The 72,089-nt window shown below is 44.8% G+C and overlaps 2 protein-coding genes across 3 annotated transcripts; one reads left to right on the forward strand and one right to left on the reverse strand.

Annotated features, from left to right (window-relative positions):
* Nucleotides 1–21,219: 21,219 nt before the first annotated feature.
* ADO (2-aminoethanethiol dioxygenase) lies at nucleotides 21,220–24,846 on the forward strand. Its single transcript, XM_068950819.1, has one exon. The coding sequence runs from the start codon at nucleotides 21,278–21,280 to the stop codon at nucleotides 22,067–22,069; it is 792 nt and encodes a 263-aa protein (XP_068806920.1). The 5' UTR covers nucleotides 21,220–21,277; the 3' UTR covers nucleotides 22,070–24,846.
* A 2,527-nt stretch (nucleotides 24,847–27,373) lies between these two features.
* On the reverse strand, nucleotides 27,374–34,526 carry EGR2 (early growth response 2). Of its 2 annotated transcripts, XM_068950821.1 has the most exons (4): nucleotides 31,052–31,757; nucleotides 29,788–29,894; nucleotides 28,935–29,196; nucleotides 27,374–28,611 (listed from the first exon to the last, which is right to left on the reverse strand). In XM_068950821.1, exons 3-4 carry the CDS (start codon nucleotides 29,110–29,112, stop codon nucleotides 27,374–27,376), a joined length of 1,416 nt encoding a protein of 471 aa, XP_068806922.1. In that variant the 5' UTR covers nucleotides 29,113–29,196; nucleotides 29,788–29,894; nucleotides 31,052–31,757. The 2 variants fall into 2 exon arrangements, with proteins under 2 accessions (XP_068806922.1, XP_068806921.1); XM_068950820.1 differs by lacking the exons at nucleotides 29,788–29,894; nucleotides 31,052–31,757 and adding an exon at nucleotides 31,796–34,526.
* Nucleotides 34,527–72,089: the final 37,563 nt, after the last annotated feature.

The raw sequence follows: 72,089 nt of genomic DNA on the forward strand, positions 1-72,089 counted from the left end.
AATCATTCTCCCCTTCTCTTTCCCTGAAGGACTACCCCGCACTAAAGCTCAGGGTGACTTCTTCAGGTGCTATATTCATTACGGCTTTCACTGCTCTCAGCTCTACACGCAGCCAGCACCTGTGGCATGGACTAGTGCCTTTTGAGTACTCTGCCCTGTCCCATGTCACCACTCCTGCCTTCAAGTTTCCAGGGTACATCCACATTACTGTCCAAGTTTGGGGTAGAAGCGTGCTTTTGAAGCCAGTCTCTCAATTGCCCCTACTTACTGTGCTTCACTTGCGTCATGCAGCAACGTCAGAGCGCGCTGACAGGATTCCCGTCAGACAAAACTGAGCTGGAGGAGACACACCAGCAGCACGTGTACAGCGCGCCAGCTGCATGCTGCACGCAGTCCAGGGGACCCGACTAGAGCTGCCCATCTCCAGGTCCACTCCTAGCGGCTCCAGTACTTGCTAGTGTAGAAATTGCCTTAGAGTATGAGACGTTTGTTGCACTTCAGAGAAATGTAACACCCCCCTTCTACTCTCTACAACCACCCCAACCCCACATTCCCTCAGGAATAGGAAGCAGCTTGACACATTCCCTTTCAGATATTCTCCCAGCCAGCGTCCCCAATGAATCATAACATTTGAACTATAACATTTTGGACTAATCTTTGTTAAAACTGTCAGTTCTCATTTAGGTCCTAGCTCACCTCCCTGTATTCTGTGTCACTTACCTCTTCCCTTTCACCTCTCTCTACTATTCCTGTCTTTCTCTTGGACTCTCCTGCTCTGCTTTACTGTTTCAGCTATGAGTAAAGCTTGAGCTCATTGCTACGTTAAATTCCTCTGAAACAACGCCTTTGCTTTCTGTGATTTCTTTGTTTCTCTGTGACTCAATTTCTAGGCCAGTGCGATCTGTAACTTCAAGCCAACTACAAAAATTATTTCCTCTTATTTCTGATTTAGCTGCAGCATGATCTTCGCCTTTGTGAGCCAACCTAGGATGCAATGAACTAAATGGGAAGATCTCAGCTGACTGCAACAGGCAGTCCCCTAAATTGATTTAATTAAGTCGTTCAAACAACTGATATTATATCATAGCATGTATATTTATGTTAAATTTCATGAGTATACAGCATTCACAGTTAACCATGTATGCTCTGTGTCTTTGGCAAACACATTTCTTCCTATTATACAATTTAAAAAAATACTGGTTTTGTTCTAATGTAGTCGTAAGAATCAAATTTACATACAAGACCTTTAGAAAACAGAGACCCACCTCTAAATGCAAAGAACAAACATTTGCATTACCTATTTATATTAAAATATGCAGAAATTTCCAAAGTATTCAGCCAACTTATAAATTTTTATAACTTCTTCAAATTGTTAACATTTTTTTAACACACAGCATTATTTCAGCTTTGTGTAAAGCTCAATAACAATCTTTCTGGTCTGGAAAAAAGGAAAGAACATTATAATAAAGAATGCAGAATAAATAAAAACAAAACAGTACAAGCCGTACATCCACACATACAAAGACAACTTTCATGGTGAGCTATAAGCAATTATAACAACACAATGTGCTGCATGTTGATTTCACCAGTGAAAGGAATTTCTCTAGTTATTGAAGACTTTCCTGGCAGAATTTCAGAAAAAAATTCTGACATTCTCCCAATCTGACTTCTGTGCAATGCAAGTCATTCGCATTTTAAACACCGACGAATAATACTGCCTTTCTTCTATGAACTGTTAACAGCTGTAGAAACTATTATAGCCTGCTTAAAATCATGTCTCTGTAGTCAATATTCTCCAGACACTTAGCAATACAAAAGCTATTCCTGGGGCTAGACTAGAATTGCTGTGTGAACACAAAGTTTGATTTATGTTGAAGTGAAACAACAAACATCTGATCTTTCCTTTTTTAAATAGCCATTCATATAAACACAAGCATCAGCTGCATAACTAGAAAGTGATGTACCGAATTTACAGAAATTAGACAAAGGAAGACCACCCACAGTTACCTTCAAGAGGAAAAGATTTGTCAGAGAGTGAAAGATTGCTGGTGAAGATACTTTGTACAATCTTGGCTGCCTAATGTCCTCATGGTGAAGCTGTGGCTTATGAGAGCGATGTTTCACAAATCTAATTTTTCAAGTCTTCTGAAAGACAGAAAATTGATCAGCAGCCCAGTACCATATCTTGGCACTGCTCATCATCAGCTGCAAGCAGACCAATCACAGGCTCAGTGGATTGCCTAATAAAGTGGTCCAGATGCATCCAAAAGGAAGTCATGGTCTCTGTGCGTTAGTGTTATTCTCTCTCATCCCAAAGCACAGGTGGGAGCAGGAGAAACGCTCAGCCCTGGTTCCTTGGACATTTTGGGAGTGATGACTGGGAAGAGAGAGGAAAAGACACATGTGGAACAAGAGCAAACCTTAAAATACATATGAAATTTCAGATACTTTTTACAGGTCCACGTATATCACTAAACTTGAACAGAAACTTGATGCGCTGACAATTCAGTTTTGATTCCCCTTTCTGACAAATTGCCATCAAAGTTCCTTTCTTTACTGCTACACATCATCACCTTTCTAGAAATGAAAACATATAAGTAAAATCAAATTTGGGGGGCGGGGGGGTGCAGAGGTGATCTCTGACAGAAATAGCAATTAATTTGACCAGTAACAACAATGAAATTAGGGTTGAGCTAACTTGAAGTAAGGCACTCATCCTCCAGGAGACCATGGTAAATCAATCAGGAAGAGTTGATTAGCCTTAAATAAATGCTGTAACCTGTCCTAGATTAATCACACATCGTGGGGGAATCTTTAATTGTTAGAGTATCTAGAATGAATAAATATATGCTAAAGCTTCAGCTCCTTGCTATATTTTTTTTCTTTTTTTGTATCAATGAATTAACTTTTTTAAAAGCATCACACTTAGGTCTTATACCCTGTGCTCTTTTTTACGGAAGTTTCAGCATGCACCATTTCCCCATGCAGCACAGGTACACCCCCAGCCTGCCCTGCACACATACAAGCACCAGAACAGCCTGTCTGCCCTTCAGCCACCCCAGATCTTATCAAATGGAGCTCTCCACAAACGGTCCCAGTGCTTGGCTGGGGAGAAAAAAATGCTACCTCATCACACCTCTGGCAAATTCAATGGTGGTTTCCTAAAAGCCACTGAAATACTTTTTGTGTGGCCGTTCCCGAAACATTTGGAAAAGGACACATCTGTTAAGAGGAGGGATGAATAGCTGTTAGAGCCATCAACTAACCTTCGCTCTGGAGACTGCCTTTACTAAAACTCCACGTAGCCAGTGCAGCTGCCTAGGGATAGGAACTCTTGCTAAAAAACTAATGTGATTGTGAATGACCAAGGACTCCAGGGACAAAACAAAGCTTGAAATTCCAAACACAGGCCTAACTCATAGTAGAGTTGCTATAATTCTCTCTATTTTCATGTCAAATTCAAGCTCTTGGACCAGTCTCAAGACCACTGATATCTGTGGGAAAACTCCCCTTGACTATGCTCAGGACCCCAGTCCACATTTACAAGGTCATATCCCATGCTGCTCCCACTAACATCTCTGCTTTTCTTCCTCCCTAGTCACCCTCTTGCTCCCTCTGCTTTTCTTGTTCCTTTTGCCTGCCATTCTTTGTGTCTCCATTTCCTCTCCAAGCTCTGAGCCTCATCCCATGCTGCCCTCTGGGCTATGATCTCTCTCCCTGAGAGGGCTTTGGAGATAACATCTCAAATCAGTCCGGGTGACACTCAAATTCAATGGGAGCAAAGCTGACCCATATCATTGGGTCTCTCTTGCCAAGTCTTTTCCCCTCTCTGCTCCAAATCCTGCCTCCTACCTCTTTGAACAGTCTCATCCATCCTGCCTGTATTTAGCATGTGTAACTTTGCTCCCCTTATCTCCTTAGCTGTTGTCCTACATTTTGCATTTGCTTATTTTGCCATACTTAGACTGAAAGGTCCTGAAGGCAGAGTATAAGGCTGTTGGTTTTTTACTTCCTTTGTCTATAAAATGGTGCATTATTTAAAGTTTCCCATAGCAATGGAAAGAGACGATCAGTTCACAGCACTAAACATATAGAAGGAGAAGGTGTGCCCATTAGGGGAAAAGGACACATTATTTTATTCAATTTCAATAGGCAGCTAAGAAATAGCCTATTTTTTTTTTCCAGAAGTGCTGACCACATACAGTGCAAAAAGACTTAGTTACGGTTTTAAAAAAATGCAAGAAAAAACACCGAGGTTACTAGTAGCCCTGATATCCTTTGGTCTGGGAATTTCAGCTCAGCTCCGTTTCTTAATTTGGCACTGTCACAAGGCAACATTGCAATTAGAATCCTCTGGGGACTGCAAATGAAAAAAAGTAACGTTCAAATCAACTGATTTCCAAGGTCATGTATTTGTAACCAGGACAGGAGGGAACCAAGCAGCCTTACAACATTTACAAAATAAGTGCAAATCATGAAACACAAAAAATTCTCACAGGTATTCTCTGAACACCAACTTCATTTATTAAACTCAATGATGGGGAGCTCCACTGAACAGAGTAAGAAAAAAAATCAGGCTGTGGGTTGCAAGGGCAGATAATTTAGATTGGAAAGCTGACACTGGACCACATGGAAAATTAAGCAGCTTGGACTGCAGACAACTTTGGGGGGGGGGGGGGAGAGGGGTGGTGTGAAGGAACAGCTATTTCGAGAATCACTACCGGGCACAAAACAGCATTCTACAAAGGAGTGCTAATAACACACATGAAACATACTGATGTCTGCAACATGGTCAGAAAAAGCCAAATAGCCTTCCGCTGTAAAAATCCAGATTTCAAGTGATTTTATCCATCACAAATGAAAAATGAAACAGAAAAAACTCCAGCATGTGGGCACGTATCACAAATGTGAGAACAGAGCCTCCTAGCAATGCAGTTAGAAAGATCTGGTCCTTGGCAATGTTTCCAGAATGAGAAACATTTTAGACAGGTTACCTCCTTGCCTGCCTATGTGTTGAAAAGTCACTGATAATTGCAAAAATTTTAAGCAATCTTCTGTGCTGCTTTTATGTTTCAATAATTACACGTAGGTTGCTCAGAACTGAATGGTATCTGGTATCATTATCCTAACATACGTAACTATCCATCCAGACATTTATATTTATGGTAGACATTTATACTATGCCTACCATAGTGGGGAGGGATTACGAATACGAACACACATGGCAAACAATGCTGCTAATGCTTCCCATTTTGGCTGGTAACACTGTGTTACCACAGTCCACAGGCAGGTGCTGTCATTTCTGACAAGCCTGTTGGGTAACAGTGACAGGAATCTGTCAGATACTGCCCACGCACGGGCCATGTCCCACACGGCATGCTGACCTCCTCGGAAGAATTTTAATTTTAAAATTCTACCGTCAAACGTTACAAATATCAACTGACAACGCGTAACATATTACGGAGAAATGGTAAGACATAATGGTCAAGACACAGAACAATAGGTAAATATCCCCAGAGGAAGCAGCGGCGTTGCTGGAGCACGCACTATGCTTGATCGGAGAAATGGGTTGGATCTTTGTCTGCGACTGAAACGTGCTTGGTTCATTGAGCAAGGCAACGGGCAAAAGGACATCTAAGCCTCCTTTAAAATTCCCTGACCTTGCCATTGCTCAAAGTTAGCGGAGTCACAAGGACTACTGAAAGCAGCCTCAGCCTTTGTCAAGGCGAAACCACGCTGCCTTTACCTCCACAGTCTATATTCACATCATGGACCATTCCTTTTTCCCCAGGAAAAAGCCCTGTGCCAATGGATAAGAAGAAACATGCCAGAGACCTTTTACATTACCTTTATACAGCTCTACAACCTGCTGTGTGTTCTTCCCTTAGACAAGAAAATTCTGAGATCTACTTACTCCAGCTTCCTGCCTACTTTACTCCACAAGAGGCACAAAATTGATGGAGGAGATGGACATGCACTTACACTTCTTCGGTGGGCAATAAAACACAGGAGGATCTCAACTAAGTGTCAGACCGAAGAGCCCTTGCACACCTAACCATGGCAGTTCAAAATGTTTCTTCTCCTTTGCAAGAAGTTGTCAGGCCCACAGCAGTATGATAAAACTGAGCAAGTACCTAGGATTCAGGTACTGCAGTGAGAAGTCCAGCAATTTTAACTGCCAGGGAAAGTGGCTTTAGACTAAGCTATCAGACTTTCCAACCGGAGCCCCTAAGAAAACATATATGTCCACCCTGCTGCGAGTGAGCTCTCCACCAGCAAAAGAAGAATCGACTAGATAGGCGGCAATAACTTCAACTACACAAATAGTTTTGGGAGAGCTCTTCTGCAGCACTCTGAGTGCTGGCGTTCAGTAAGTCATGTAATGAGATAATTCCACCGTTGCCTCTTTAACAAAAAGTAAGGGGTCTCCGAAATGATGATTTTTGCTCTTGGAAACTGTATTAAGACCAGTGCAGAAACTGATAGCAAAGTAGTGATTCATGAACACCAACAAAATGATTCACCAGTCCCTCACTAGGAAGTGATATCATCACACCACATCTCCATGAGAATGGCAGAAGAGAAGCTTTGTTTCACAAGACAGGAAAGTGCTGTATTCTCCAAAAGAAAAGAATTAAATCTGCAGGTGTGTATGATACTGAAGAATACCAAAATATTTCCAATCTGGTCCAGGATAAATTGCAAACTCTGGATATGTCGAACAGTTGCTCCATCCCAACCAGATTCTTCTGTGCCTTCCCAAGCTGATGCATCACTCCTCGCTCGATCCCTCTAGCCACAAATAGTAAAACCCTTTATTGCTTCCTGCTTAGCGACCCTACAGCCAGTGCGCCCTCACATGCTTTTTCCTAACTGGCCCCCACTGTCTCTGACTCATAATGCTGCCTCCTCAGCCCAAAATGAGCTCTCAATCTTGCCAGGGATTCCTACGCTTTAACAGTATCTCTGCTCCGCTCCTTTGCTCTACCTACCATGGTTACCCTATTCCCAGGTGGCTCCAAGGGATTCTCAAGTCAAAAAGGCACAGACTGCTTCGCATTCAGCTGGCCTAGGAAACCCCAAAGCTCTTAGAAAACAAGTATTACACCGATTTTCAAACCGCAGATCACAGCAACGAGAAGCTGAACGCGTGTATGTGACTGCTGCGGAGGGAGGCAGAAAAGGAGGGAGTATTAGGTTTCAGCACGTATGCAGCACGTTGTCTTCAGGGGTGGCGTGCTGGGTAACTCCTCTTTTCAGTTCTTAAAACCATATCTTGTGTGGGGCACCGCCATACGCTGCAATTACTCTGGGCGGTATCAGCTTGTCAGCACCTCAAAGCCCTAAGCATGCTGCACTCTGCCATGCCTTGTAATTAATGATCGGCCCCTTGCAAAGCAGGCAGCAGCAGCCTTGCAGCTACATAGCTACGGAAATGATGATGACAAGCTGACATTGCTCAGACTGACTGTGATTTTCCTTCTGCAGATCTTATTCCTTCTCCTCAGCTTGTCCTGTGCGCCAGGATGTCAAAGCACTATCCCCCTAGTTCACCTGCTAGTGCTGCTTCTCCCTCACCCATACTCCTCCTCTCACTTACAGCATCTAATATTAACTGCCCCAAGCATTTGAAATGCAATAGAAACAGCCCTGCTTTCCTCCCTAACCTCCTGCTCAGCTGTCCCAGAGAGGAGGGGCAGTTAGGATCCAGAGAAGAGTGATGAATTTCTGTACCACTCATTTTCTGCCAAACTCCCTTAATTCTCTGCAGGAAAACTGGTGGGCCTGCTGCTATGCAGGTCCACTGGCCTACAAAGCACCAGAGCCTACTGACAAATCAAGCCTTTAGGAACAGCCACAGAGCAACAGGCATCTCTAAGCAGCACTGCAGAAGTCACTCTGCAGGGAAGAACAAGCCCAGTTTCATGGAACATGAAATCAACTTGTAAGTATTTATTCTGCTGCTGCTGCTCCTAAACTCCTCCAGGGACTGGCCATTTAATGCAACTCCTATCTTCGAATCTAGTAACCTAAGGTCCCTGGGGACTGCTGCTGTAGCTGCACAGAGGCTGTCCTTAGAACTGAGCAGCTCAGGGATTTCAGTTACGTTTGGTGCCAGACAGAGCGAAGCAGAACTTCTCACGTTATCCACTCGCTTTATAGGTTTCACCTAGAAAAGTAAGCAAGCCACCCACCCGCCTTCCAACTCAACTCTCAAAGTCACATTCAAAGAGAAGACTGAAATGAGAGCTGGCTTTCTGTATTACAGCAGTGCAAGCAGACTCAGCGGCAGTGACAGACAGCTCCTGCTCCAAAGAGCCTACAGCTAAAAGGACAGAGCAGTCAAAGGGAGCAGACAGGAAGCATCTTTCTCCTCACACACTCAAACAGGGAACTTGACTGCGTGATTTTTCTGTGTGGTAGGGCACAAGAAAGAATATATTCTTGATAACGACTTCAGTGTTCCTGTATATTAGATAAGATCATAGAGGAACTCCATCAGCAGTGGAAAACGGAAATGACCCTTCCTTTGGCTGAACACAAAAAAGCACTGGGCCTAAATTTCCACTGATGACACTTATTTAATATAAGTGTCACCCTACCAATTTCCACAGTTATTTCAGACATACTTAAAGAAGAATAAAATGCAGTTTTCAGTTTGGCTTAGAGAAAAAGATATTGCACCTGGAGTCAACAACATAAGCAACATTTCAGCAAATATGTTGGAGAACATTTCGCTTCGATTAACATATTCCCCCATCCAAGTTATTTCTATGATCTAGTATTATCACCTATATTTCTATGTTCTAGAGAGCAGCAACTGTTGTAGTCATCTCTTTAAAAATTGCCAAGTATCATCCCTTAATCACACCCATATTATAGTGTTTCCATCCAAACAGTCTCCTTGCTGTGCATACGCAGCACTTCTTTAAAGTCTGTCCCAGACTGAGCCGACCGGAATATACCACAGATACCCATTTTATCTCAATTACCCAGAAAAGTGAATGGTTAAGTTCTTCTCTGTAATATAAAACCTCATGTGCCACAGGAACAGAAGTGTAAAGGCCACATAGTGCTTTCACTTTATGTGTGCATCTTCCAGTGATGTCAACTGGATTTCTGATTCTCAATCAGTACAACTTCTGCCAGGAAGTATTTTCAAACATACTCCATCAGCTCTGGGCTCACATTTATGTCCTGACAAAATTTTATATCCCTCTGCACCATCATATTTGTACTAAATGTCAGTTTTAGGGGGACGGGGGCAAGGGGGAGAAAACAAAAAAGAAAAGAAAAAGAGGAGCTAGCACAAGTAAAATTTACTCTCATCAGTTTCTGGAGGCTCTCTGCAAGGTGAAAGCATTTCTAAATGTCGGCCTCAGGAAATATGTTCTCTGCTGTCAGGAGTATGAATATGATGACCACGTTTCTAAGCAGAGGGACAGCTGATAACTTGAGGTCAGGTTACCACAGCTTAAGAACTTTACAACATGAAGATGGCTTAAGCTAACAGGCATCATTTCACTACAGGGCATGAGAGGAGAGTTCCTACAGCTGGTTCCTGAAGCTCAGCTGAAGAGTGACAATGCGTTAAGCTAAGCAACTTGGTTGGTTGCAATAGTCTCTTTATAGTCTAGCAGCTAAACTGGTTTTGTTCCAAGACACGGATCAAAATATTGCAAGAAATGTAGAGCATGGAGTAGAACAGAAGAAAAGTCATTTTCAACTCGTTGTGCTTCTCACGAAGTTTTCAGATGCTGCATAAATTCCAACCAATTTTATCATTTTACTTACTTTAAAGCATCTTTATACCACAAACAACCAATTCCTTTCATCAACATCTTTTTTCCATTCTAGTCATAAACCATCCCCCTTGAAGTAAAATAGCTCAGAAATCCACATGTAAAGATTGAGATGAGATAATGGAAATTAAAGATAATGAATCAACTGTTTTTGGTATACAAAATAAAAACCTAATTACAAAGCAGATAATGGGTTGACTCTGCCTTGAGTTATACTAGGAACTGGCCCCCTGGATTCCAGAGCTTAAAATACCTTTGCTCTCTCTGTGACAAATCAAGCACAGCTCAGCCAGTCCAGAAGATCTGTGCCAAACAGTTTGTATCTCTAACAATCAAATATTGAATTTGCCTTTTATAAATCACTTAGAAGTCACACGTACACAATCACTTGCATACACCGCTACCTTATTTCAAGCCCAATTACAAAGACCTATTATCACTTGGCCAGATTCTGTTCTTATTTGCACTAGTGCAAAACCACATTATTTCCTCTAACATCAGTGGAGTTGCTGGGGTTTTGTATCACACGTGGCAGAGCAGAACTTGGTCACGTTACTTTTTCACTGAGGTAAGTGGCTTCACCAGTTACTTATTCTGTCTGTAACACAGGTGGATTGGAGGGTTTCCTTTCTGCTGTACAGGTTGCCTGCTCTTCTTGCTCTTCTTATAACTCCTGAGAACAGTGCAGTTCTACCGTATCCCTCCAAGGCCTTTGTTTTAAATGGATCTTGTTTTACAGAGAGACCAGAGCAGGTTACTTATCCCCCTTAATTCATTTGATTTACAAGAAGCACTCCAGTCGGGTAACGCTGAAGAAAAGATAAAATTGTTTCTACAGTATATTTGCACACAATAAAATGAACCAATCAAGCAAACAAACTGTACAAAATGTGCCCTGGTAGTAACTAAAATCAGAAAAAAACAACTCTCTTCAGTACTTGCAGTGCTTATAAATTCATGCTTATGTTATAAAGTAACCTAGAGCTTCCAGCAATTACTTAGTTCTCAAAGCTCTGAGCCAAGTTTCCTCCAAGATATTTACTCACTGGAGCTACAGGAGGTAACAGAAAACTGGTCTCTAATTTTGTTTCTTCAGAGCCTTCAGCGCTGAAGGCAAACTTTCCTCAGTCACCCTGACTGACCAGCTCACCAAATCTATCTTCACATGGACTCCCTTTATTTACTATGCACTTCACAGTCACTGTCACACACTCAGGCATGGTGTCACTCCCTGCCCAACACCTGGTCGGCAAAGGACAGGCAATTAGGCACTGAGGGACACCAGTAACTGTCTTGACTAGGAAGCAAGCACACTGCTGCCAGTAAGAGAGCAATTACAATAAGGGCAAGAGCATGCAGAGCAACAGCTTGAGAGCACAGAAACGTTAATATTTCTGTCCCCATGTGCCCAGAATAGTTGGGTTAGGAGTTGTTGTTCTGCTCGTTTCCAGACACTGCGTTTAGGTACATTACTTAGTGCCTTTATTTCCTCCTGGTGCCATAATAAAGCCATTTTCAGTTATAGAAAACACGGCTGTTCATGACCATGATGAGGTATATCAAGAGGTACAGCCCACAGAGCTCAGTGCGTAACGCATAGACACTGTCGGCCAAACGAGTTCATGTTTCTCCCAGCGTGTGGTCTGACCTCAGATGGGACTCACCTGCCAGCCCATGCAGCAGCATTCAGCAGGACTAGGTGTCCTTCTGCAGATGCAGTTTTCTGTCACCTGGCACAGTAACATCAATATCCGTATAGCCAGAAAAACAAACTCCCCCCAAACTTCCCCTTGCCTAAAGGGAATACTAATTTATTACACAAGTAAAAGGCCCAGTACATCACCCCAACTTGACTACTGATTCACGTCAAAAAAGCAGTTCTAGCTTTAAGGGCCCCCTTCTGCCACCCTTCCACTGAATGATTTCACTGGGGAGAAAAAAGGGACAGGTCACAGGCCAGTACTTTGTGATGTAAATTCATGTGTGTCTTTTTTCCCCTACGACAATTCATCCAAGCAGAAGATTGTCGCATTTTTTCCTAGTGGAAGACATTAAGAACTAGGTTTTAACTCTCTAGTAAAGCTGGAAAACAAGCGAGGGGGCCAGGTTCTCTGTATGTGAACCCCACGAGACTCAACAGAAGTGACTGTAGATGAGGTGAGAACTGAGAAGGGATAATCACATTCCAACTCCGTACAGCCAGAGTCACCAATCGGTCACTGATTTTAAAGTGGAGTACTATCATCTCAGCAAAGCAGCAGCATGACTCTGTGCACCCAACATTATAATTCTCAGACAAATACTATGGTCAAAGCACACCAAACTTACAAAAGAGCCCTTAAATGCTTAGAAATGACAACTCTAAAGCTGCTTGGGCAATCCTCCTTGTATCTTCTTGTATAAGGAATCAGTGGTTGGACACTATCACATACTGTTTCCCTACTATGTAGTATGCCATCAGCTTCAGACCTTCCACTCAGCCTCAAGTAACCATATGCAGACAAGGTGTAAATATAGTTCATACATATATGTTTACATTCAGTATAAAATAAGAAACAGCACTCATTTTGCTTTCCGTTTTAATACTGTATATACACACACACAATGATACAGACCACCTTGAAAAATAAGGTACACACGCGTAAAAGGAGATTCTTAATACAGCCCTAAATATTTCCCAGTTATGGGGCTCCCATTCTCAGAGGTGCCTTTTTGCCTACACACAGGAGCAACAGGCTAGAAGAGATTCTCTGAGCCTCCCAAAACATCATCAATAGAAGCTAAGTCCAAAAGGTCACATGAATGCTGCCCTCCCTCACTCCCTCTGCACACCAGGCAGGACTCACCCTCATATTCTATTATAAGGCTAAAACTTTTAGCTGCAACTCAAGTCTCCAGAACTACACCCTACAACGGGGAGACAACAAGACAGAGCAAAGACATCTCCCGAGAATTTGTTAGATGAAAAAAGTAGCGTGCACAAAGTTACTCAGCCATTTTGTAGGCTTTACAGTCCTGTTTGCATCCTCTTCCAGTATCATAAATTTTACTGCATATATAAAATACAAATGCAGTTACAGCGCTGCCATGAGTTGCATGCGAACAGCTCTCTATAACCAATGTCAGCTCCTCGTATGTACAAGGCCTTGCCCATGCAGGCCTCTTTGTAAGTTTAGGACTGTAAACTATGATATATAAATGCTGGTAAAATGTGTTTACATAATATGTAAATAGATAGAGAAAAGTACATTCACACCAACTACAGGGGAAAGAAAACAAATCATTTTTCTACTGCTAAAAGTACTGAATCACTTACCATCTGGTTTGGGAGAAAAAAGACACAATCCAATTCAGCTAAGAAGAAAATCCTGTCTAAAAAAAGCAATCACATGCTAAATCCCCCTAAGTTCAATTTCCACTCATTTTAACATGGAGACACGACAGTTTTCTTTTCCGGGGGGGGGGGGGGGGGGGGGGGAGAAAAGAACAGAAAGAAAGATGAGAGGCTTGTTAGGCCCTGATCCTGCAAGCTCTAAATAATTGCTGTGGGGAGCAGTAGAAGCTCTTTCTCAGGGAAAAGCTGTGTCTATGCATCAGGTTCTGCTAGAACACATCCTAATCTTCTAAGAAAAATCTGACACACATTTGTTACCACGCGGTGAAATGCAAAAGTTAAATCTAGATATTAAACTTCTGAACTAATTTATTTCTACACACTGACAACTTTTGTTTTTTAACTCTACCCCATGAAAATAGTATGCATGTATACTGTAGCACAGTGCAGAAGTGGCATGTCTTTGAGAGCGTATTATTACAACTGAAAAAGGGCATTTTGTCATGTAAACGCGGCGAGTACTACAGCACGCACAACGAAGTTCACGCGTATAGCTGTGGCAAGAGTTTGGCGTTTCCAAACCTGCAACTTTTCACTTTGTCCTCAGACAAACACACCATTAAAATAATTTTCTTCATTTTTAAAGCAACTAAAATTTTTATACCATCATTTCAATCCACGCTTTAAAACCCAGCTTACACATAGAACTGATTTTCCACGTGGCGCTGTACATTCTCCTTCACAGTCATTCGTTCCTAACCTATACATTAGGGATCTAAACTGCTCTGTTCGCTCTTTACGTCATTCTCTGCCTGTTCAGTTACCACCTCACCTTACATGCTTTTTCTCTGGAGCATCTCCCTTAACTTCATTCACCCTAGCATCTCTTGCTTCCCTTTTTCTTCTTCATTTCCATCTACTAACTAATTTCTAACATTTTCTAATTGCTGTTCTTGAATTTTAATAATTTTTGTCTTAGAATTAGTCAAACCCTAGTTGATAACCACAACTGAAAGAGATCAATACTGCTGTGTGGGTGGCTGTAGTGGTCCTGGCCTCCTCCTTTTGCCTCCCACAGTCTGTCTCTCCCTTGCTCAGACACTTTCATATACTTCCCTCCTCCTCCCCAAGGCTTAAAGGGGTTTAACATGGGCCCTTTACCTAGAGGACAAAGGAGTTTAGTGGGAAAACTGGCCAATTGACCTAAACACTCAAAACATCAAAAGAAACTTGCTTGTCCCACTGAATACCTCACCCACTAAATTTTACAGCTAACCTCTTTTTCTCCTAAACACTAAGCCTTTCCACAAAAAAAACGATTTATTTATTTAAAGTAGAAAAATGTTCCTCAGCTATTCCTCAAAAGCGACTTACTCTTTCCTTCTTAAACTTAGTGCTATTGGTGAACCTAGTACAGATCTTCACTGGGATAAATCTGATCGCAAATCATAACAAATGAATAAAGTTCTCTCTCTTGCTGAAAAAGGTTTTTAAAACAATGTGTTAGAGTCTACACATATAACAAAAGGCAATCAAGTTACTGTGGCTTCTCAAGTTCCTGCTTATCACCTAAGTGACAACCATATCCACTCCTAGCTTGTGACTGCAAAATAGAAAGACTTAGCTTAAAGACAGTCTATTCTAAAGCATATTTGGCAGTGAGGGAAGGCTATGGGTGAGCACCAAGCCAGTTGCAGTGACTCAAACTGCAGAGCAGTAACCCTTTAAGCCACAGAAATAGGATTACTTTAGACCTTGCTAGTTATCTTGCCTAAAAGTTGCCACATATAACAGTAACCTTGCCTGAAAGTTTGCTATACTACTTTGCGTAGCAAAAGCAGTGGTAGACCCACACCTAACACTCTCTGCAACCCCAGAGCTAACACATTATCTGCTTACAAAGTCTCATTCACTCCAACAGGAGCAGACTCACACCCTACACTAATACAAAAGTGCTTATATACTGCACTTATCTTAAAGGAGGCAAAAGTAAACATTATACTGAAGTAAGTAATAATGGGAGGAACAGACATTCACTGAGAGAGAAACATAAAGCCTTCCTTGCAAAGGGAAAGCTCTCCTCATCGCTGCCAGATGACGTGCACTTATCTTAAAGGAGGCAAAAGTAAACATTATACTGAAGTAAGTAATAATGGGAGGAACAGACATTCACTGAGAGAGAAACATAAAGCCTTCCTTGCAAAGGGAAAGCTCTCCTCATCGCTGCCAGATGACGAGGACTCTGCAGAGTTTTTGTGCGTTCAGTGGGCCTTTCCCCTGGGCCATATGAGCAAAACCTTCTCTTGCCATTTGAAATTCAGCTGTTGAGGGGAGGGCTGAAGGCCAAGAGAGCCGCTTCCAGGCACAAATGACCTTGCAAGCTGTCTCCCACCCTCTGCTCCCTTGCCGAGCGACCAAACAGGACCCTCGGGATTCTCCAAAAAAGTAACAGCCTGAGAGAAAAAACGAATCGGAGATCGGCACTGATGTAACAGAGGCCGGGGGGGGGGGGGGGGGGGCTTATGGGTCTGGCAGCTGGTGGCGGCACAAAGGAATTCAGTGGGCCTACAGGGATGCAGTTTTGCAAATGGCAGGGAGGACCCTGCTCAGAGCCTGTGCAATTGCACACCGCCAGTGGTAGCAAGCATTGAGCAGGACCTGGTGGAGCACCTAGGGCAGGAGCCCGGTGCGGCTCAGCTCCCACACTTAGCCTGCATGCCTGTGATAGCAGGATGGATTTTGGATGCTCCACTTCACCACTAACTTTTCACCCACGCCTCGTGGTCTAAGCTCAAAAACGGGATCTTCCAAAGAGGAGATAAAGTCCTCATCCTAACAAAATACTGGGACTATAGCCAAGTATGACTCTTATTCTGCACCAGCTATCCCAGGAAACAGATTCAAAGTTTCCCAGCAGGTAGTATCAGCATTTAAATTAACAGTAACTTTTATCAATAAAAGTCTACTTACTATAAATGGCTTTTATGCCATTTTTTAGGCCAATGCTTTTGACTGCATTTTTGTAAACTAAATATCAAATGATTTTAATATAGCCAGAGATAGAGATATGCAAAGAAGAAATCACAAGTAAACACGTTACTTTTTTTTTAAATCATGTCTTTTTTGCTGTCAATTGAAATACTAAAAGTGGTATTTCAAATTATGGTGTTCAGTAAATTATAAGATTAACTAAATCAATTAGTTACTCCCATTTGTTTCTAATTATATTCTTCACAAAATGGAATCCATATGCATTCCTGTTGATATTTATTTTGAAAATTATGCAGCTCCCTGAAGACTCGGAATTTTAAGAATATTATACTTTCAAATTTAGCTGTGGGTTTCTTTAATTTCAGTAATTAAAAAAAAAAAAGTTTTAAGTTCCCACCTGAACCTGAGCACCCTTATTGTGGACAATTCAACAATATTCTTGAATGCTTTTTTAAGCTTTGAGATGTAAATGTCACAAGTTATTTAACCAGGTTATCTTTAGAAGACATAAAAGATGCATGAAAAACTTTAAAATGTCAACCAATAATTCTTTTCACAACCATTTGGGGGTCTCTCACTCTCTTTATTTAGTCACTGTCATAGCTGCATACCACTGGAGAAAGTATCCAACAGTGGGTTTTGCAGCTCCACAGCTGCAGCGCATAAGAGCAACACCACACCAACGGTTCTGGCCAGAGATTTCTCTCTGCGAACTAAATGCCCACCAGGGAGCACATGAAGACAGGGCAGTTTCTAACCACACTGGTAAATGTTTCCTTCCTCATCCCCAGTATTGGTCCTAGGCAGTCAGAGAGTTCAGGAGGGATAAGGCCACAACTAACTCGGAGTACCCATCACCACAGTCTAACCTGGGTGTAGTCAGAGACATGGATCTGATTTGCACCACTGGAAACCATGAAGTCAGTGAAGCTAAACTCAGAAGATCAGAATAAGGCTCATTATCTCTGCAAATTCATGCACGAGGAGCATGCTGCACAGCTTTTCCTGCTCTGACTCATTCCAACTCCTGCTCTAGGCTGTTCAGTAGCAAACTGTCAATAAAATTCATTAATGATGTCCTTTATATAGAAATAGCGCATTTAACTGAGAGGCTACAACAAATGAAGAGTGCAACAAGGGGTGAATTACGTGGTTAATGGAATACAGGATGTGTGTCAGCAAAGAAGGGGTAAAGGTGGGTGGGAGTCTTAATGCTACGCAGATGTGTTTGAAGTTTGGTTTACGAACCTAATTCCCCTTTTTGATTTCAGTATAGTTACACCTAGCACTTGTCTGTGTTTCTACTGATACATAAATTCTCTGATGAATAATTGATAACCAACTTTCTTCTACGTAAGTCATTACTGGAGAGAGAGCAAACATTACAGACATATTGTTTGCCTTCTCTCTTTTCAGTCTTGATCTCATCTGAATCATGTTTGGCAAGCGTTCATATCTATCTCCTTGACTGGTGGTAGCTATTAAAAAAAAATATATATATATATACACACACACACATATATATATATACCCTTGCAGAACCGGTGGCAGGAACAGTGCAGAAAAGATGTTCTTTTGACATAGATTCTTATTTTTTCATCCTACGTAAACACACATCTGCAGTTGTTGACATTTATATTGGAGGATGATTTCTGTACTGCTTGTCCAAGTTCTACGTTGAAATATTCCAGCATCATGACACAACATTTAATTACAGCTAAGAACTTACCTTGTAAGTAGGTGGTTGTCATTTTCACCCATTCAAGACTGCTGGCTTACTGATGATTACAGCTAATTCTAACTTCTCAAACCATCAGCAATTAAATCAAGAGGATCTTGAATGGAATTCCTACAATAAAGTAAAAATCTCTCAGCAAGCGGTATTTCACAAACTTGGGGTAAATCGTAATACACAAGAGCATTAGAGAAGCAAGAAGCTGAAAGAGGGGAAAACTGGCAATCCTACAACAGAGTTCAGAAAGAAAGAAGGAAAGGAGCATAGAAGTAGTGGAGGGGAGAAAAAAGAAAATAGCTGCAAGCATTCTCAACACATTCTCTTTTTTTGAGGGGAGGGGAAAAAAAACACAGCACCAGACCAAAACTGTAACCTGAATTTGACCTCACTCACACCGGTTTTATCATAAAACCACTGGGATGAACTTTGATCACTGCATCACCAACGCAAATCGGTCTCAACTGACTGCACTGTGATTTTTTTTTTCTTCCAATGCACTCATTGTGGTTGAGGGCAGCTGAGAATATGGCTTTTCAGTAAAAAATAAATAAATAAATAAATAAAAAACCCTAATAACACCAACTTATTTCTCTTAGCTGGCTGGACAGCTTGGTTTTCTTTTGAGGCAGCTTTCTACATTACCGCATTGAAAAATGTGGGTTTAACTGAATCATAAGTGCCAAGGACATATCTTTGCACATATCTGTTAAAAATGGAAATCAATAGAGTAGTTAAAAACATTGAGGATCGTAAGGTGATCAGTTATGAAAAATATAAAACTTATCACCAACGTAACGGCATCTGGAATGCTCATATAAAGAAGTTCTTGAGATCTTTTAAAATCTTACTAAAATAAACACCCTGGTACACAGAACATGTGATTCACGGTTCACAGGGTTTACCCTGAGGGGTCAAGTAATTCGCCAATATTACCTAGTAAGTCAAGCTCAGGCAGAGATCAGAACTCAGGATCCTGTTTTTCTATGCTTTTTTTTTTTTTTTTTAAATACAACTTTATGTTACTCCAACCCCACAATGGCTTGGAGTTCATTTTTATGCTGCACAGAGAAAGAAACAGTATGTATAGTAGTAAGCATTCTAGCGATCACCTGCAAGAACAAAACATAATTGCTGAGGCCACAAATGGACAGCTTATGCAATAATGAGATAATTTACCATTATCATCGATACTGATAACTGCCAACAGTTCCAGTCTCTGCCTCCATAATTAAACTGACTTGCCCTGCAGAAGGGGACCAAGTAGATGAGACTGGACTCAGAGAGAGGCTGGTCTTCCAAATCCTTTGGCTTCTGACAAAACTCTGCTTGCCAATCAGCACAACAACAGAGGGACTGGCAACATCCTCAGCAGCTCACTGTGATACCAAAGGGCTCACAGACCATTAAGCCTGACTCCGTCTCTCACCTCAAAGCAAAGATGAGTGCCCCCTCACGGCCACTGTCCTGTCAGGCAGACCTGTCCCTGTCAGGTATGGAGTATGCTCACCTGATCTTCAGCCGGTGCTCCAAACATTGCCACTGGAAACGACTGGAAACCTCCATGTCTGAACGTGAAACAGGTGAAGACTGCAGTATTTTGTACCTTCAGGTGGAATGCCATGACGATACGCTCCAGGTCACCTCCCGTTTCAAAGCAAAACGGCAAGCCAGAAAGCAGCAACTGGAAGGAACATCATCCTTTATGAAGGGGAAGCAATAATGCCATGACCTAAACGTATGTTGTGTGCACTAAAATTACGTATGGAGGACGAGCTTACTTATGGAAGAAGAAAAGGGGTTTTGGAAGGGGGTTTCAACTCACTGATCTTTGCGTATAGTACCAGCGTTTCATCCTTTGCTGCACCATCACAAGCCTGCAACATCTGTTTTTCCAATGTATTATATGCAAGAATACTGTAAGGGGCACACGTATCTTACCTTATTCATGTCTCTATGGTTCCAGTTTGCCTTTAATCAAGGAAACCCACTGGTTTATTTGTTTTGTGAATTAAATTATTGAAGCTGGTGAGCTGCAGCTCCTGGAGCCTTAGTCAACACAGTATTATCACTCAGTTATTTTTGAGAATCATAACCAGCTGGGCCCAGACATACAATGGTATTTATGAACACCTGCTTGAGTAACAGAAATCGAGGCAATATGAGCCTATATACTTCTGTGGTCAGAGCCTGATTTTATTTAATAAATCCCAACATTAAGAAGTTAACTTTTGATTTCAAAATCATTCAAAAAATTCCCAAAAGCACTTTTCCCAGCATGTCCTTCAGTGTGCAGTATGTGTTGGTTAAGAGGCAACAGGAAGGTTGCCACAGATCTGTAAGCGAAGTGTAACATCATACGTAATGCCCTAAAAGAATAAACGCTGTACCTCTTTGTACAACAGCCTGATAATCAGACTGAACTAATCACACTCCAGCACAGGGGAACTGAGCCAAAAGGTTATCCACCCTTTTTGTCACACCTGGCTCCTGCAAGGGCCACAGCCCGAAAACCCCAGTGCTGGTGTGAAGCCCGGCTGTGGCGAGAGAACTCGGACATAAGCAAAGCCCGGGGGGGTGGAGGATAAGGAGACCCACCGGGGGGGCTCGGTGTGGGACGCTACACCACCCATCAGATACTCCAATGACATAAGGGCAGCGGCAGAAAAAGTCCAGATCTGACAAACGGGGCGAAACGGCTTAGCTATAACAACCCACCAGGCATCAAAACCACAACGTTTGGGCGGGCCGCTACGCGGCCACGAGGCCGCGCCCGCACGGCTCCGTCCGACTTCAAGACGCTACATCACACGCGGGCTGAAAGACTTGTTTCGGCGCCTTTCCCTCAGCCCCGCCGAGGCCTGCGGGAGGGAACAAACCACCGGCGGCGCGGCGGGCACGGCACCCTCCGGCCCGGGGCCCGCTCCGCCAGCTGAGCCCCCCCGCCCCCGCGGCGGGGCCGCCCGCACCGCCCCTAAGATGGCGACGGCGCCTCCCGCCTCAGGGCGCCGGCGGCCCGGCCCCCGCGGCCCCTCACCTCCCCGGGCGCCGCCGGGAGCCGTAGTCTTCCGCTCTCCGCCGCCCGCCGCCGGCTCCGCGCCGCCGCCGGCCCCGCGCCGCCGCCGGGAGTCAGCGGGCACGGGCGGCGGGGCGGGGGGCGCGGGGGGCTCGGACGGCGGCGGAGCGAGGCGGGAGGGGCGCGGGGCGGCGGCGGCGGCGGCGGGCAGCACTACAAGTCCCGTGGTGCTCAGCGGCGCGCATGCGCCTCGAGGGGGCCGCGGGGAGGGCGGGGGGAGGCGGGGCCGGGGAGCGCCTGCCGCGGGGGCCGGGCGCGGCGGGGCCGGGGCCGGGGCCGGGGCCGGGGCGGCGGGGAGCGGCTGCCTGCCCGCCCGCCCGCCCGCCCGCCGGGGCGCCGCCATGCCCCGGGACAACATGGCCTCCCTGATCCAGCGGGTGGCGCGGCAGGCGCGGATCACCTTCCGCAGCCCGGCGGGGCCGGCCTTCGGCGAGAACCTGCACCGGCTGCAGCAGCTGCTGGACGAGGTGCGCGCCGAGGACCTGCACTTGGCGCCGCGGGGGCCGGCGGCGGTGGCGACGCCGGGAGCGGGGTGCCCGCCGCGGGCCGGCGCCGTGCCGCCCGTCAGCTACATGCACATCTGCGAGACGGAGAGCTTCAGCATGGGCGTGTTCCTGCTGCGGAGCGGGGCCTGCATCCCGCTGCACGACCACCCGGGCATGAACGGCATGCTCAAGGTGCTCTACGGCACGCTGCGCATCGCCTGCATGGACACGCTGCCCCCCGCCGGGGCCGGAGCCGCCGGGGCCGGGGCCGGGGCCGCCCCGCCGCCCCCCCCCGCCGCCGCCGCCGCCGCCGGGGCCGGGGCCGGGGCCGCCGCCTGCCACCGCGCCCTGCTCCGCTCGCGGCAGCACTACACGCCCGCCTCGCCGCCCTGCCTGCTCTCGCCGCACACCGACAACCTGCACCAGATCGACGCCGTCGACGGGCCCGCCGCTTTCCTCGACATCCTGGCGCCGCCTTACGACCCCGAGCACGGCCGGGACTGCCACTACTACCGCCTGCTGGAGGGGCCGCCGCCCGGCGCCGAGCCGCCCGCCCTGCCGCGGGAGGTCTGGCTGCTCGAGACCCCCCAGGCCGCCGACTTCTGGTGCGGCGGCGAGCCCTACCCGGGGCCCCGCGTCTGCCCCTGAGGCCGCCGCCGCCGTTGGGACCGTTGGGACCGTTGGAACGGCCGCCCGCCCGCCGGGCTCGGGGGGCACCAGCGAGCGGCCCCGCGCCGGCTGATGCGCTGGGAGGTATCTGCGGTTTGGTTCGCTCTCTTCTTGTTTCCCTCCTTTTCCCCCTCTTGCATGTGTGTGGTTTTTTCTCTTCGCCCCCCATCGCGGGTGCGTTTCGCTGCGAGGCTGGACTGATCTCCGAAACGACGGCCGGGTGCCTGCCCGAGAGGAAGGGCGCCTCTGAGCCGGCCGGCGGGACCGCCACGAGCCCCCCGCAGCACCTGCGGCTTCTCGCCTCTGCCCAGGGCCGCGCCAGCCCGCCGAGCCGCCCGCGAAGGACCGTGACGCCACAGCCCCGGCGCGCCGGGCCGAGGCCGCCTTCGAGGCGCGCCTGCTTCTCCCCGTGGCCGGCCTCGCGCCCGCTCGCCGCCGCCGGGGCGAGGGCCGCAGCGCTGCCCACGCTCGCGCAGCCAGAGAGCTACTAACGACAGACTCTTACCTCCCTGTGATCCCGCCTAGCTTTTTACCTTTGGGGCAATAAAATGATAGAGTGTATTTATTTCCTTTTGACTGACGTGACGTGACGGAAGAGTAGCGCTGGTGAACTTCTGCTCGGCTGAACGTCTGAAAGAAATCCAGCGTCCTGCATAAATAGTTAAGGTCACTCTTTAGGAAGAGATGGGGGGGGGGAATCAAACTCAAGCTGAGCGAATAAATGCAATAAGAAATCTTTTAGGAGTCCTCTTGAACGCCCAAGGTGGGATTTCCTGCCTCTGCCTCCCCACGGACAGAACCGTGCCGTACGCGGTTGCTCTGACAGAGAGCGTGTCCGCGTGACCTGCGACAGCGGTGGGAGGGAAGGACTGTTCTGTCTTCATCGTTTGGGGACTTCATCTCTAGAACGAGCTTCAATAAGAGGTGTAATGAACTGGCAAAAAACCCAAACAAACAAACCCTGGACAACTCTTGAGCCAGGAAATGCTCCTAGAATAACAACACCAATGATTCCTAGGGTTGTAGTTAAGTAAATTTAAGGTCATTCCCACTGTAAAGGGACAACGTCAGGTTCAGAATTACTTTTAAAACGTTCTTAGAAGTGTTACACATCATAAGATCTAGCTATTACAACTGACAATAATTAGAGCTATTTCTATGCATATTTCCTTCAGTTAGGAGAAGGAGACTAGTCAGCTGCTAATTAATCTTGCTTGGAAGTTCTCACACAGCAGTAGCTGGGGATAATGACAACTCTGGGCATCTTAAACTATCCACTGCTGTTTCATGGAAGCTGTTCTAGAGGTGTTATGTATTTGTAAAACCTATATATATATTGGTATACATGCCCTAGGTTCAGATAACGTTTGACCCGATACCTTCTCTAAACTACAGTCTGTGTTTTTATATGGACAGGCGAACTCTTAGGGCTTTTGAAGCCTTGTGGTTTCCTTCTTTGTACTATTTATAAAAATTACTTTTTCATAAGGCTTTTAAATAAATGTAGTGTAGAAAAACACAGTGAATTTTGCCTTGCTATGCTGTGAGCAGCCTTGAGATATAGTTTGTCCATGATAGGGGGTGGCGATCTTTCTAACAAGGGAGAAACTTTTTCTATTGGTGAAATACTCCATTTATACTGCAGAGAATGGTATTGTTACGTGCCTACTTATCTTAATGCACGCTTTATACGAGAGACCCAGACTGGGGCAGCCTTGACTCTGTGGGTCATGATGTAGGAATTTGAATAGAAAAACATGACTTACCAACTTCCTAAGTGATGAACCAACCTGCTCCAGAAATTGTTCCACAACAGGCTTTTTCTTTGCTTTGTGTATTTATAAAAGCAGGCTTGTTTTTCCTGTACCGTTGCTTGTATGTGTGAATTTTTAAATGATGCTGACAGGGCATTGCTTTTTTTTTTTTTCCGGCCTGCAAAAGAATGAATGTAAAATACAGTCCACATTATGCATGCACATGTTAATTCTTTTCCAAGGAAAAATTGGTGGAAATTATTTCAGGCAATTTCCATTTATTCTTACGGCACTTTAAAGTGTTTGATATTTCTACAGCTGGCTTACCTGTTTTTCCTGGAATTCCCCTGCAGCTTAGCATTAGTTAATGATGTGCAGCATTCTCTATCGAACGTAGTCATTAACTATAATGCAATGCCTTACTGTATTACAGCATGCGTTTCTAGCTCTCCTTAATGTTAAGGAAGAAAATCATCTTTTTTCGGAAGTCCACATATAAAATAGCATGGTGCATGCAAACAGCTGTGTTGGAAAAACAAACTGCGACAAAGACCATTTTTATCTAATCCATTCTAGTCTCCCCTTACGTCTTTCTGCTCATTTTCTTTTTAACTTTTCTCCATGTATAAAACCTAGTCAAGATGTTTAATGGGACATGACTTTAATGCATCTTTCCGTAGAGGACAGCATAGTCCCTTCCACTGAAGTATTGTTTACCATCATAGTGAAACTTCTTTTAAAAAAGGTGTGAGCATCAAAGTAGTGAAGTCATAGTGCCAGGAAAAATAGCAAAGAAAACGTAAGATGCATTAAAGAAAAGCCTCTTTGTGTAACTTTTTGCTTACTTAGTAATTGAAACTTACTTCATGTGTTCTGGATATCTGTAAGCCAGAGGTTTAAATCTGTATTGCCGCTCCTTCTCTCTGCAGTTTGGTTATTGTGTTTTCACAACAGCAAAATTACTGTTATTGCTGAATTATAGAATAAATACAGAATATCTCACCACTGACCAGTCATTACTTTCCTTCATGAGAATGAAGGAATCTTGAACCAAGTAAGATATAGAGAGCGAGTGTCTTTTGCGTTACAGTCCAAATGTTGCGGGTGGCCTTTCAAAAGTGATCCTTAAAGCTGAGTCCTTAGCCTAAATCTTCCGCAGTGGCCCTGTAGACAAGATCCAGGCACATGCCATGTTATAACTTTTGGAGCTATTTGTAACTGTAAAGCAAAGATATGGGTTTAAGACAGCTGATACTATTACATGAGGTGCGGTTTTCTTGTAGCTCTATGCTAGTCCTTGGCAGTTTCCTTAAATTAACTCATTTACAATTCCGTGTTGTTTATCTCATTTTGCTTTTGACTAGGGCTTTAACCTTGTAACACGGTTGCAGACAGCAGCTTGAAAAGTGAGCGCGGCACCTAGGACCGTGCACTTTGGTAGCCGAGATCCGGATTATGCTCACGATGCCCTGGCTGTGACTGAGCTGCGGTTGTCCGAGGCCCCGGTGGTGCCCTGCTGCGGGCTGGCGCGGCTGGGCCTCGGGGAGCCCCGCGGCCCAGAGCGCCAGGCCGCTGGCCGCCTTCCAGCATAGTGGCCTGCTGACACTGACTGAGGAAGCTGCATTTCGTGTGAGGTTGCACTCGGCATGTGCGCGCCGTTGGAGCTCCCATGTGACATCTACCCGGAAACGCTCAGCCGTCTCTTCGGGAAGCCAGAAGCGCATGGGATGAGATGGCGAGGCTGCAGTCTGCTGAGTGCCACAGCAGCGGGTGCGAAGGTGGACGGCGGGGTGGTGCGTGCGAGGCTCTGGAGCTGGCCTTGCTTTGTGGCGACTCCAGCCCACATAGACTGGTCCCTGCCCAGCTTTGAAAACCAGCTTCACGTCCAATTTAAAACAAGGTGCACGGTTTCAATTTCTGCTGACTGTCTGTCCCAAGCAAAGAGCGTCCGCTCCAAAAGCCAGTGCCAATTCCAGGAGAAAGAGAAGAGGGAGTTTCATACAAGTGTAGTAACCGGTGAGCTTTCGTACAGCAGGACCTGACGCAGTGGCAAGCAGAGTCTGGAAGTGGCTCAGCGAGGGCTGTACCCTCTGTGTGCGTCTGCACCTTCCTCCCCGCAGGACCAGGGTGAACAGGGCAGTCGATCCCGCGCTACTCACCTGTATGCCGCGGGCTGCACCGGGGACGTCCGCAGCAGCCCGCTGCAGTGGGGCCAGCCCAGGCCCTGCGCCAGTGGTGGGGACCCGAGGTGGCCCCGCCGGGAAGGTGCAGCCAGCCCTGTGCTCAGCCTGCCTGTCACCCGGCTGTCCCCTGCCTGGACCGAGGCTCCGGCCGGGCATCCTTAGCACCAAGGCCGGCCTGGCACGCTTAGCACCTTAAAACAAAAGGCCAAAAAAGAGCGGTTTTCTGGCCAGGTGGATTCGCAGAGGAAAGCGCGGCTGTGCCCCGGCGGCCCGGCCCCCGCGGGCCCGGGCCCTGCGCGGCGCCGCCGCCGGCCGCTTTCTCCGAGCGGGCAGCGTCGGGGCGGCGGCGCTTCCTTCCCGGAGCCCGCTCGGGGAGGCTGCCGCGGTCTGACTGCAGCCGCGGAACAAGAGAGAGAGTGAGTCAAAAAAACCCACCCGGCTCCCCGGGTAGCGTTAGCTCGGCCCTCGGCTCCCAGGGAAATCCCCCGGCGCCCGAGAGCGATTATTCGTACGCCGCGGCCCGGCGACTCTGGTTTTCCGCTACAAGGCAGCGAAAGGAGCCGGGCTGCCCCGGAGGCGGGACGGGCGCCCGGAGCCCCGCGCCGCTCGGGTCCCGGGCCGGCCCGGCACCTGCGGGGGCGCCCCCACCCCCGGGCCGGGCCGAGAACCCGACGGAAATAAAGGTGTCAATTTAGCATAATTAAGAGATTTATTTGTCTTCTTTTATAAACGTTGTAAGCACCGAACCTATCGTCAAAAAGTTTATTTACAGAGTGGCCAGAAAGAAACCCTCTCTCCTCGGAGCTCCCGTTAGTGGTTGTGCATTATTCGTGTTATCCGCTGCGCTCCGCATCCCAGCGGAGAGCGGGCGCCGGTTCCAGCGAGATTATTTACATCCCGTCCGAAATCCTACTACAAATGTAACACTTTTAAGTCACCAACAAGAAAAAAAAAAACAAAACCCAAACCAGTGCGTACAAAAATATAGTCTCTAAAAAAAAAATCCCAATATTAATAGGCAGAAATGTACAGCCATACTAAAACCAGGGAGGGAAAACTTTCCGGTCTCGGTGTCGCCGCTGTCGTCGGAGCGGATCGGTAAGGCACCCCCCACATGCAGACAGGGGCCCGGGCTCTACACCACACAAGGCACCAAGGACACCTCACCACGACGGCACTGCATGCATCCATCCTCCCGCCGCAGCCCCTATGTACACCCGCCGGCCCGGCCCGGCCCGGCCCGGCGCCCGGCCCGGGGGCAGCCCCGCGGCGCCTGCGGGTGCTCCGCGCTCCGCGCCCCGCTCCGCGGCAGCGCCTCAGCGCTCGGTCCTGCGCGCCCCGCGCCGTCAGGGCGTCCGCGTCCGCGCCGCGCACGGGGCCAGGCCGGCGGCGGCGGCGCCGCCGCTGCCTCCGCCGCCCGCGGGCTGCGGGCAGCCGGCGGCGGCGGCGGCGGCGGCGGCGGCTCCTTTGCGCTCCTTCTGGCGCAGGTGGATCTTGGTGTGCCGCTTCCTCTCGTCGGAGCGGGCGAACTTCCTGCCGCAGAAGTCGCAGGCGAAGGGCTTCTCGCCGGTGTGCGTGCGGATGTGGGTGGTGAGGTGGTCGCTGCGGCTGAAGTTGCGCATGCAGATGCGGCACTGGAAGGGCTTGTGGCCCGTGTGGATGCGGATGTGCCGGGTGAGCTCGTCGGAGCGGGAGAAGCGGCGGTCGCAGCCCTCGGCCGGGCAGGGGTAGGGCCGCTCGTGCACCGGCGTCTTGCTGGGCCGGTTGGGGTACTTGCGCGGCCGCAGGATGGGCCGCAGCGGCAGGTGGTGCGGGCTGTAGGCGCCGGCGGGCAGCCGGGCGCCCTCGCCGCCGCCGCCGCCGCCGCCGCCGCCGGGGGCATTGCCGGTAGCGGCGCCCGCCGGCGGCGCCCCCATGGTGAAGTTGCGGATGGTGGAGAGCGGCGTGAGCGGCGGCGGGACGCGCAGCGAGTCGAGGGGGCAGGGGAAGGGCTTGCGGTCGGGGCCGGCGTGCAGCTCCCGCTGGCACTGGGGCGGCGGGAAGAAGCCGCCGTACTCGGGGATCATGGTGAAGAGCCCGCCGTCGGCCGCCGCCGCCTTCGGGGAGGGGTAGGAGGGCGGCGGCGGGAAGGGCAGCGCCCCGCCGGTGGCGGCGGGCAGGAAGGCCGAGGAGGGGTCCTGCGGGTACAGGTCGCCGCAGCCCGAGTAGGGCGGCGGCGGCGGCGAGTAGAGGTGCTCCAGGTCGGCCGGCTGGCCCTGCGCCATGGTGCAGCCCAGGGGCCCGGCCAGCGGGTTGGGGGAGGCGGCGGAGGCGGCGGTGGCCGAGGAGGCGGAGGAGGCGGACGAGGCGGCGGAGGAGGCGGAGGAGGAGGAGGGCGTGCTGACCCCCTGCAGGATCCCCGCGCTCACGATGTTGATGATGCCCTCGGGGTAGCAGCCGGCGCCGGGGTACTGCGGGTCGATGGAGAATTTGCCCATGTAGGTGAAGGTCTGGTTGCGGGAGGCCGGGGCGCTGGGCGCGAAGCTGGCGCCGTAGGGCAGGTCCAGGGCTCTCTTGTCGCCCATGTCCACGTTGATCATGCCATCTGGGGGGGGGCAAGGCGCCGGTCAGCGCGGCGCGCCCCGGCCCCGGCCGGCCGCCGCGGTGCGGGGCGCAGGGCACGCACATGTTGCGCCTCAGCTGCACAAGGCTCCGCGCTGGCCGCAACTTTTCCCCGGCGCCGGGCGCGGAGGCAGCGTCCCCGCGAGGGGCGCCGGGTGTCCCGGCCGCGGGGGCTCACGGCGCCCCGGCTGCCTCCCTCCCTCCCTCCCTCCGCCCGCCCGCCCGCCGCCCCGGGGCCCGCGGCCCCCGCCGCCCGCCGCGGGCGGGACGGCCCCGCACCTGCGCGGCCGCGCGGGCTACGCTTACCTCCTGCCACACCGCTCATCTGGTCAAACGGTCCTCCCAAATCGGCATTGGGGAAGATTGTAACCGAAGTTGGCAGTGTGGTAGAGATGTCATCCACGGGGTAAATGTTTTCAGAGAGCTGATGCACAAAACCACTGAGAGTCACTGGAATTTTGTCTACGGTCTTGGCAGTCATCATTTGGTCAACGGGCAACCTTGAGAACAACTCTCTCTGCTTGTAGTGTGCACACTGTGTGGGGACGGGGCGCTTTCCTTCCTTCCACTATTAATTAAAAAAAAAAAAGAAAAAGAAAAAGCATATAACGTAAAGGCGGCTAGCCGTGCCTCTGCCCTTGGTGTTGCCCCGTAAAAGCCCAGGAGTTGCTGTAGTGTTGTTGTAACAGTCAGTGTCCCTTGAAGAGCTGTTAATCAATTGCAGCTCTCGCTGGAGGAAAAGTGTTGCAGTAAGTATTTATGGAGGCATCGTGAATGCCCGGGACGTCACTGCCCATATAAGGACTGAGGAACGGGGCCCGGCGGTCACGTGGGCGCCCGCATGCGGGACTCGCCGCGCCCGGCCCGGCCCGGCCCGGCTCGGCCCGGCCCCGCGCCCGGCGCCCGGCGGCGGCGGCGGCGACCCGGGGCGGGGGCGGGGGCGGCGGCGACCCCCGCGGCGCCCGCCGAGCGGCCGGGGGCAGGGCCGGCAGCGGCCGGCGCCCGCCGCCGAGGGGGTATTCCGGTGGCGGAGCCGTTGTCCTAAAAAGGCGAGGATCCGGCCACGCCTCGCCTTCCCTTTTTAGGGCTCGTTCCGGAAAATTAAACCTCGGAAAGAAAAGGAGGGCCGCCGAGACGGCCCAGTCAAACCCCGACTCACTTTCTTAGCAGCCTTTAACCGCAAGCGGCGGCGAATCAGAAAATAGCTACATTCACGGAATCCGACTTCTCCTTTTTTTTTTCTTTTTTTTTTTCTTTTCTGAATTACTGGTGGAAAGAGATACAGATAAGAGTGAATGTCTTGCTGCTTTTTTGGAAAGTGTCTGATCTATATATACAGCCGCGAAAACGGAACCACCTTCTCCTTGTTGTTATTGTAGCGACTGCCGGCCGGGCTGGCGCGGCGGGGCCGGGCCGGGGGCGGCGGGGGCGGCGGGCGCCGCGGTGCTGTTCGCCCGCCGCCCCCGCGGGGAAGCAGCCCCCCCCCGCCGGCCGTGGCGGCGAGGCGCAGCCTTACATAAGACCCCGGGGGGTTGTTTCTCGCGGCGTGGCAGCAACAACGCCCCAAACCTCCCGCCGCGGCAGCGCCGCCCCGTCCATGCGGGCGCCGGCGGGGGCAGCCGGCGCCGTCGCGGGGCGTGCGGGGCTCCGCGGCCCGCAAAGGGCGGGCCGGCCCCCGCCGGGCCCGGGGGGCTGCCACCTCCCGCCGCGGCGGCGGGGGGGGGGGGGATGCAAACGCGAAATAAACCGCGGCTCAAGCGCCACGCCGTGGAAAAGGCCTCAAATGCAGGGCGGCGGCGGCGGCGGGGCGCACCTGCCTCCCGCGCCCCGGCCCGGCCCCGCGCGGCCGCTCGTCCTCGGTGGGGGGGGGGGGTCACAGGCACTTCCCGGAGACTGCTTGCAAGAGGGGCTGGGGCCTGACTTCGCCCGTCCCGCGGACAGGCGTGGGTGACCCCCGCGGGGCTTCTGGCGAGCAGGAAAGAGCCGCGGGCAGCCCAGCGGCAGCCGTCGGATGCCGAGCCGCCGCGAGGCCCGGGCCCGGCCCCGGCCGTCTGCCTGCGCGCCGCAGAGGGGCCGCCCGCCCGCCCGCCCGCCCGGCCCGGCGCAGCCTGGCGCTGTCCCGCGTCCCTCGCTCCTACCTGCGGCTCCTCCCTGCCTGCTCCCGCGCTTGCCCCCTCCTTTCTGCCTTCTGCTCCCCGCTGCCTGTGTTTCCCAGGACCTCCGTATCCTCTCGCCTTTCTTCCCCAGCGCTGAACACGTCCTTCTCTCTCTCCCACTGCTGTCCTCGCCACCTCACCCACCTCCTCTCCACTCCTTTCCCCACTTAGCAGCCGGGCTGCCCCGCGTGCAGCCTCCCCCAGCAGCTCGCAGGCCACCGCTCACCCACCCACCCCGCAGGCTCACACCCTGCTCCCTCCCCTCACTCTCTCCTGAAACAGCCTTCTGGGATTTCACAGCCTTGTCCTCCCTGGCCGGCCCTCTGGCTTCCACTGCCGTGTCCCGCTTCGTCAGCTTCCTGAGGCCACAGCCTTCAGCCCCATCCGCAGTACCATTTCCATTCCTCCTCCTTCCTTTTTTATTACACACTACCTCTTTCTATATGATCTCTCCCGTAATAAGGGGATCAAACCAAAGAGTGCTTAAATTCTAGCTTTTTTCGAAGTACTAAAAATAACCTCCCTTGTGCCTCCACTCCCAGGAGAAGCCAATCTTTCATATACTTTCATACACTGTTCCCAAGCTCGGAGCTTGCAGCCCCTACATCTTCTTGCTGATGAGGGTGTCAGATGTAATTATTTTTGAAAGCTGTATCCCATGCTATGCTCTTGTCACTAATCTCATTACTTCAGAATATTTCATCTCATGACTGTTTATTTATGCTTTTAGGAAAGCAATTCTCACATACCAGCATGCAAAGGCCATTTTTGGTGGTTTGCAGGGAAAAAAAAATTACCAACCAAGCAGCAGCAAGACACGGTAAGATATGCGAGGTGCTACAGAAGCATACTCCCATTCCAAAGCAATAGCCAGAGAATATACAGGAACGCTAACAAATCTTAACCTTTCCTTTTTAACTGCAGTTATTAGTATTTACAAGTTTCAGTACATTGCAGCATGCATCACAGAAGCATGGCACGCTCAGGCGTCCCTACCGAGTGTGCGCTTACCTCTGCCTCCGGTCCCAAACGCTGTCAGGGCGTCTGTCTCCCAGGCCCACCTTCATCCACTTAACACTCTACACTTTCTCAGCTGAGAAAGGCACTCTCAATCGCTCGGTTTTTGTTTCGCTACCTTCGGTGACGATTCAGTTTCACTAGTTAGTTCTCCAGTCATCGCGGAACCTAGGCTAGACAGGAACATGACTTAAAAAGTAAAAGTTTTAGTCAAAAGTTTTTTGTCATACTTTCTAAGGAGGGAATCTAGGCATAAAGTGAAGTATTTTCCTTTATGGATGATCTGGTAGGTGTACACAGCCGTTAGTAAATAGATAATACTTAGCGGCCTTTTATGTATACTAAGATTTTGTTACCAGCACTTTCTTGTACTTAATGTACAGCCAGTACAGTTTGGCATATGAAAGTTAGTTGAAAGAAAGCTCATGTTCAATTTTAGTACGATTCTAGATATTTTTGTTTAAAAAAAAATCTCAATTTAAAAGTTAAATGGTGACAGTTATTACACAGAGAGAGACAGATTCTGGGAAATTTGACTGAAAAGTAGGAGCAATTGCTTTGTACCTTTTCCATTACAGGTGAACTATAACTGGTCTGATCACTACAACGAAAGAACAAAATATTGCAATCTGTTGTGTGGTGAGGCAAGTTAGTTTACGTGAATTTGAGAAACAGGCAACTCCAAGTGCAGGACCCCTCTTACTACAAAATGTCATGGATATGTCAGGCACAGATTAGGGACACTCTACAATACCTTTCTTTATTATCTGAAAATACCATATGACCACTGATAACGCCAATCCATAATGTATACAGGCGAAAGAAAAACTACGGTTTCAAATCCATTCTTAACCTCTCTATTTCTCAATTCTACCATTGAATGAACTTGGCAAATTTAATATTCTACTATGGAGGATATGGTTCTATGACAGACTGACATGAATAAAAGGTAACATATCTCCTGGCTAACTTAACCTAAAGAATACTACTGTTAGTTGACTTTGTTGGCTAATTTCAAAAGTCTTCTTAAGGATGGGGTAGAGCGTGTCTGATTTCCAGCCCTTACATGGACAACCAAGTCACTCATCTTTTCTCAATGGGAGCTTTTGTCAGAAGGGCTAGGATCTGGTCCAGGGAAAGACGGAAACGTAGTTAACGCTTGGTCTTCAGGAAGATGCTGACAGATGAAACTCAAATGTTGCTGGTCCCTTTTCAGATATTCTTGCTATAGTGCTTTGCATGTGTTTTGTGCCTTTGATCCCCGTTTGGCTGATTATATTAGACACCGAGGGCTAGACTGTCCAACACACACTGACGTCAATGAGTCCTATGCACAAAAAATACTACTGATTCCTGTGGTTCCTATAAACCACGGGGCTCCATATGATAGACAGACTGTTGGTGCAAACTACCAAAGCCCCGCTCATACTAAGAGAAGAGCTGCCCTTCAGTGGCCTAGTATGCATGGAGCAGTCTGGCTTCTCCCCTGGACTCTGCTGCTCCTTAAAAGCAAAAATGCCTGATTTGTAATCCCTCTGAAGCCGTTCGAGGTATTTTCACTGACTGATTTTAGATCAGCAGTGAAACAGCAATGAATACTACTTGTGTGTCAGGTACCTTGCCACTACTGGCTTCTCAAAATGACCGAAAATGTTACCATTACGTGGAGTGGTCCTGCTTTCTCCCCTTACTTATGTGACAGATCTAACTGGATGCAGCACTGACTGAGGAAGGTGCAGACCTGAAGGGCTGAACTTCTCTTTTATTCCCAATGTATTTGAAACCAACCCCCTTAGATTGATTTTACTTGCTCTTTTAGACAGGTGCTAACTGATGTTATACTGGGTATATTTTCCTGCAGTCGTTCACTACCACAGCTACCTGAGACAGGAGCCTGTAGAAATAAAATTGTTCTTGCCTCCCTACCTGTCTTTGAGAGTGGCTGAAGAAGAAAAGGCAGCTTATCATCTTCAGGAACTGGCAGCACCATTTAACCAGCTTAACATCACGCATTTGAGTCATCCCTCCAGGGGGTTACTATGCTTTTGTAGCAAAACTAGACCGACCTCGTGCGCTAACGGCAGAGATGCTCGCAGGCCTGCTTGGGAAATGCACTCTGCCTCTTCCCAGTATGTGCCCTGCTGCTTTCAGGGACTTTAGACTGGCCTCAGCTCACCAGGTGCCCTCTGGGGCAAGGGGACCCAGCTGGGAGGGAGTTCTTGTTTCTGGATAGGAGGTGAGTGGCCCTGTCTTCAGATGACAGCAAGGGAAGTCTGTCAGAAGCCTGGGCTGATTCAGTTTGTTTATTTTTTAAAACGTTTTATGTAAAAGAGGAGTTCTTGTTTCTGAAGCTGGATTTCAGAGTTTCATGAATTTACCCCTTTCCACTGAGGGTAGACATGTCTTTACAGGAAGAAATACTTGTTTACTAACACCTTTTGCTTTGCCAGGGGTGTCTATGGATTCCCTGGCTGCAGTTAAAAGTCACTTCCCTTAAAAAGCTAACTTGCCTTTCCCCCTCACAGTTCTGGTATAGGCTTTCAACCCTTAATGGCCACCACTGAAACCTAGCGCCCATCCAGGTAAACCTGATGTAAACATGAACCTAAAGAAAAAAAGCTGTCTGACTCTTCACATGCTAAGGGAAGTGAGATGGTTAAAGAGTAAAGGAGAAGGCATCCCAGTCTGCCCTTAATTACTGTACCTTAAAAACACACTCTGTGGTTTTCAGCCAAGGCTGTATGTTGTCTTAGGATGAATGCCTGTAAATTTGAAATAAGTAAATGACTTTATTGTGAGGATTTGGCTCAGGAGAGCCTCAGCAGCATCCTGAAGGGTTATTTAAATGTCAATAACCTTTTCTAATTCAGGCTATAGAAATTAAACAAACCGGTGTGGAACCAGCAAGTTACTAGTTTAAATTTGTGCAGCTGTAAACAAATACCTGTAACAGAGAAAACTTCCAGTCAAATAAAAGCAATAACAAACTCATTTGCCTTAAATCTATTTTTTACAGACAACTCATTCGCATTGTTAATTGCACAGAACATTTCCTGGAGATTCCAGTACATGGTTTCTACCATATGTATTAAATTTATACTCTGCTTACCCTTTGCTCATGTAAGACGACAAAAATTATCCTTCTGCTAAGTCGGCAGGACAGCAGGGAGTGGGGGTGGGTAGGTGGGGGTGGGGGTGGGCACCACTGCCCTCTCCTGGAAGAAGACGTTTTGCCATAGCACAGTCTCTGATGGTGAGGATGAGAGGACACAGGGTGAGGAGCAGATCTGAGTGGAGTGCTCCTTGAGTTTTGCTGCATAACAACATCCATAACGCTTTAGACCAGAGACGCATTACGTATAGAGAGACCAACATATAGCCCTAGTGGGCCAAAGACCCCAGCCATGGGAACAGGGCTGCCTGATCGCCGTGATCCCACAGGCTGTGATTTCCCTATCCTCAAGGGCCTCAGGGCAGAAAGCAAATACCCAGAGAGCTGAGGGGAGGCAGGACACTGGGAGCAAGACATGGAGATGGCAGTGCCTGCGCAAGGGTCCTGCTCCTGCTCCTTCCCGCGGCAGGGCTGGGAGAGCAGGGCAGCCACCCTCAGCACCTTGCCTGCTCCCTCCTGCCTGCAGCATTTCACGCTGCCCAGGAGCCCTGCACCAACGCGGCCTCCTGGCCAGCCAGGCCACCCCCTCCTAGCCCAGCAGGTACCCTGGGGTGGCTTGCAAACTGCACACAGCTCAGAGACCAAAGCCACCCTTCCACTTCCCTTAGTAGTGTCTAAGCTGACTGGTTAAAATACCAGCTCTGCATGATTTTTACCAGCTGTAAAAAAAATACTGCTTCCCATAACGGGAAAAATAGCTTTAGATACACATATCATCCATATGACAAGATTCTCAAAATAATGACGACTTTGTTCCTGAATAGCGATAGTCTGATTGCTCAGCTCTGCCTTCCAGTCCTTTCTTCTGAAACTAGTTTCACTTACCCTGTGTTTCCTGCTCTACTGTCTTCTGTGCTTTGTGTAAATACCTTTTTGTTTGGCAGCTGCACTTGAGCCTTTGGTCCAGAGTGAGACTAGTCAGGAACATCCTTTAATGATGTAAGTGGCCTTTTTCCTTGAAGGACTGAAATAAAAGAAGTATAACAAGTGTCAATTCAGTTCTCCTGTTGGTCTCATTGCCTAGTGTCCGAGTACTTAGAAAGCTTGTCCGAAGGGTTTCGGGACCTATGTATAGGCTCAACTGATAGGAAACAAGGCCATTAGAACTGGGTAAGACTTTTTATCCTCAGCTGAAGAGCACGGTCACATATCGCATCTCTTTCCAGCAGATCAGGATAGAAAGCAGAATTCTGGCACCTCTTTCCAACCAGTTTTCTAAGAAGAGAAGCAGAAGAGCTCCAGGTGGTGTTTCTCAGAAACTTCCACCCTCCAGGAAAGCCGGGGTCATTCGCAGCATTTTTGGATTTTCAAGGACTCATTTGTGTTTGCCCTGCCTACGTGCCATTTTCTCAGAACCTATTTCTATTTATGTCTCATTTCTCTATGCTTTGGTCTTAAACCAGTCTGCCTTGAGCCTTGAAAAACCTCAGCTCTTTGCTCTGTCTAAGTCAGTCTGAGGGCGGTTCCGACTTTTCCTTAGTTTTTATCATCATTTATTTTCTGCTCCCAAGGGCACGCCTAGAAGCTCGAGTCTCAATAGAAGACCATCCTGACTGTGAAATCCCAAAGAGAAGGGTGCTCAGTTTCAGTGCCAGAAATTTTACGTCCTCTAAACCTGAGAAAAAACTTCTTCACTGTGAGGGTGACAGAGCATTGGAACAGGTTGCCCAGAGAGGTAGTGGAGTCTCCTTCGCTGGAGATATTCAAAACCCGTCTGGATGTGATCCTGGGCAATATGCTCTAGAGGTCCCCGCTTGAGCAGGGAGGTTGGAGTAGATGGTCTCCAGAGGTCCCTTCCAACCTAAACGATTCTGTGATTCTGTGATTCTGTGAAGCTGCCAACAAAGTTTACCGAAGCAGAAAATTTTTAAAAATCCTACAAGAGACTAAGATGTCTTGCTTTAAAATGGCTAGGGCCAGATCTTTATGTGGTGTAAATTAGCGTATGTTTCCTGATGCTCTAATCCTTAATATTTAATTGAGTGCAGGTCAAGACTGGACATGGTTTTATTTAAGGTTTGGTTACTTTTTCCAAGGCTAACATTCAAACTGGTCCCGATGGTGGGTATGGTCCTCCTTCTGTATTTGGGCTGCTCTCACCACTTCTTTTGCAAGAGCTTATTTCTATCTTTATTTTCTCTGCTGCTATTTATTGTCCTTATTCTTTCACCTCCCCTCCCATTCACATTTCTGTCTTTACTCTCTGTTGTCCAACCTTTTTAGCTCTCTTTCCTCTCTTCCCCCTCCTGTCGCTCCTCTTCCTTGGTAGTTCCTTTTCCTTCCCCCTTATCTCAGCAATTGCTGCCAAACAGCTATATTTGGAATAGAGTGGGAACAAGCTATTCTTGTGACTTTTCTTTGAAATAACTGAGAGGAGCAGATGATTTTCTTTGAACGAAAAGAGGATGCATCGAGGAGACAGCAGGCTGGTGAAGTCAAAATGTCACTGTTAGGGAATACCTGCCCAACAGGTTTGTCTTTCCCCACTCTCAGGGTAAATTCATTAGCTGTTGTTTTTTGTTTGCTCTGCTTTAATTTTAAATCTTCCTTTTGTGTAAAATTCCTCTCTACAGATTAATAACCTCTGCCTCTGAGACCCTGATAAGGGCAAGATAATCACCACAATGTCTGGGCACTCGCACATCAAGCGAATAAGTACTACCTAAAATCTCAGATGACAGGATTAGCTGAAACAGGCTATATACTTGTTTAGCACTTGAACTCAATGCTGTTGTCTCTCCTGGTGTAGTCACAGCATACTCTTACAAAGTGCCACTTGTATGGGCTAACACAGAAATACTCTGGGAGGTACAATTTTCTATCTAGCAAAATGATTTCTCCATGTCACCTCATACTGTCTCCTTCTCATCACCACTTGTTCCTCGTCACCATCACCATTTAAAACTGTTGTGAGCAACATACTAACAAAGCCATCTAGAACCAGAGCTACGTGAACAGCGCAACTCAGAACGTAGTCTCCCCTACCCCCAGTGTTTCTCTGTTTATATGATTAACTCCCACATTGGCAAACCAAACAAGAAATGAGGCCAAATGAAAAATTCAGCATCATGGTTTAGCATTTTGTGCCTGTGCCAGCAAAAGAGCAGAGTCTATTTGTCCGCTCTCATGTAAAGCAGCTTCTATGAGAACCATACTTTTGTCCACGAAATCACGCGTAAAACTTCTTAATACAGAGAAAGATACATGAAATTACATGTAGAAAGACGCAGGGACAAGATCTTTAGTTACAATGCCAAAGAAAAATTTGAAGAGGGAAGACTGCTAAAGCTAGAAGAAAATGATTCTGCCATTCATCGGTGACTGCCTGGGATTTTATAAACTGGCTAACGCAAGTGGTCATGCTACCATGGGGCTTCCAAAGCTGTCTCTGCAACAGCTATTGACACACTAGGTTTGCCAACAGACAACACACCAATACCAATGCTTTAGGAAGGCAAAGTTGGCAGAGAATGGTAATGTATTTCTATTAGACTCACTATTAGAAGAAACAGATCAGACCCTTTTCCAGATCCACACTACTACTATCACCGCATTGCAAATCTCAAATGTGCCACCGCAAATGGAGGCTAAGCAAGGTGAAGAAGGAAGAATCCAGGCCAAGAAGTGACACTGACTTCCAGCACTGACACTAACACCCAACAAAGACTGTCAAACGTCTCTTTGGGCTCCTGTCCCTTCAAATTGACCACAGGGGAATTCGGTGTAGGCTGCAGACACAAAAACGTGCTAATGTTTCATACTGAATTTAATGCAAGTGCAACAGCTAAGCCTATTTCATCAGTAACAGATGAGTTTTGGCAATTCTGTGCTCCCATAGAAAACAAATACATTTTATTTATGTGTTCACAACCCCTGGTTGACACACACAAATCAACTTTGACATATTCAGAGTATTCTGCTAAATCCACTGTGAACCCAGAGAAGTTTTAGCCCTCCCCTGTTAGCCCTTGTCTCCTGCCCCATCCTCACCATGCTGGCAACTTGCAGCTTTCCGCTCAGACTCCCTGACCCCACACGCTAAGTACAGCTGAATAACACAGTTGCAAAAAGTGTGTGAAAAATAGTCTTCATCTTTAATGCTCCCAAGCTACCACATGGGGCCCAAGGAGACCCAGGGTAGCCTGCTAAAGAGGGAGCTAGCCCAGAGTGGTATAGACACAAATAAATCTGCACCCCCTGGTCCAGGGACCAGAGACTGCTTCCTGAGCTGTTAGCAGTGCAGATGTGCCTTCACTTTTTATTACAGGGCAGACACGGAAGTGACCAAGGCTTGACAGCACCTAAGCCATAACTAAGCCCCTCTGAGATTTGCAAAGTAAGCTTTCTCCAACCTCCTTGGCCTGGACTAGCTGATAAGATGACAATTTTCTGAGCTTTTCTACCACCGCTCAGAATGGCAGGAATTTTTCTACCCAGTAGTAGTTAGAGCTCTCACCCAAGGTGTGTGAAATGCTGGAATCAGCCCCCTTTTCTGCCTGAAGAGATCTGAGTCCATTTCTTCCACCTCCTAGGATGGTGCCCAAAACCACATTCCAGAGTCACTGTGGGGATGCCTGGGTCCTCCTGCTGCAGATTTTGAGCTTTATATTAAGTGAGCCAGCAGGACTGGCTCCACAGCAAAGGTCAGGGTACTTGCCTGCAGTGGAGTGGAGGTCCAAAAGGAGCATTCAGCTGGTGTCCCAGTTTCAGCACTACAGCTTCAAGCAGAGTCGTGAGGAGCTGACAGGCCGTGCATTTGAAGGAGGCCTAATGAGAAAAGTGTCGCGTTACTAGAATTACTCTACAGTCACACGCACAGCCTGCAGAGACTTTCAGGCCTCCACAAAGGGATAATCAGGCCTCCAAGAAGGGACAATCACTGTTGGCCTAACCCACAAAAGACCTGGGAAGAAAAGGTGTGAAGAAAGAACAGCAGTGAACAGATGATGGTTTTCATTTTTATCTACAGGAAACATCAAGGAAGAGTAAGTATGCACCTTGTGATATACAAAGGACCTTCTTTAAAGCTAGTCTGAATAATCATTGTATAATAACATCTCTTGTGTGATTCTGAACAATCAAGCAGGGCTTATTTTGGAGCATCAGTCAAAACATCAGGTCTGCAGCATGCCCAGGGAGATTGACCAGTGCCATCACTGACCTTTCAGGCTTTCTGATCAGCACACCTATTGTAACACAATTTAAACTTGACCTGTTTAAAAACACACACAGTGTCAGAGAAGGAATGAAATGTTGCTTCCTTTTCTCCCCCCCAACCTCATTACAGGATAAGGAAAAATAATGTATGACGAATAATACTTCACCATCTAAAGAGTTTCTCTGGTTTCTAAATCTAGTAAAGAGTCATTGTATATTTTGACAGAAAAATGAATCAAAATAATAAAGTGAATACAAAATTATATTGCTGTCAATAATTTAATTTACACAAAATAGCACTGTGACATGGTAATTGTTATATATGATGCAGCATTCAGTATAATATTTGGAGAAGGCATTATAGAAAGTCAACATTTAACTACTAAAATCAACTTACATAATCAAAGCTGTCAGGGAATCTTTACAGTTTTATATTAATTTGAATGTAATTTACTATAGAGGTGTCATTCTTAGAGGTGCTTACAATAGTTAATGATCTCTACATTTCCATTATAAAATCCTATTTTCAAAGGTTTATAACTTGGTCTTAAGAACTCTCAGCCCTCCAGCATATTTTCCTTTTCCTTACAAAAACTATGTTAGATGTTTTAAACTCTTCTCTCAGTGCAGAAAGTGTGGTTCCTTTCAAAACGCATTTTGAGGATTCGCTAATTTGCTGCTTACTCCCAGGGACCTCAGTTAAAAAAAACAAAAACAAAAAAGCCCCTAAAAGTTCTTCATAGTAACAGAAGACAGCATTTGCCGTTATGTTCTTTGCTTCCATTTTCCTTAACACTTTATCCCTCAGACCCTTTTTCTTACTAAAGTGCCTAAGCATCTTCCAATACTCTATCCTTCCTACAGCCAAACCTCCTTCCTTCTTTCCTCTCCACATTGCTGCCATTAAGCATTCTTACAGGTCCTTCCCACCGTCTCAGACTTTGACTCGTGGCTCTGCTCTTTGCCTTCTCACAGAAGTCCACACTTACCTTGGCAATGGCAACTTTCCTCGCAGGCACTGGCTAATGGGCTCTCTCAGCTGCACATTTCCTCAGCCTCTCCCCTTTTCAGTCTGCAGCCCTAGTTCACTTTTCCAGCTCAATGAAAATCCAACAATTAGTTTTGCTCTAACACATTTCTCTCCCTGATCTTACAGACTTGATCTATACCTGGCATTACCCATCAACATGCTCACCTAGGTCTGTTCTGCTGGTTGTTTTGTGATTTACAGCTTACCAGCCATGTGAACCATACGGCCCTGAAGCCTTAAATCCCCACTCCTGCTCAATGCTTTATCTGATCTACACATACCCTGGCCATCTCTGTGATGAACGCTCATAAACCTCTGTTTTTCTCCTAGCTTGTCCTCTTCTGTCCAAACAAAAGCTTGAGCTTGTCTCCAATGTCTTCTCACCGATATCAAAAATGGTATCAAAAGTCACTGAGTCCAAACTTAAAGCTATATGAATATAGCCAAGCTCCCGCATGATTTCCAAACAGAGCAGGCCACATGGGCGCACAGAAAGCTGCAAGACACGATCTACCAGCTGCTCTGTGGTATGTTTTAACCAGGAGAAGCAGGGGCCAATGAACCACATCTTCAGAGGGATCATCCATCCCCCCTTGCTCAGGGAGGCAAGGCCTCGCAGCTCCATTAAGGCTGGGTGTCCCTTCCATGTGCACTGGTGATATCTGAGTGTCAGGAGGGAGTAGCAGGGGTCTCCTAGCTCCTGCTGAATGGAGCTAAGTCCCCTCAGCCCACTTTTCCTCCTCCTTACTTCAAGCAATTGCTGTGACTTGTTAGGAATCACTAGATACAACGGAAAGAAAGGGATCTGTGTGTCATTCACGCTGCTGTTGCCAGCTCCAGTAAACAACTGAGATGAATGAGAAAGTCCCAGGGAATCTTACGTTTCAGCTTACATGTCTTAAAGCACAGGTTATGCTTTCAATGAGTCAACAGCAAAATTGACTACCATAATTTCCTCCTTTGCCAGCTCACCAGCCTTCTCTGCTGACTTCTTCCCAAAGTAGTTTTTATCTTTCATGTCTGTAAGCTACACATCCCTGGTGCAAATCCCTCTAAGCTCTTCCATTCAAATCCATGCCATTTAAGTCTTGCTGATTCTGTCTCAAAGACCTTTCCTGCCTCACCACACTGCTGAATCTTCTGTCTATGCTCCCATCACCTGTGTTTCACCTACTACAACATGCTCTTCCCTAGCCTGGAGAATTAAGTATTGCCTGACATTGCTTTGCCTGTGTCTCCCTCCTGTTGGCACCCTCCATTACCCCCTCTTCTCCATAACATCTACTGCTTTTCACATGCACAGTTTTCCCAGATGCTCTCCCCGCTCTCGCTCGTTCCTTCATGTGACAAAATTACCCACTGCCTCTGCTTGGCCACTGATGCCAAGCTTCATCATATTCTTATATAGTTTCAAACAAGTGTTTCAACCTGCCTCTCGTGGTGGGTAAATATCTGCAAGGTAAGTGTATCATCTTCTGAAAACTCCTTGCTGGAAAACCTGCATAAAAGAAAGCAGTCATCTCTGGGGCTGTAGGTATGCTGAGACCACTGCTCTTCATACTGACTAACGTTGCCTCATTGTGCCCTTGCCCTTTGCTGTCAGCCTGCCTGTACGCCCTTCATCTAGTAACGTGGGTGGCTCTCTCTCGAGCAGGGACCACCTACTCACTGTCCATTTGTACAGCCTCCAGCAGAGTTGGGTCTTGGGACTGTGACTCAGTTCTGATTCCTGGCCACCGGTGCATTACCAGTGCAGGTGTTCTCTGAGGCTCTGGATTTCAAAATTGGTCTGAACATGGGAGAGAGAGGGGAGGCAAGGGGTTGGCAGCATCTAGTTGCTTCAGTGCTTTCTGCCCCGGAGGTAGGACACTGCAAACCAATTGCACACAAACACTTTGTATTACCAGGGCCCATGCTGTTACGGGTCATTTCCAAGACCTGAATTTGAAAGGCAAATTGTCAACACAAAGGTATTATCTGTAATAAAAGTAAAGCCAATTATTACCTTGTCTGCTTTTGTAGACCTCCTGCTCCGGTTCAGAGGCCTCGTTTTCCCCAAACCTGTTCAGATGCACTTTCTTCATTCATGTCTGCCTGCAGTCATTTTGGATCCCTTACGTCCTAGCTTTCTCTAACCTGAGGGCTATTAAACCAGACATGTTTGAGCCAACGTGCATAACTGTATCCAAAAGCTAAACTATCATTACCATTTAATAATTTAGATTTACATAAAATTACCTTTGTCACTTCAGTGTGGCGTCCCTTTATTTCCATTGCTGGACGAAGAGCTTTATAAAGCGTTTGTGATGCTCTGTTCTGGCCAGTCTGTCTTTTTATGGCCCCATCCTTTGTTCAGGGCCAGCATTTAGCCAAAACGCTTTCCTGTAGCATCACTGCCAATTTTTCTTGTTTGACAGAATGAATGCATCGCTTTCTAATAATTCAATTACGTCATGAATAAGATGGGAATCTCCTTTCCCTTATGCATACCGAGAACAGATCTGTACTTCTGGACAAAAAATCTGCTGCTTACATATCACATTACTGGAACTGGAAAGAAAAACTATTTCACAGGCACGATGTTCTGATGATGGACTTCATTCAGGAAGAACGTGATAGTATTTAGACAGGACAGAACTGGTGACTGACTCAGCAGTATCAAGGCTGTGAGATGGCTTGCCTCTGTAAGTGGGGCAGGTAACAATGAGAAAGATAACACTAAGAATGCTTGTTTCATCTTCTGGATTGATAATTCAGTGGTGCAGAAGAACTCTAGTAGACATCTCTTTTTTTTCCCCTCTCTACCACGTGGATTTTGAACTGGACAAAAGTGGAATTAAGGTCTGATTAAATTATACTCTGCATAAACATTCAACACACTTCAGATTTTTATTTTATTTTTGGAAAAAAAAATTAAAAGACTGACTGTAGAGAGGACTGCAGGATGAAAGTTTCAGGTTGCTATTTCATGATTCTGTGTGGTGAGAAAGCAGAACTAGAAGATGAAACTTTAAAATGTCGGACTAGTCAGGGACTGCATAAACCTTTTCTCCTGCAGAATGAATGGGACATGACAGGCAGGGCACCTTAGAAGATGCTCTTGTAGACTGGAAGATGGACAATCCTTGCATTTGCACTGTCCCTTACAGAAAAAAAACACCAGACTGGTTTATCTCCATTCAATACTTTTACTCCTTGAATCTCAATGAAGAGGCTTTCCTCTGATGTAGGTAGTGCTGCCTGCTCTCCCGAGGTTGACGCCCACTTCATTCAAGTATTCCTAGTGCAGCAGGGATGTTAGTGGCTACTGGCTTGCAGCCAACATCCCACACATTTCCTCCGCAGCAAAAATGCCTTAATTCTGACCCACTGCCTTTCAAGTAGATACTGAAAAAAATCAGTTACAAAGAGCTTTGCTTTTATCTGTATTTCTCCTTCAGAAAGATCTGAAACAAACATCAGACATTGTCCTTTTCTTTTCTTTTTCAAGGTCCATGGCCAGCAGGGTGAGGTTTGGTACTGCTGCTGGTGCTAGAGCACAAAGAGAAGCTGCAGGCGTTCAGAGGCTGGTACTTACAGATTTGGGTAAAGGGAGTTTGCGTGCACCGTAACTTCCGAGTGGGTGGACCAGTATTGTCTGCCATCACGCCAGCAGCTATATCCAACACCTCTCTTCTTCCGCAGCTCTTCTGCACATCATTCATTTTGAATTAGTTCAACTGTCACCTACCGTAAGAGATTGTGTTTTCCAGGCAGGACACTGAAAAAAGATCAGAAGCGATAGTAACTCTTGGCTCCCAGCTGAAGTTTTCCATCTTCAGCACAGTTACAAAGAACACTGCTGATGTTACCTGATAACTACAGGGCAGTGTGTTCCAATCCCAGCATGTGAATGGACAAGAAGTAAGAGTACATGCTTAGGAACTGCATGGGGTATATTACAGGCATGGCTCTACCACCACTAATGACTTCGAGTTGTGACAAATTATGCAACACAGCTGCATTCCTACACCCACAAAAGCCAAGCACATATATGCTATTAAGACCAGTGCATCAAAAAAGAAAAAAAAAAGGACAGTGTGGAACAAAACTGTCCGTTTCCTAACTCCATTGCACAGAGCCCTAAGGGAAAGCAGCACAGATAAATGGGTTTTATATTCGTTAATCTAGCAGAGCAGATGTGAGGAGATGTAGAGGGGTTGTTCACGGGAAACATGGAGCCTAGCACTAGAATTTGGTATACTAGGAACACCGGAATCAGAAGCCAGGGAGAAGAAAAGGGCTGGCAAACCATTCAGATGATTTCCAATAGTGTATGCTGCTGTCAGGACAGAAAGATAAATCACTCTCCAAAATAACAATTTCTGTAGCCAGAAAGATTCAACAAAATAGGTTAAGAAAATAAATATAAATCAAAAAAGTATAGGGAAAGAAACCCCCAAAGACAATGACAGCTTGGAAGTACATGGAAAAAAATCACCAGCAAGTGCAAGAGGGATGGCACAAATGTTGTGATACAGGTAGAACAATAATCCACTTTGTTTAGAAAAGTGATACCTTAAGAATAAAAAAGTCTGGATGACGACAAATAAGAACGATGATTAAAAGTGGAAGAAAGGAATTAATTAAAGAAACCATTACACTGACCTTGGATAAATGAAGTTTCAAAGATAGCACATTTGCAAACCTGAGAAGCAGTATGGCTAGAATTTTGGAGACAATTTTAAAAATTTCAGTTCTTGACAGCAGGGATAAAGGTGGGATTTTAATGGCACTGTTCAAGGTGACTATGATCTTGAAAAAATTACATGAAAACCAATGTTACACGTACTGAATTTAAGGAGAATTACAAAATGTACAGATGAACTTGAGGAATAAAGACTAAAATAATAAAAAGAATATAGGTTAAAATATAAGCTGCAGCAAAGTGAGAGCAAGAATGATTTCAGAATAAGAGGATGGCTAAATTGGATAAAACAGAGGAAAAGGCTGGGACCCATCAATGCAATGACACTTGCATTACATCTCACTTCCAAGTGCAGAGTCCAATTTGGGAGAAGGCAAGAAGCAGAATATTCTCTTTACGGAGAAAAAAGGCTTCTTTCTTTTGCAAGTTCCTGTGTCAGTAGCCATTTTATGGGGCTGTCAATCATGACAAATCAACTGAAAAGCCAGATCATTTTCTAAAGCATCTACCTTCCTTAGAGAAAGATTTTAAAGTTGACTGTGTACAATCCAGCTGCTGCTTTTAATCTTTCACTGACAACAGTACTTGTTTTATTACTTTGACAGTCATTTTTTTGCCCATGAATAGTACCATAGTCCTTGTAAGACAGGAAAAGTCTTTTGATCTACAATTTCATAAGGTTTAGCAATGGACAAAGGATTTTTCTGGTATATTTGATCACACACTTGCTGAAGTTTAGGCTTAGCGCCAATAAAAAAGCACTGAGCTACTCTTTTGGAGAAACAGAAAAATTTCTTCTTTGATGAGTAATGACTGCCAGAAAAAAAAAAATTAATTATAATAATACTACCTATAAATAGAAAATTAAGGGCAAAATTATTCCTGAAATAACTTTGATACATTGCCAAAATCACTTTTAACTTTGACAACGTTTTAATATAGTATAACCTACAGAGTAGAAAATATGGGTGCAAGATACACATTGTATACAGGCACAAAAAAGAAAGGTATTTCAAGTTGACTGTAATAACCAAGAGAATCTGTGAAAAGGTTCAGGCAGACACCGAACAGTTTTCAAAAATAATGGGTTGTTCCATTTGCTTTACAAATAGGAATTGTATGTTCTGCGCTCTCTCAGATATCTTATAAACTGTAAAATAAAATATATTTCCGAAGAAGAATATAAAGCCATTCATCAACTGTTTCTAGTTACAAAAAATGAAAATGATCACATCTGTAATTTTTATTAATATAAGTGGCAATTGCTTAAGCCTTTACACTTATTGACATACATGTGCATCCCATTTTCTTGTACTATTCACATTGGAACCCATTCTTTTTTCCTCCTTATGTATAAAGAATTAAAACAGAAACCCTTTGTGATATTTAAGTGTAAGGAAAACTTTCCTAGAGGTGCCCATCAATTTTGCAGTTTGTCAGTTAAGTACATATCTGCCTACAGGGAGTATTTAGATACGTTGCTGAACTGAAGTATAATTTCTTAGAGTCCTCCTTCATAAAATAAAAGTGCAGCAGAGGGTATCTATATTTAAAACTCATAATCTCTACATAATCTTTTAGTATCTGAACTGATGAAGCCTAATTTGAATTTCCTTTGAAAACTGTGTCTTACATGCTCATTAGCATTGCCATTTTACATAAACATATACATTTTTAAAAAACGTGCATAAAGAGGAAAAAGATAATTCTCTCTGTGGCTGGGTACAGTCAGAAATCAGTCTTCTTGATACTTAAATGAGATTGGTCAGAACGAGAGTAAAGGAGGATTAAAGGAGGACTACAAGTTCCTCCCCTGCCCTATCCATTGTTCTCACATCTATAATATTTCTAACACTCAAATAAATCTATTTCAGAAGATAAATATTTTTGATTTCATATCTTTTGCCAAATATCTTCTGTTTATAATCTCCTGAGAGTTCCACAAAATTCCGCAAAGTCAAAATTTCTGGCAAAATACTAGCCTGACCCCTACAGTCTAACATTCACGACACACATATTTTGCCCCAGTGTTTTCAGATAAACCACCTTCATTTTCATTACATTCTTTTAACAAAATATTGGGATGTTTCTGTGCAATTAAAAAAAAAAAAGGCAAAGAAGCCCTCCACAACCCGTCAAAACTGACTCCAGTATCACTGACCTAGAGAAAACAGAGCTCTCAGGGCAAGCATAGAGCTTCACCTCTGTTTCCCCAGTTCTCCAGCTCTCTAAATGAAAGAATTTTTAAAGGCCCATCCCTGTCCTAGACACCTAGAGTTATATTTTCAGCTCCACTCTTTTGGGATAATGCACATCTCTGAGCTCCACGTATGCAAGATTTTTATTTCCGCTCTTTCTTCCAGATTAGGAATACTTGGGAGGAAATAATTTGGCCTCCTTTGTTTGCTAATTGTGTTCAGAAGTTCCTACTGAATATTCCAGACCGCCTGGGTTTAGGATCTGCCCGGTATTTGCCAGTTCAGCCCTGTTAACTGAATTATTCCCTGTCATTATTGACTGCTGGAATTTCCCTTTGAGATCTCAGTCCACAGAGACGAAGAAGGAAAGCTGCACTTGCAGAAAACACAGCCCTGTGTTTCTGCATCCCTCCTGCCAGCATCCTGCATAGCACTTAAGGCAACACTTTCTGCAACAAACGTGAATGAAAATTTGAAAACCTAAGTAGCGCTGTGCTCTGATAACCCACCCAAACTGCAGTTCACACAGGCATCCTCTTCTCTGAGCATTGTAAATAGCTAAAGAGAGGTCTGGCTCCAAACCCTGCAGAACCCAGGAGCAACTGCCTCATGTAAAGCAAGATATAGCTGTCAACGTTCTCAGCGCTGCGACGCCTGGGGAGCTCCTGCTAACCCAAACTGCAGCCAGTTGCCACTGCTCAGCTGAGCAGCAGATCATTGTGTCTGTCCAAGGCCGCAGCTCAGCAAGGCCTGCAGGAACTCAGCAGGAACAGGAGTCAGGCAGATGCTGAATCCTCTCGCCTGGTACAAGCTGCAGGGTGCTGAGTGCCCCCAGTACCATTCTGCTGTCTACAATGATGTTTATTTAATAGATGATTTACGTGTGCAAAAGCATCAACTTCTCAACAAATTATTCAACAGAAGGCTAACTCCATGCTTTCATTGATTCACAACACTGACTTTCAGGATATTTCATCTAATAAATCTGAAGTAGGTATGAATAAACAAATATGGCATTATCCTAAGCTTGTTAATTATGTACTATGTTACACAGTGTTAAAAGTACACAAAACACCAGCAACTTGTGAAAATGAGCCTGTGAAAGAGTACTGTCTGCATGATCAGAGACCTCATTTCACTTTTAGCTTCGCCTGTATTGAATGTTTTGGCTAAAAAGGTATTATTAATTTGCAAGTTGTGATTGACTGACTTAGCCTATGATATCTGCAGTTCTACACACTGGGCCTAAGAACAATCAGATTAAAGCCTGCCTGATCCAATGTTGTCTCTTACAATAGGCAGTCACAGATGATTTTCTACAGAGAAGCATAAGAAACTGCACATGTTCAGGGCCATCCTTCCCTCTGTATAATCTCTGACCATCCAACAATCTGCAGCTCATGGACTTCTTGAATTGGAAGCTGCACCCAGATCATATTCAGTAGCTACCAACAGACCTCTGTTCTCCTGGGAGAAAGATCCATTGGTCACACTAGCTGAGTGTTTTCTCATGCACCTCTCATGCTTCAAATGCTTTGAGTGCATACAGATATTGTATGATAGGCTATGTTGCTAAAATAGTCATTTACTTCAAGCTGTAGCGTTTCAGCTGTAAGATAGAGCTAGTCCTCTGTCCTTCTGTGGGGAACAAAAGAAATGATAAAGAGCTTTCCACCTTGGGGAAAAAAGAGAGAAAGAAAAAAAGAAAGCTTCCTTCTCAACAGGGAATAAAGGGGCTGATCTCTTGGCACCAACAGACCGATTCAGATCATCTCCTACAGGAAACCTCTTCTGGCTTAGAGTCTCAGTTAAAGGTTTTCTGTGGAGCTGAGCAAATCATAAACATAAGGCCTCATTACTGTCTAGCAGGCACAGCTTTTCCAGGCACATAACAGTGACTGTGAAATCATTTACTTCCTAGGCACCCAGAGTTTCAGCCATCAGCTGAAAAGGATAGAGAGGTCAAGAGATTTGGCACTAAGCTGTGCCCATGAGGGCCTCCCCGTAAAACTTCTTCCAGGCACTCACAGGACAGAGTCTGCTCTTTCATTCAGACTCAACACCGTTGCAACTGCTCACCTTCCTCCTTCACATGACCGTGACTGCTGCAGTAATCACATTCCCCTGCCTCCCTCTGAGAAGGAAGGGTGCTCATTTTCTCCTGGCTTCATTTGCCTTGTCGGCGGTATCTGCCAATAGTCAGTACCACTGTATTGAGGAGTCTTTTGAAAAATGCAGGTCAGTGTACTCTCAATTTCACAGTAATGTAAGAAAGGAGTTACACTGATGCACAAGAAAAGATTTAAACAACCAGAAGACTCCCAGGGCCCATAAAACCCTTGCACATTTTGTGTCTCTGTCCTTCTCCTAGCGATCTGTGCTGGTCAGGGTATTACAGCATCACTCCAACAGCTGATATGAGCACGTTCAACTCCCCTCATTCTCAAGTCCCTTCCTTCTCACTCAAAATCACAAATCTTTCCTTATTATTACTGGCGATGAGGAGTCATCCTCCCTTGTAACAGACACAGTATATATAAGGACAAGGATGAAATATCAAAAGTAGGTCTGTAGAATTTGTATATGTTATACACACATAGCAATTATCTAGATCTACCTGTTACCCAAAATGTCTTGCATGTAACTAGGGGAGACTTTGGTTTGGGGGCTTGCGTTTGGGGGAAGTGGTTCCTGATACAAACACGAGGCTGCATTACAACTACAGACGCTCTTTTGTATTCATAAAACTGTAACAGTACCAAAAGATCTGTGCAAACCTTTTGTAGGTGATGCTTTTAAGCCTTGCATTTGCACATTGGTATTGCTAAACACAGCATGCTAAAGCACCAACAACTCCTTTAGAACTCTCTCATCAATTTTATGAATAGATCTATAATGGAGAAAGCAGATCCCTGATCAACTCAGTATCAATACGAAGTAAAAACAAGTGTTCAGCAAATTTCATTAAATGATATAGTACTGTCATACATATTAAAACCTTATAGAAAGGAAAACATTTATTGCTAACAAGCTTCCAAAGTAAGCTGGATACGTAGGGTTGCTGAATTCTTTTCCTCAATAAACTGTGGAGGAAATTGCAGAATTAATATTAATCTTGCTCTTTAACACTTTTGGCTGGGAGATTTCCTCACAGTCTATTCAAATTTCATTTCACAACTACCTCCTGGAAATAGGGGTTTTACAAAAATGAAATAGCCCAAATCTGCTGGACTGAAAAGTGGCTATATTTAGAATAGCTTTTGCAGAAAGGGAACACCTCAATAAATGTTCTGCATGGCCATTTGCGACAGAGGGCTATGTGTCTGCCAACACAAACTACATTTTTTACATTAATAGTACAAGTCAGAATAAATATTATCTCCACTCATGTGACAGTCCTTTGACAAAGCAGAATTGGCCTGCTTGATTAGGAATACATGTCAAACACAGATAATGGGGGAATCCCTTTCAGCAGTGTCACACAACCTGAACAGCCATAATGGGACCAATTTAATGAGCCTCCTGTTTTACAAGAGATATTAATTGCAGTCCTGTCACATAAGGCACAATTCAAGATAAAATACATAAAATGGAGGGAAATTAGATTTCATTCCTTTTTCTGTCCCAATTATAAATATGCTTGCAGGATCATGAATCTTCCCATTGCTGATCTAAATACTCCAGGTGGCTAACGCACAGCCTTTGAACAATGTGTATTGTTATGAAGGCCCCTGAACACTAGAAGAATGTCAGGCTTTTTGTTGCAACTTTCAGCCATTGTGATTTTGACTCTATTATAGCCATTTTTTTTTCTTCTTGTACAATCACAATGGGAATCTGTACCATAAAAAGAGAAGATCATTCCTGTGTATCCATCTACAAGGTTGCTTCCTCATCTCTCAACCAGTACGGTCATAATCTTACAAATACTTCTGTCAGTGCTCCATTTTATACTCTTCTTGCATGATGAAGCTCACAGACTTACAGTTGGATACATCTAAGTGTTGTGCTGGATCAGAGTACAAATTACTTTCATCCAAGTAAATCAAAACTCCCAGTTCTGTGTTTTGATAGCTATATCCTCATCTAATTACCCTTTATAACAGAACATGTGTTCTCTCTCAGTGCATCACACACACACGCTGCCACAGGTGACATTTCAAAGGCAAGCATAGATTTTATCACTTTTCTTCTGACTCCCAGTTGTGAATATCTATTTTCCAGTTGTGCAGCTTTTGCCTGGCCTGCCAGCATGTGCTGGGTCGCAGGGCTGGGAAGGAGCTGGACTGCTAGTCTGGCATTGCCAAAGCGTGCGCTCTCAGGCAGGTCTCGCTCCTTCAAGGGAGGGAAGGGGTGGCCCTGCCAGGTGATCCATGCTCCTGGCTGCTGCACAGCACTGAGGATGCTCTCCCATGCTGCATCCTCACCTGCGAGTCAGACCAGCTGCAGGCCGATCACCCTTATGGGGCAGATGGGGAACAGGGGTGCTGCCTGCGTGTGCCTTGCAGCACTGAACGAGTCTCAGGCACAGAGCTGCATGTCTGCTTGTGTCGGACATTTACCATTACAGTTAATTCTAACACATACACACATTCAGGCTGTCTTTTAGCAATGAGTATCCTTGCACTGAAACACAGTGGCTGCAAAGACCTGACTACAATATATTCAGCCCCACATATTTCCAAATTATATCAAAATGGTAGAAACTTAGGGAAACTTAGTCCTTATTCCCAATCTAGCCATCAGGTTAGAAGACTTCAGTTGGCTTAGAGATACTGTGACAACAGCTTTGCAGATAGCACCTTGTTGTTAAAGAGCTGAACCGTAAAGCTATCGATAACCCTAATTCTTTTGTCCTGGCAATGCCAAGTACTCCAAGAGCGGAACGTGTACAAGCATGAATGTACATGTACACTCAGCACCTCAGTCATAAAAAGGCTGTTTTTTTTTTCTCCTGACTGAGAAGAAAATATATGGAGAAAAGCAAAAATGGGCTACACTTCTACTAAATATGTTAATGCGATCATTTTCTTTTTCAGCGAGGAAGAAGGGCACCTGCAAGGACAAATGGACCTTTAGGAATATTTAGTACTTATATAGGGCTTTACGTGCTACCCTGAGATACTGTCTCAGACATTTTAGGACATCATAACAACAGAAAATCCAGAACTGCTTGTTCTCAGAGTCCAAGCACGTCTAAGCTGACTAGCACAGTGGTTACTTCAAAGGACTTCAGGTCACATGTCACAAAGCTTCTGAGAAAACCTTCCTTTAACCAAACTTGCATATTCAGGAGAAGTGTGCTACTGAAATTCAGTCAGCCCTATACATACTGCAGACCTCAGAGCATAGTGTAAGTCTCTGTCAACCAAAAGAAACAAAGCACTGAAACACTTTTTCAAGTCTAGCCTTATCCAGCAAAACATTTTCGTACTTCAGGATACACCTCTCACTGTCAAGTGACAATGGTTCCTAAATCCCATCTTCAAGAAGTAATTCACAACCAAATTTAGACTGAAAATGCCAGTATGTACTAATTTGGGTTTTCAGACCCAAATTAGTATCTTGGGATCCTAATTCTTATTTCAAAAGTCCCAACTAGTGCGTATCTACATTCTGGGCACCTCAGTAACCTCACAAATTCTACTCAAAGAGTTTAATTTGCTTCTGAAAAGAGATGCTTTAAAAAGTATAAAAACTTAATGCACAGTAATGGGATTGCAGCATGTGCTTGCGTACCTGCTGGACCAGAAAGCAAGAATGACACTGGAAAGAGCAGCTCTTTACTGCTCATATGGGAATGCCCGGAGCATTCTAGGTGACCCTGTGCACAGATAAAAGGACCAACAAAGTTTGTGTCTGCTGTATTTTCTAATTGTAAGAAAAAAACAAAATACATGGATGTGAGAACATTCTCTGGTGAAATTATTTAATAATCAGTTCTTGATTATTTTACAGGGCCTTTCAAGATTTTCATTAATGGAAAGTAATGATAAGGCAGGGCAGTGCAATATATTATTTCATACTCTGCACACTGACAATATCCTTTCTAAGCTTACTGGTTTTATTTTTCTGCAAAGTAGCATGTACATATACGCTACTTAATTAAATACAGGAAGTTATCTTCTAGCAATCCCCCTTCCACATTTTGAACATGAAAGAGTATACCAGAATATTGATAGTCCATTGCAATATTTTAATGTTGCAAAATATATTAGTTTTCAGTAATTACAATGACTCATGAGGAAAAAAAAGAAAAGAATGTCTATATTAACTCATTTTATCTACCTTTTGAATTATCACATCTTAAGCAAATAAGAGCATCAGGTATGCAAAAGCAGCATTTTCTCATTCCAGAAAGGTGATCACTGACGACCAAGCTGGGAAGGACCCTTTTCTACGATCTTTGTAAATGTAGCCTCTACTCCCCCAATGTTAACACATTCTAGATCATCCTTTGTCTCTATGGCTATGATCACATACTAGCAAAGGATTCTGCTACACTGAAATTAATCAACCAACCTGCTTCAAGCTTTAACCTTTTATACATCAGCCAGTATAATGGAGAGCACCATCTCACGAGTCCCATATTCGTAAGAATTCAGGGAAGAAATACTCAAGTGTGACATATTGCCTTCTGTCTGATCAACATGTCAAACGGGAATTTTTACCTTGCTACATGTCAGCTACCTCCTAAAGCAAACACCAATGGGGAAATAATAGCAAGGGCAATTTGGTCCTCTTATACTGAAACTCAGCCACCATGATAAACTCTGGAAGTATCCTGGAAACAACCCTTCCCATTTACAGGAAAACTGAAGTTCCTAACCACCGACACAGACCTTCCAGACAAACATTTAGATTTTACAGCATCAGTGTTAAAATGCCACTCACCGGTGCCTCCCCAGTCCACATCCTGGGCAAAGACTGTGGGAAGGTGTCAGATGCGTTCCAGCATTTTTGTATTGCTTTTCCAGGATATCTGAAATGCCTCAGGAGAGCATAAGTCTGACATTCGCTGGACCTTTCAGTATGCCGATCCTGCAATACACCTGCTGTTCACCTCTCTACCTTGCTAGGAACACCAAAAGCACTGAGGAGCAAGGAGCCCTTGGATGCAACGTTGCAGCTGCCATACACGAAGAAATCTAGTTATTGGTTTATAAACCCCACTCTTCTAGCAAACGTCCCAAACCCACAGTTCAGGCCAAAACCTTCTTCCCTTACTAAAGTTAAAGGTAATGGCTAATGTCCAGGTCAGCAGTGCAGAAGAGGTCTATTACCCTGGGGTATGAGATTTCACGTTAGCTGGGGAGCGTGTGTGAAAAGTACTGTTAGCTAGCTCCCTTTCGGCTACTGTTAGAGGAAAGTGTTTGTTATTCCAGGGGAAGTTAGGGTATGTTACGCTCCTGAAGTATTTAAAATGCAACTACTTCAAAAAGATAGGCTGCAACCAAAGTTTTCAGCAGCGGCTTTTAGAACCCCACCCTCAGCAAAGCAGAAAGAAAAGAAAGAAGGGCTCAGCATTTCTCACAAAATAGCACTGTGTAAAACCCCTAGGCCAAAAATACTCTTCAGAGATCCTCGGAGAGCATAAAAGATCAAAACTTCAGCCTCAGCCCTGTGTATCTGAATTGCTAATAGATTAGATGTTCAGTACTGTCTCCATCTGCAGTGTCACACAACAAGGATCAGAGGTAATCATGTTCTTAAGAAAAGGGAGTGTTTCACATTGCCAGAAGCATCTTCCATCTTCAAGCCTCAGACTCAAAATCATGATTTAGCATTTTATGGATTGCCCTGCACAAGGTTTTCCAATCATCAGTTCATGAACAGCTGCACCAATTCCGTGCTGCTCTTATGTGCTAAATAACAATGGAACATCACAAAACTACAAAGGCTTGTCCTGTCCATTTAACCAGCATGTCACACGGAGACAAAGCATAATGCAGCCCTGTGAAAAGTCCACCCACAAACTTCATTTCACACTACAGAATGAGGCATTTGAGTTCTCTGTCTTCCTGCTCCTAAGCTAGTTCACACGAAAACAACTTAAAACATTTTGGAGACTGCAGTATAAAGTCTTCCAAAATATTGCTTGTTTTAAAAAAATTAAAAATATTTCAATCCACCTTGATTTTTCTTTTTCAAAACTGTTGTGTTCAGTTCATTTTAAAATGTAAATCAGTAGTAGACAACAAAGCAGAGCAGTTGCCAGAGAAGTGAAAAGACATATCCTCCTATAAAAGCCTAACAGGATAGACTTTGAATCCAGAGCATATTAAATTGAATACAGAACACAATTACTAGAAATACTTTTTTTCCCTACTGAAACGCACTGCCTTAAATTTCAAGATAAAGTTTAAAAAACATTTTAGTATTTGTTATCAAAGAGCAGATATCTATTTTATCAATTTAACCCACAACAAAACATCGGCATAGTGATGCCAAAGAGCTGGAATGCCCCCGTACACGCGGACAGACACGCACACATACAAAAACCTTACCGAAAGCTGGCAGAAGATCCATACCGCTCCAAAAGTAGGGGCTAAAAGAGCAATGAAAACAAATACTAATTTTCAGAACAAGACATCTACAGCAAAGCTGTATTTGGAAGACAGCGTTATATTGTTATTGTGGCGTGTGATGTGGCTACACAACAAATGTAGTGCCAGAGTAAAAAAGAAATAGAAGGAGGGGATGTTGAAGATTTAGAACTACTATTTTAGCAGTCTATTTTCCCCAGAGTGCTAAAAATTAGTGAGGAATATAGTTGAGCAAAAAAATATTTCTGAAATAAGTCCTTTTCATAAATAATTGAAAAATTCCTATTTCCTATTTGGCTTTATTCAGATTTTACATGCCCCAAAATAACTGTTTCAAGCATTTAATTTTATAATTAAATTCCCTCTGCACCAGCAACTATGACAAAATTAGAACAATCTTCTTTAATGAAAAGGAGATAGCTGACAACTCAGGTTTCCCAAAACTACTCATCTTGAGCCTTTTTGAGAATTCATAGGCAAATTACCCCACCAACATCCCTGTGCAACAGAGTCCCAGCATTCTAAACTACCAGCATTTACATTTGTTTTTACAGTTCTGATAAAATGGAAATGCCCTTCTGCAAAGCAAAGAGAGGTAAATAACTTTATGTTAAAATGGCATGCAAACAACAGGTTCGATTCTGCAACATGCTGAACGTTTTCATCTGCCATAAAATCTAGGTGCCATCAGGAAGGATCCAAGGCGCAGTTTAGGGGAATTTTGCCTCAGTACGTTTTTTCTGATTGTTCTTACAACTACAGTTATACCCAGAAACATTTTCAGTTAAGCACAACCAGTATAAAATGTGGTATTTTCAGCAAGAGCCTGAAAAAAACTAACATCAGCCCTTGTGCTGAGTCACCTGTATTGATGCTAGAGGGCTCTGTTTTGGTCACTTCATCCGAGTACAGGCACCGGTCCTTTGACTTTCCAAGTGCTATCTGCCAGATTAAGGACTGCAGGAGCTGACATAAGTGCCAGCCCTCACAATCAGCAGAAAGGACCTACTGAAATGTCCTTACAGTTAAATAAGGGTCCTTCAAACCAACTCTTTGACATCCAGGTGAGCACAGTGAAATCACGGTAACAAACCTTGTGCAGATACTGCTGGAGGCAGGATATGGACCTCAGAGCCAGGTGGAAGCTGCAGAGAGCGCCAGGCAAGAAATTCTCCAGGCAGCATAGTCACACTCACCTGTCAAAAAAAGAAAAATAAAGAAAATTCTGAAGTTCACTGCAGGTGCCAGTCTTTCTCAGTTCAAATAACTGAACAAACTGAAGAAATGAAAAACAGCTTACTCAGGAACTTCTGAAAAATTAAGCTAAAGGACTGTGATGGGAGCTGGATAAATATTTCTGTTGCCTGCTTAGAAATTCTTTTGAAACAAAGCAGTAAAATAAACCACTGACACATTAATCACCACAGACTTATTTTCCTCATGATTATAGGACCCACACAGCTCCAGAGGGAAAAGCACTCCTCTGCAACCCTGACTTTATGAAACTCCTTTGCAAATAAGAACTCTCTCTCTTTATTGTAATGGGTCTTGACATTGACATTGTCATGTTAATTGGCCAAATTCAATCCCAGCATTTGCGTGAATTGAAGCAGTGAAGAGATATGAACATCAGCCACCAGCTAAGTCCATGAAAGACAAAAGCTGCCCTTACATGGTCCGAGGTGCTTCCTGTACTTTTCTTCCTTTTAGCAAAATTAATGGTCAGATCTGGTAAAAATGCAGACTGGCTAAATTGTAACAGTTACCTTCCTGCTTCAGAAAAAAGAGGAACCTTTGAAAACAAAACAAAACAAAAAAATCATTTGGCCAATCATGTTTCTCAAAGAAAGCTAAAATCTTATCACGCTGAAGTAAACTGGTAGAAAATTTGGCTGTAACAAAGATACCCCTCCAAGCATGAAACTTTCTGTTCTGTGAGTTCAGTGATATACCTGCCACTGTCTGATCCCTAGGACACCAGTCTGGGAAGGGCTTTGAGGCTGGGGAACAGAAGGACCAAGCGCAGCCCATACAATGGGAGCCAACATGAATGCAAGGACCGCATGCTGTATATGGTATCGTCTGCAGAAGATGCATTGAAGTGGACTGAGCGGGTAAAAAGAAGATGCATCTGCCAAGTCAGACAGAGACGAAATGGAGAAATGGAGTGGAGCAAAGTATTTCCCTTGAAAAAATCCAAAAGCATATTCTGTAAGCTTTTTACAAGTACCTTGCTAATGTGGGCCCGAAAGATGAGAAAAAGCGGATTGCCGTCTTACTTTGTTATCAGGAGTTTTTGCATGTCTGGAAGATACTGGAGTGGGACAAAAACTTTGGAGAGGGCTTTCACCTACCTCGTTTTATTTCCATCTTTCTCACATACACCCTCAGTCTCCTGCTGTGTTACAGCTGGCTGCTTATGTGTGGTTCTTGATCAGATATTAAGAAAACAGGACTTTGTTCCTGGACAGGAGGAGTCAGGCATGAAACTGCCAAGAAGGGGTTGAGAATGAGCTTGAGATGCTCTGTGCTGGCTTGCCTCGCCTCACAGACTGCACTTTCCGCAGGCTCAGCCCTGAGTTTTACTCCTGCAGCTCAGGATGGTGGTGTTCCAGCAGAAGTATGGCACGATGCTGCTGCTGTAAGCAATTAGCAATCCCAGACTATTTTTTTCCAAGAACACCACTGCTGCCCCATCTCCCTTTCTGGGGGAAGATATCTCCGCTACAGACAGACTGATTACTAAGAACATGAGAGCTAAACAATATATACATTTACACAAATTACATATTGTGCGAAGCACGATGCAAAGCTTTGGTTCACTCAAAGGCACCAGCCTTAGAGGGAACCAGATGGGGACATTGAATAGGTTGAAATTAATCACTATCAGAGACACACTAGAATTCAGCATCATGCTGCATCTCTGGGTAAGTTCACAAACAAGTGCTTCAAGAAGATAACAAGTGTTTAAAAGTAATGGCACAAGCAGAACAGCCAATTGGCAAAAAACCGAATTGTTGCCTGTAAATCAAACGTCACATATTGACAAAGTCTTACAAGGTCACTAATCTGCAGCTAGAGACCTAACAGAAACATAATACTGTACACCTGATATAAAAAAGCTCTCTTAATCTCTTCTTTCACATGCATAAGTAACTCACACTGCATCTAAATGTCATAGCTCTAGTAAACAATTCATTTAAAATCATGTATGTACAGAAGAAAATGTATTTTAATGGTATTTTTCTAAAGGTCAGATAATGCAAAGAAAAACAGATAAAAAGGAGACCAGTAGCTTACCCAAGTGATAATTTGAGTCTTCTACTAATAGCTTACATAACATAATGCTGTTAAAAAAAATAATGCATTACATAAGTGGGAAGGAATTAAGTAGCATGGCAGGGTCAAGATTAAGACTCAGGAAGTTCCTATTAAGGCAGTGCATGCCAAGTTTACTCTTGCATACAGCAGTATGCAAGTACGCTATATTATTATAATATACAAGTATAATATTCTCTTTCCAGGAGGGAAGTGCCAAACCATAGGTCTTTGCTCCAGCTCTAATTTTCAGTCCCCCCAGACTCTGGGAAAGGCCACATCCTAGGTTTTGACCAGATCAGTTCAGGGCATAAAATAAGAACTAGTTATGGAATTCCCTCCCCATAACCCTCAATCCCTAGAAGTCAGAGGTCTGAACTTAGAGGACTGCGTCTATTCTCTAGCCTGCCACACGCGCTTGACTTCAAAAGCTGCTATCAGGCCATGACAAGTTGGTCCTGCTGATTTGTATGTGACAGCGTCTGATACTAGATTTATACTTATGCCTTAGATGGGCCACACTTTCCAAAAATCTGTTTGCATTTTACCTCTATCCCGAGACAACACAAGCCAATGCACACATATACAGCACGGCAAATTCAAATTAGCAACATAAGCTAACAGAATACGCAAAGGAAAGTTATTAAACGTAATATCACCCACTTGGCCTTCCTGATACCATCTTGGTATATACACACGAAGATACATCCTGGAGAGTTTAGAATATTTTAAGGCAAATTTTGCCTCAATCTTCAATTTGTCAGCGTGCTTCTGACCTACACTCTGTAGCTGTTAATTCTAACAATCCAAGATGTTCTCCCTTTCTGGAGGAAACAGCGAGATGTGCTAAATACAGTGTATACTTACTAGCTGTGTAGTGGCTTCTCAAACAGCAATAACCATAACAAAGCTGTCAGATCTTCTTTCTCACTTCTCATATGCCACTGTAACTGTCTCTATCACCTCAAGTTATTGTAGTGGGTAAGAGTCACAGCAAACAGTTCCTGTAATTATCAGTATCCTTATGCATCCCCAGATACAGCTATCCCTCGGATTCCCAAGAATATTCTCAAAGAGTCATACCTGAAAAACAAACAAAATGTTTTAAAATGCAGAGCTCCAGTTGTCTGCTTGCAGCCTGGACAAGCTCTAAACAGTGGAAGATCTTGTATCCTCTAATTTCTGTTCCTGAAGTCAAATGATGCAGCCAGGCCCAGGACTCTGAAACAAATCTCTCCCTGGTTGCCCTAATGGTGCTCCCTACCAAGCAGTCCCCCTCAACAGCAAAGGGCTTGGATACGCATCAGACAGTAGGAGCAGAAGGTTTATATCCCCAGAGCTCTGAGGAGACTTCAGTTTCCTGCAAGGATGGGGTCAATCTCCCATCTAGGATCTTCTCTCCTATGGTGCCAGGCATTTTACCTGACACTGTACAGATACTGGCTAAGTTATCCAACAGTTGCATAGCAAAAACCTTCTGGAGTCTCTTAGCAGAGGACACTGAGGGATCTTTACTGCACCATGCTGTCCGCATAGTCAGAGCCACGTGCTGATATCTGTACTGGATCTACTGCACATACATAACAGACTTGGTGATGTCAACAGAGCTGTGCCCGTTTATGCCAGAGAGTTAGCCCATTTTGCATTGGTATTTCTGTGGCAGAGGCACTGGTTGCGCACAACATTGCACCTTTTACTTACCCTTCCTTAGCAGATTGAGAGAACAGTCAGTCACTGCTGAGACTAGCCTGGCTTTTTAAATTGGTCTGTGGCAGGACAGAGCTTGCTCAGTCAAACCTCTTTCCACCCACAGAAGTTAGATGGAGAAAGTTGATCAAGGTCTCTCCCTGCTAGCTCAACTCCTTGCTACATCAGGATTGTTTCTTATTGTAGACTTAACGTATTGTGCACATTTAAAGACCAGTCAAAGTTTAAATCTTCTTACCACCATCAGTGGGACGTCATTACCAAATCCTTTTCCAGTGAGTGCCATTACAAATTCAGCAGTTCTTAAAGATGCTTCACTGCCCGCAGTTGCCACTGCCCTGGAGCACATGCTACAATGTCTTGAGAGTTCACCAGGTGGGCCAAGCCTGCGGTGTTCATAAACTCCCACCTGTATGGTTGCTACACAGAGGAGCAGAAGAGAAGTTTCTGGGGAGCTGCATGAAAGGCCATCAGCCAGCAGATTTATCATACTCCCCTTCTACTTGCAACAAAGAGTCCAGCCAGCAGTGGCACAAGATGGGCAATACCTCTTGGGAAGGCTGTGCAGATGAGGCTTGAGAAGGTGGCAGGATGGCAAGCATGGGCCTGCTGACAAGAGGTCCTTCCTTATCAGGTGTGCCTAATAGTTGACAGAGCAGGTAGCCTAACCTGTCTACGGCTTCAGGCAGCCTGACGAATGACTTGATGGAGCTGTGTAAACAAGACTCTTAAGTCCCTGTCCAAGATTATATGAGAGGTGGTCCAAATCTGTCATGTGGTAAAATGCCCCAGATAACATTTTGTTCTTCCTTCCTTGCAAACTGTGAGGAGCTGAACTATTCAAGTTACCTCTTCCCAGAGCAATCAATCAAATGAGGGATTTGTAAATGGAAAGGGTTTTGTCCAGGAAATAGAACTGGAAAGGACCACTGGAGTCAGAAAGGAATTTCCCCCCAGGCCAAACCGTTTCCCCCCCTCTTTTATTGCTATTTCCTGCTACTGCAGTGACCTAGGACATTCCAATTTTGTGGCTTTTGATCTTTTGCACTAATGGTCTTTATTTTATTTGAGGGTGCTAGAAAGTTTCATCATTTGAGAGGAGATGGGACAAGTTCGATGGATGTCTTGTGGACCTTTTTGAACTAAAGGTACTTGGCAAGTCTGTTAGCCTAAAATGCCAGAAAATTATACCATTTTTATTGAATTTAGTTATTCTTTACTGTCTTTTCAATAGTGATATTGAAGGAGAAAGCATACGTAATTTGAAAGAGCAGTCTAAGATACTGCAGGCAGAGGAAGGTAAATCAAGTATACAAGGAAAGAGAAAGGCACTGATCCTGAAAAGCTATAAGAGCAAGTTTACTCACAGGATCAGTCACATAAACCAGAGCTCCTGAACTGCGTATTTGTGGATCACAAGCATAATACTTGGCAAAGATAGCAAGTAAAACACCCTTTCTCAAAAGACTCCTACACTGAACTAGTCATTGGTCTTCATTTAGCTGGATAAGGTTTAAGCCTGTGCTGAGCTCTTAAACATGACAGCGATTATTTTCACCTAAAGAATTATACGAAGAACAGAGATTAAAGGCAGCATCTGGCTCTTAGGTACTTAGAATTCCAGATATAAAACCCTTTCCTCTTAGAAAGAATTCACATTACAAAACAATTTTTTTTTGTATGCTGCTACACAGCTCTGTGGCCTTTATACTCCTTAATTTCTCTGTTCGCTCACCTTTTGGAGAAAGAAAAAGGAAATTAAAACCAAAAGCTGATAGTGAACATACATTATGAAATATGAAGAATCATGGGACCAACTGACCACTCCAGTGATTATGAAAACTGTAAACTATTTAAAGAGAGTACTTTTCACTGTTCTTCATTAGGGTCTGATTACCTCAGCCATTAACATTTGGCTCTTATTATTATGATTGTGAAATACTGTTCACACTAATGGACAAAAAAAGTTGACGTGGCTATCTTGATTAACTCATCAATAATCATTTGGAATAATTTTTCTTCATTCACTGGATGAATCATTCACATGTCCTTTAATAATGCACATTGTTGTATAGTAAATTAGCATTAAGATTACCCACCTCTGGGAGCTAGATTCTACTTCAAAGCATTGCTCAAAAGAGATTTCAAATGTGAATTTTACTTAAAAAAGTAATATTGGAAAACAATGGCTTCTTTGTAATTGTTCAGTACATCAAGGCATGCAGCCCTCGGGTTATGCAACTGAGCTCAATCGTTAAGCCACTGGATACTCAAGGAAGTGTACAAAATATCCTCTCCATCCATTTTAATTTTTCCCAGGAGAGTAAAGCAAAACTCTCGTTCCTCTCCAGGTAAATATAAAATAGAAGCAGGGAAATTCCTAAAGCAATGAAAACTGCTTATACTCCCCACAGTAACAATAAATCAAAATGACCTTTACATAGATTAAAAAAACAAACAAACAAAATCCACCAGGTTGATCGTGGATCTGACCTTGCAAACCTCCACTCACGTGAAGTTTCATAGCTGGTGTGACTGCACATTTTAACTGTACGACTACGGAAGCAGGCCCCAAAAGCTCAGCCCTCTTTCTGTACAGAAAGCCCAGACAAGTCAGCTTTGTGCTGAGGTTTGTCTGTCCAGGACAGGAGGAGGTATGCCTCTCCTGGTTCCCAAGTCATGAGGTAGTCACTGTGGCAGTTTATGACCTACAGCAGTTCTTTGCAGCACGGCTCCTCACATTACTCAAACAGATCGCTGTCTGTGAAACCACAGTGGCATTGCTTTTTTCCCGCCTCCTCCCTGCAAAAGCCACTGCTAATAGCCAAGGAGTTTCCCAAGATTCTCAAAAGGTTTGGCTTTTTCCATCTTACTACATCCTTCTCCATCTCTTCTCCCCAAAGCACTATTTACTTCCTCTCTAAAAGTGCATCAGGCAGTTGTCTTGCCATTTCTCCCTTTACTACCTATCGCAAGCTAACCTCCACAGCTTTGAGGAGAGGCAAGCTGTTATTTCCACCTTCCTGACTGCGGTCATCGCAAGACAGTAACAACAACGCTGTGAGTCAGGCCACCAAGCCAACACCCTGCGCCCCAACTGTGGCCAAGAGCAGGATGTCAGAAAGAGTGTAAAACAGGACAGATGCATAGCGCTACGGCTATGGTGCGCTTTCTTATTCTCCGGCGATGTGCAGCTTAGGAGCTTCTTGAGCCAAGGAAGGCAACTTTGTGTTTAACAGATGAATTTTTCTTGCATTAATTTTCCTAACTGCTTTTTGAACCATGTACGCTTTTTACAATCCACAGCATCCTGTGGTGGTGAGTTCCTGAGCTTAACAGTGCACTGTGTTGGAGAAGTACCTTCTTTTGCTTGCTTTCAATCTGCAACCTGATTGATTTATTTTGGTGTCTTCCGATTGCCGTACTGGAGGGGACAATGAATGGTAATTCCCTATGAAGTTTTTCCGTGAGTCTCAAGATTTTATAGCGTTCTATAATCTCTTTCTTCATTATCTCTCTTGCATGCAGAGAAGCGCTAGCCTTTCCATAGCCTTCATGGATTACTACAATGACCAAACTGTTTTTTCTCTCTTCTGTTACCTTCGCTTTTCCTAATTCTGTTTGCTTTTTGCCCACTACTGAACACTGAACACTAACGTTTTCAAGACCTATGGTAACTCCACAGTGACAGTGATTAGTTCAGAACCCATTACTGCGCATACAGTGGCAGGTTTGTTTTCTTTCCCAAGTACATTACTTTAATCTGTACTGAATTTCATCTACCTTTTTTACCACCTAGACGTTCTGTACCATGAAAGTGTTCTGCAAATCTCTGCAGTCAGCTTTTTCCAACTGTCATGAATAATCTCATATCAGTGAACACACTCACTTGGACTATCACTCACTTTACAAGAGATTATCTGTGAAGATGTTGAAAAGCACAGGACCAGCACTAACTCCCAAAGAACTCTGCTGTGATGTCTCTCCATCGAGCAACCTGATCATTTATTCTTGCTCCTTGTTTTCTACCTTTTAATCACTCATTTATCCATGTGAAGAATTTCCTTCTTTACAGTTCCTTCGTCTTCTTTCACAGTTCAGTTCCTTTAGGAAGCTTTGAGAAGGGGCCATGCTAAAAGTAGTCTAAAAGTGGGTAAGAGGAGAAAGGAGAAAGAACAAATCACCTCTATTTCTTCATTTCCCGCGCTCTCTCATTCAGACAAACACATCTCCAAAATAATCTTTCTGAAGACTACTGCATTCTCTCGTTTTGTAATGGCCTTTCTTAAATAACCCGGTTCCCTGCAGAGGTTATAAGAATATTCATAAAATAGCAACAAAATTGCCAAACCCCTTTTTATTAATTCATCCACAGAAAAACTGCTTCACAAGAAGGAAGTTACTGTTGGGAATGGAGATGGAGAATAACATTTGGTCAATAGTAAGGATTAGTTGGAAAATAAACTGCATAATGGATGCTTGTGGAGGAATAAATAACATAATGGAATATTTGGGATATTTTCTTAGCATTGTGTATAGTGAGTAATCTATATAAATTCCCCAGTCATGGAGATGAGAATATATACTGCATAAATATTAAAATACTTTTTTATAGTTACAATGGGGAACACATCTTCTGTGCTTTGCAGCTGAAATAGCGTTTATCTGCTCTTTTCGCTCCGTGCTTTATGCGGCAGCTATTCCAGAAGGCTGAATTCTGCCTGCTGAGCGAGGAGGGCAGCTGTTCATCTGGTGCACATTTCCACTGCAATGGCTCCGGCAGGAACATTTGCACCTCCAGCCAACGCTACTGGCATAAATGTTGCCAGCGGGATCTGCAAGATTTACGCTCTTTCATATACCTATCATATGACAACACTTGAATTGTGTAGGTTTGTCATTTCAGGAGACACAAATCAAGATCTCTCAAGCATATTCTCAAAGCTCAAAAAGAATATAAACAAAGGAAATGACACGTGGTTTTATGATCATTGCTATAAAACATTTTATCAGCTGGGGGACAGTACCCCAAACTGCAATATTTATTCATATGAATGGTCCTTATTTAACGAGGCAATCCTCTTAATCTTGCTACTCTTTAACTTATTTTAGCTTCCTAGCTGTAGCAAGCTAATCTGTGCTTCTTTTTTGTGAGGGGATCTGGCCTAGCAGCTGGTCTTTTGAGCCTAGGGAAGCAAAAATAAATTTCCATCAACTACTGAGAGTTGCAGATGAGAAATAATTTAATTTCCCCCCTCTAGCTGCCCTGTCATTTTTCTGAAGTCTGAGAAGATAGGTGCCTTGAAAAGTCACCAAGAAGAAAAAAAGAAAGGAAAAGGTGAAATTAAGACTTACAAATGTCATCACTGCTTCTGTTTATAAGGTCCAAGACACTCAAATTCTTACATTTAGTGATAAGAACACTTTCAACAAAAACTACACCCTTTCTCTCAGGAGAAAATAATTTTGAACAAAATTCTGCTTTCCAGCTGGATACCATTTCTGGTTGAGAAATGGGTTTACTGGGTTTGCTTGCACAGAAAGTAGATGCTATTCAGTATCTGTTTCTCTTTTCACCATCGCATGAAAAAGTATATATATAGAATTAGGCTGCATGCAGTTCAAAGTCTTCTATGTCCTCAGCTAAATAAACTTCCTTTTTTTGACAATAAGCACATATGCAAACTTCTTGTGCATATTTCTGAATAAACATTTATTTTTTATTGTTCTTTTGTTCCTAGAAAACTGTCCCCTTAACTGCCCTTAAATAGGAAGCCGTTGTACTTCTGATCCATATTAATCCTTTTGTTAAAAATTCATGTATCATAAACATAACAGCGCTTAGGGAACAAGCGAACAAACTCTTTTTCTTCATTATTTTACAAGGAATCCAAAGCTGCCCTTTCACTCATCACCCAGAATCTGAAATCCTATCACAAAAGAGAACATGGAAGTAGAAACTTTTAAAGTAATAAGAAGTGAGAGTGTGAGAATGAACAAGGCAACTGACATTACTTTCCTGCTCTTTCACACAAGCATGAGGTCTTATATACCACACACGGTGGGAGCTTTTTATGTACTGATGAGCCCGACAGGCATTAACGAGTTCACTTGAGGTTTTATACAGTTACATTACACAATCCTAAAAGACATTGTTAGAAACCATGAAAATAACTGTCAAAAAAACCCTTTGCAGTAAAATATTAATAGATGAAATTCTTCAGTATATCGATCAGGATGTTCCCTTTTGTGAAAAATCCAGTGCCACTGATAACGTACAGTTGGCTGAAGAATAAGTGGTGACAGGGGGTGGTGAGAGGGGCTGGATCATTAGCCACAAAGAGAAGAACCCTCAGCTCTTCAGTAACATACCTGCACTGCTAAGCCACTGGAACAACTGACTCACCATTGCCACATAAAGTCAACATCTCATGAGGTCTAAGCAGACCAAAACAATTAAATCCTATTTCCGCAAAAAGCACACCACTACAGGAAGAGTAAGAAATAATTTGGATGTTACTCTTTGGCTCCCAATAGATAAAAATAAATAAATAAATAAAACAAAACAAAAAAGAACATAAAATATAATATTTGGTTTAATCATGTTTAAAAACAGAGGCGACTAGGATCAGCAGCTTGTCTGCCATTTTGAAGCATGCCACTCCTTTACTATTCTATCATCCTTCAGACGCGGACTACATGCGACCAGACCAGTTCAGATTTCATATATCTCAAAGTCTTGGGCTCTGTTCTATAGGGAACACACAAACATTCAAAATAGCTGCTTGGACCAGCACTACTCACAGCATCATGCTCCTTCCCAAAATGGCTCCAGCGACAGGAAGCCTGCAGAGAAGCATCTTAAGATTTTCCAGGGAGCCAGAGCTGACTGCACATGTGATTTACGTAAAAATATGATGCCACGTCACCTGCAGCTATAAGTTAGTTTAGTATAGTCTTTAAATTGGTAGGGCTGTGCTATTAAAACAAGGTAGAGCTTACTGTACGATATTAGGTATGTTGTCAGTGTGAATCAATTAACCAAAGCAATCGCCTTCTGAAATCCCTGAATATGTACAGATTCTCTGGCATAAGTTAGAGTATAACTATTTAGTGCATATAGCGTAATATTTTGCTATTTTTTAATCAGTATCTGTTGCCTATAGTCAGCTTGCTTCGCTGATCTCCCTCTCCCTGTGTGGGTTTGTTTGTTTTAAGGTATTTTTTCTTTTAATTCAGGCCTCTAAAAATTCAGGCCACAATAACATCCTCAATCAGAGGAACAATGTTAGTTTTCAGATTGATTCTTGGCAAATTAGGTGCCTTTTAGGTACAACACACCAGCCTGATTTCCATCACTTTACAAATTAACCTACCTTTCACCGAAAAAAATGTAAAGCCTGTGGTTGCATGCAAAGTCCACCTGATTTTATAACTTGGTTACAAAAAAAAAAACCTCAACAGTGAAGACATATTGACCTAGCTTTTATGATGTACTAAGTAGCCCCTGAGTAAATAAAAATAATCATCAAGGGTAAATTTTAATGTTTAAAAAAGTTCTGAGAATCCAACAAAAAATAATCAGCTTTTGCAGCCCTCCCACCTCAGCTTCTCCTGCAGCTACAGGGAGAGCCGCCCCGGCCGAGGTGGAGGCACCGATCGCAGCCCTGAGGATTCCCCTCCACAACACTGCACACAGGACCGAGTGCAGAAAAAGCAAACCCATCTCATGCCAACAAGCTAATGCTGGCCCCAACAGCTAGGCTGTTTTTGGATATGCCTCCCTGCTTCATGGGGAGAAAGAGAAGCCATGGGCCTTTCTGAAGGGGAACGGTCCCTTCTGTCATCAGGAGCCCCTGCCCTCTGTCCACCGCTGCGGCCCCATGCTGGCAGCGGGATGACGAGGGAGGGGAACAATCAGGAGGGCACGGGGCCTTGTGAGAGTTGCACATCATCTCCCTTTTCCTATGTTTCATGAAAATCAAATTGCAGCCCAGCCTTATGAGCTTTATCTGAAGCACCCACATCAGCCCTAAAAAATGCTGTTCAATTTTTACCATAGTACTTTGTTTTTAATAAGTCTCTCTATAAAGCTCTCTTAGTGTCTAGGCCTTTCCATTGATTTTTTTTTTTATGTACATCAATAAACAAGTAGTCGCAAAAGTCTTTGATATACCTGGGAAATGCCATGAGTCAGATATTAATTGCCAAAACATGATTACGAGTGACAAGTGTTTTACAGCCAGATTTTCCTGATAATGCAGAGTAAGAGCAAAGAACTGCCTGGGGAGGCTCCTTCCTTTAGTCCCATGAAACTCCTGGAAGAAGAGTCTTGTGGACTAGGAAGACCAGGCTCTCAAGGCTTCCTCCTGCCACATTTTAAGTCTCAACCTCCTATTTGGGGCTGTAAAATTAGCCAGGTGTGCAAAAGCCAAAGGGCTCCTGTTTGTATAGGGACACCACCATTTGTGCAGGTAAACTGGGAGAAAGGAATACGAGCGGCTCCACAGACTCGAACTACAAGAAGCCTCTGCAGATGCAGCCAGGCGGGTGAGCCCTCTCACAGCGGCAACGAGCATTATTGCCAGCTCTTGTGATGTTATTAAAAGTCATGTGGGTTTTGGTGCTTTTCCTTAAGGTGTTATTTCCACCTGCAGGCACATAGTTATGGAAAAATCCCTGTTTTCTTTTTTTTTAAATTCTTCTAGCCAGCAATTTGGCCTCAGTGAGAAAAGTTAGACCATGACTTTCCAGAACCTCTGAAGAGCATGGCAAATAAACCCTCAGGCACCCTGGTTTTCAAAATCTTGTGATTTTAAAGCCAATTTCCTTTTTTTTAAATTTTGATTTGACTCATGATTTCAGCAGAATTAAAGCAGATGCTGGTGTGGCTTTGAAAAGCAGTTTTTGGCATATTACCTACCACCCATACTTGCATACCCGGTGCGGATGCAGGCCCATGTACAGTCTCATAGGCGCAACTGCTGGCCTGTGTTCTCTCGCCCTCCTCCCCCAAAATATCCTAGCTTAGGCCTTGGGACAATAAAGGGCATGCAGGCTACTTCTTCACTCTTTGAAACACCCCCGGAGAATCATTCCCAGGCAGAGGAATGCTCACTATGGCTGTACCCAGTAGAGCCAGAATAGCAGGTCTGCATGACAAAACTCTTCTTAAAGCTCTCCCATTCACCACGGCTATTTGCTTGCCTTGGATTTCTTGCCTTTCACTTCCTGCATGTGGAGAAGATGCAGAGCAGGGTCCTTGCAAATCAAGGTAAAAAACACCAAAGAATTTGGCACAAAAACTGAGAAATGTTTTCAGCTAAATGTACAGGCACCTAAGCCTCTGTCTGCATCCTCTTTGGGTTTCAGTAAGCCTAGCCATGTTACTCGTCATGCTGTTTCACTGTTACCCACCCACAATTACCCACCCATCCATCTCACCTTTTCTTAGTCATATACTAAAACAAACAGTAAGTAAGCATGCAAAAAAAAAAAAAATCCTTCTACCATGTCACTCAGGGTTACTCCAGTACATTTGCAACTCTGTCTGTCAGAATACAGCTGCTAAAAGTCTACCTGAACGCACACAGTTTGTCATTTAATGACTCGAGGCTGTGAATTGCAAATAATGCAAGTACTAAAATCATAGCCCGGTGCCAGCTGTCCTGTGGGAGGGACCATAAACCCAGGGCAGCCAGCAGCCAGAGTAAACAGCAGGATACTTGAAGTGACCACTGCTTCATCCTCCCACACATATCTTATTCATGTCATCTCCTTTTGATGACATTAAAAGCTGCTGCAGCATAAAAGAAATATTAATCTGAAAGAGAAATATGAAGAGCAATTTAATACTCAAGCAAACTAACAGATCTGGAACCATGGCATAGCTGTTACTGCCGTCAAGCAACTTTCTAATTGAAAAGCATAAGTTTTGGTAAACTATGCTTGCCCAGGAATACAGAAGTAGATTATTTATAAGCCTTTTCATGTGAACCACAGAGAGGCAAAACTGACACTACTTCGTTAGATAGTGAAATAGTTGCATTTAAGCCATTGTGCAGAAGATGCCAGCAAAGCTTAGAAGAGCTTCCTTGTTTTCCACCTTTTTGATTACTAGCCTTTCCCAGAGGTTAGTAAACTTATTATTACTTGATTTCATCAAATAGTTTGTGCGAATACACAGGAGAACTGAGATACTGAATAGCCACTATCTTTTAGGTGACGTTTTCTCTTCTACACATAAAACAGACAGGAAGATGTTTCTAAATGAATAGTATAAAGCTGTGCTGCTAAACCTGCAATGAAGTTAGTATGCACGTGTAACGCAGGGATTCCTTAAGAAAACACTCCACCAATCTTTGTAAGAGAGCCAATTCCTCTATTATTACACCAGCACAACTCCACTGAGCTTAGCAGGTCTAATTTTCAGAATACACCAGTAAGAGACCTGAGGCAAGCCCATAGTTAACA

This window comes from Struthio camelus, chromosome 7 (genome assembly GCF_040807025.1).
Source record: "Struthio camelus isolate bStrCam1 chromosome 7, bStrCam1.hap1, whole genome shotgun sequence".
Taxonomy (NCBI): Eukaryota; Metazoa; Chordata; class Aves; order Struthioniformes; family Struthionidae; genus Struthio; species Struthio camelus.

Bases quoted from the DNA above. Each gene is read 5' to 3' on its own strand.
- ADO (XM_068950819.1), top strand. From the start codon at position 21,278: ATGCCCCGGGACAACATGGCCTCCCTGATCCAGCGGGTGGCGCGGCAG.
- EGR2 (XM_068950820.1), bottom strand. From the start codon at position 29,112: ATGATGACTGCCAAGACCGTAGACAAAATTCCAGTGACTCTCAGTGGT. The intron at 28,612-28,934 runs GTAAGCGTAGCC...GCCCCCCCCCAG, and splicing joins GATGAGCGGTGTGGCAGGAG to ATGGCATGATCAACGTGGAC.